This window comes from Hemiscyllium ocellatum, chromosome 3 (assembly GCF_020745735.1).
Source record: "Hemiscyllium ocellatum isolate sHemOce1 chromosome 3, sHemOce1.pat.X.cur, whole genome shotgun sequence".
Lineage (NCBI taxonomy): Eukaryota > Metazoa > Chordata > Chondrichthyes > Orectolobiformes > Hemiscylliidae > Hemiscyllium > Hemiscyllium ocellatum.
This window is the reverse complement of record NC_083403.1, coordinates 81398346-81470434: the sequence shown is the minus strand read 5'-3', so window position 1 is coordinate 81470434 and position 72089 is coordinate 81398346.

The following is a 72089-nucleotide window of genomic DNA, read 5'->3' as shown; positions in this document are numbered from 1 at the left end:
CTTATCTCAAAACCAGGCAGCTTTCAGTTTTCTCTGTATTCCTGTCTTCTTTTCTTTTTGGGAGTTCTGCTTCGCAGGTTACTGAACGATAAAGATACTTTTCAGAGAGTTATTTTTCTGGATAGTGTGCAGATGTGATTGGTGTGGCAGTTCTCCTCCCAACTGTTCAATTTTCCCCGATCTCATACCCCAAAAGCTTTGGATTATGTCATTGGCTTTTAAGTTTGTCAATATACTAAATACAAACTGCTTTGCAACTTTGTATTTTTCAGGGTATAATTTAAAATGATTGGCCTAACTTGAATCTATTTTGTTGTTTCCAGGCAACCAGCTACCCTAGCTACCCCAGTAGCTGGAGCACATGTTACATTGCATCTTTTTTCAGAATACTTGGTGCTGTCAGGTAATTTCTGCTTTTAACTCTCTTAAAGGTACAGTACACCCACATCTTCATAACAACAGACACACACTCACACTCCTACAGACACACACACTTCTACAGATCCATATACTTACAGAGACCCTCTCTCATACACAAGCTCTCTCTAATACCCTCACACATATACTCCCACAACCCACACCCACACACACCCTCTCAAAGACTTATACCCTTTTACACTCACACTCACACACATACACTGGCACACACTCTCTCACAGACACTCATACGCCCCCCCCCCTCCCCGCCCATACACACCTACATGCACACATACACACACACACACACACACACATAAGTTTGTAGGGTGAATTTGTACTTGCAGAATTACATTTTATTTTGCTCAAAAACTGTATGGATTCATGTAAGATTCTGGAAATTCCTTTTTTCAAAATAGAATCAGTCTGAACATTGGGGCACAGACAGTCTCACACAGGGTTCCTCATACCCTAAATGTATTATCTGGGCCGACATGGCATCTATTGTTAAAGTTCACTTGCGAATGTAATTTTAAAAAAGGTTCTTGGATTTACATATGAACGAACTGAAACCAATGTGGTCATTTGCAAATATGAGAGACTTAACAAACAATCCATGTATTTTTCGATCTATAATGTCATGATTAGATTCCCTACAGTGTGGAAACAGGATCTATGATCCAACAAGTCTACACCGACCCTCCGAAGAGTAACCCACCCGGACCCATTTCCCTCCAACTAATACACCTAGACACTATGGGCAATTTAGTATGGCCAATTCACCTAACCTGCACATCTTTTGACTGTGGAAGGAAACCCACGCAGACACGGGGAGAAATGTGCAAACTCCACACAGGCAGTCACCCGAAGCTAGAATCAAACCTGGGTCCCTGGTGCTGTGAGGCATCAGTGCTGTCTAGAAATCTATTTAGTTATATCATGCGACAAATTCTGTGTCTTACAATCTTATGTTCCATAACTATCTGATAAAGGAGCAGTGCTCCAAAAGCTAGTGCTTCCAAATAAACCTGTTGGACTATAATCTGGTGTTGTGTGATTTTTAACGTACACTCCAGTCCCAAATTGGCATCTCAAAATCAGAAAAAAAAACCTAAAAGAGCATAAGACATGCCATATTATTGATCGTGAGTTCAAAATGTTAAATTTCCAATAAAAATATCTATTAAAAAAAATTGATTGTGAGTTCATCAGCAATACAAGAAATTTATTGCTCATGCAGTTTATTTCACACACAAGGTCACACTGTGATTCATAGATGCTTGAGATGGACTGTAGATGGACTCACTCTTCTGTGAGTTGAATGTTCGCTTCTCCTTATCCTGAGATAAAGGACAAATATCACCTTATGTAACAATTCCTGATGTGAGCACTCACCTGCTGTCCATTTCAGCCTTCCCCTGCTGGCCCTGAAACAATTTTTGAATGACATGTTGAAACTGAGACCCTTCTGCCCTTTCATGTGAATGTAACAGATTCTGAATGTAACAGCTGCTGGTTTTCTGAATAAGAGTAGGTCAGTTCTCCCTGGTGTGTGAGCCAACATTTCTTTATCATATCTTTAGCATATGTGTAACAGATTATCTGGTCACTATCACATTGTTTCTAGTGGAATCTTGTTGGGCTGCTCACTGCTATTTTTCAACGTTTCCCCAAATAACCTAACTGACTGCAAAGCACTGTGGGATTTCCTGAAGTCATGAAAGGCACATTATCTAAATGCATGGTTAGTTTTTGCCCCTGACTTCTTTTGTGGCTTTATATCCTTCCAGAATTCCCCACTGTAAGTAATCTAATCTGATCTAATCAGTTGACTCCTACAATTCCTTTCTCAGACCTTGCTGTTTCCTCCAATCTTTTACGAGCTCCATCCACCTGTTTCATTACATGCAGCCACCATCCCTGACCCATTCCCAATAACCTCTGTTGCCAAAGTCCCTCACAGCTCATCTTGTTTTTATGCTATCCAGTTTTCCCTTATTTTAATACTTCTAAGGATTTTAAGGAAAATAAATGTCTTCTCTAAATCATGTCAGTTCTGAGATGCTTAGGTATTACAGAAAATCACCGAGTGAAGCATTGGGAATATAACAGTAATGAAGAGAGAATAGGAGTGGCTTGAGGGAAGTGTTGAGTTATTGGGAAATAACTGTTAACAGAAAAGAGAATGAAGTGAAAATGAAGATGAAAGAAGTGAGATAGTTCAAAGTGCGGAGATACTGTGTTGGTACATTAGTGGCAATGGGAAGGGTATGAGAAAGTAATACGTCTAGGAGGTTACCACAAAAAAAAGTTACAAAGGAATCTTCCAAGTAACCAGGAGAAGAACCACCAGGAGGAGGGAAAATAGAAAAAAGACACAGTTCACTGACAAACTCGAGGTAGAAGGGAAGTAATTAGTAATTACTTAGGGAAGTAATTAGATTTTCTGACCCCTAGATGTATTACTTTCTCATACCCTTCCCATTGCCACTAATGTACCGACACAGTATCTCCGCATTTTGAACTATCTCACTTCTTTCATCTTCACTTCCACTTCATTCTCTTTTCTGTTAACAGCTATTTCCCAATAATTTTTCAAATTCCCACAAATAGATTCCAAGTGTAATTGAAATATGTTGCTGGAAAAGCACAGCCGATCAGGCAGCATCCGAGGAGCAGGAGAGTCGATATTTCGAGCTTAAGCCCTTCATCAGGAATGAGGCCTGTGAGCCAAGGGGGCTGAGAGATAAATGGGAGGGGGTGGGGCTGGGGCAAGGTAGCTGAGAAAACGATAGGTCAATGCAGGTGGGGTGAAGCTGGTACATTGAGAGGAGGGTGGAGCAGATAGGTGGGAAGGAAAATGGATAGGTCGGGCAGGTCGAAAGGGTGTTGCAAATTTGGAAGGTTGGATGAGGGGAGGGGAAATGAGGAAACTGGTAAAATCTACATTTATCGTGTGTGGTTGGAGAGTCCCAAGTTAGAAGATGTTGCACCTATCAAATTGGGCTGAACAATTCTTCATGCACCATAGCACATTAAGCCTAATAAGGGACTTAATGCTGTTTTAGAAACCCTCTCCTAAATTGGTGCTGGGAATGATGGACATGAGTACGTTCCACTCTGAATTATTCAATATCAACCACCAAGATGTACATAAGTGGACTGGACAAAATGTAGGTAAATAGTTCACAGCAACCACAGAATAGTTAATCTCGACATGATCTGATATTCATATTTCAAAGGCAAGGTGTATAAATTAAATGAATTCATATCAAATAAATAAATCAACACTTGAACAAATGAATTGCACAAGTTAACAGCTTCAGCTTATCAACAATTCAATGGAAAATCCTTGTAACGACAAAAGTCGAAAAGTGTGGCACTGGAAAGGTACAGCAGGTCAGGCAGCATCCGAGGGGCAGGAGAATTGACGTTTTGGGCAAAACCCCATCATCAAGAATGTGGTGAGGTGGGAGGGGACTGAGAGATAAATAGGAGGGTGGGGGGTGTGGGGCTGTGGGAAAGATAGCTGGGAAGGCAATAGGTGGATGCAGGGGCGGATGATGGTGATAAGTTGGAGGGGGGGTTGGAGCAGATAGGTGGGAAGGAAGATGGACAGTGTAGGACAGTTAACGAGGATGGTGCCGCATTGGAGGGTTGGATTTGGGATGATTTAGAGGGAGGGGAGATGAGGAAACTGGTGAAGTCGACATTGAAGCCATGTGGCTGGAGGATCCCAAGACGGAAGATGAAGCGCTCTTAGTCCAGGCATTGGGTGGGTTGGATTTGGTGGTGGATGAGGCCCAGGACTTGCATGTCCTTGGTGGAGTGGGAAGCGGAGTTGAAGTGGTTGCCCACAGGGTGGTGGGGTCATTTTGGTGCGTGTTTCCCAGAGATGTTCCCTGAAATGTTCTGCGAGTTGGCATCCTGTCTCCATCACCTACAATCAGACCCCACTACCAGAGATATATTTACCTCCCCACCCCTAACAGCATTCTGCAGAGACCATTCCCTCTACAAAGCCCTCATTAGATGCATGCCCCTTGTCAACCCACCCTCCACTCCTGGCACCTTCCCTTGCTTATTTAACCTGCACCTACACCACCCCACCCACCTACATCCAAGACTCCACTGATTTTTCCACATGCGGCAGAGATTTTCCTACACATCAAAACACCTCATGTACTGTGTCCATTGCTCTCGATGTGGTCTCCTCTACTTTGGGGAGAGAGGACACCAACTCATAGAACATGTCAGGTTCCTCTCATTGTTAGTCAGAAAATGTGACGTCAGTAAATGTTGTAGTCAAAAAGGGAAAGGTTCCAAAGGGATGAGTTTAAGTACATGTAGAAACATGTTAATAGAGTATAGAACAGTACAGCACAAGAACAGACCCTTTGGCCACCATGTCTGCATTGCCCATGATGCCATTTTAAACTATTCCCACCTGCCTACACATGACCCATACTTCAAGATTCCATGGCAGTTCACGTGTCTATCTTAAGCATTGTGAGTATATCTGCTTCGACAATCTTCCCTGGCAGCGTGTTGCAGGCCCGTATCACCTTCTGTGCAAAATCCTTGCCTCACACATTTGCTTTGAACTTTACCCCCTCTCAATCTAAACTTATCTCTCCTAATATTTAAGATTTTCATTCGAGGAAAAAGATTCCAACCATCTACCCTATCCATACCTCTCATAATTTTATATACTTCTACCAAGTCACCTCTCACCTCTCACTGATACTGTATTGAAAACAGTCCAAATTTGTCCAAAGTCTCCTCATTGCTAATACACTCCAATCCAGACAACATCTTTGTAAATATCTTTTGTACCGTCTCCAAAGTCTTCCTATAGTGGGGCAATCTGAATTCCACACAATATTCAAAATGTGACCTAACTAAAATCTAATATAGCTGCAATGTAAAATGCCAACTTTTAAGCTCATTGCCCAGACCGATGAAAGCAGGTGTATCGTACCCCTTCCCTACCATCTGATTAAGGTAGCTTGTCACTTTTATGATTTGGAGATGCTGGTGTTGGACTGGGGTGTACAAAGTTAAAAATCATACAACACCAGGTTATAGTCCAACAGGTTTAATTGGAAGCACACTAGCTTTCGGAGCAACGCTCCTTCATCAGGTAATAGCTAGACAATATATTGAAGGTGTTCACCCCCTGTGTTCTCTGTCTATGCCATGATGTTTAGATTGATTCTAATCTAAAAAGTGAGATAACACTTTCAACATATTGTCTAGCTATCACCATTGTTAACAGCTAACCCGAGAATGCAACTTTTAAAAAAAGGTTTTGTGATTTTCATTTGAAAGAAGTGAAACTATCACTGTATTCTAACAGATGAAAGGCTTCACAGACAATCAATTTTTCCATGTATAATTTCAGTTACATCACACTGTAATTTTTTGCTGTAAATTCTGTGTTACGATCGAGTCCTCCGCTATCACCTGATGAAGGAGCACTGCTCCGAAAGCTAGTGTGCTTCCAATTAAACCTGTTGGACTATAACCTGGTGTTGTGTGATTTTTAACTTTGTCACTTTCAGGAAGCTATGGATTTTCACCCAAGATTTCCTTGTATATCAATGCTCCTAATGGTCCTGCCATCTCACGTATACTTTTGTCTTGCATTTGACCTCCCAAAATGCATCACTTCTCACTTGCCCGGAATAAACTCCATCTGCCATTTCACTGCCCAACTTTCCAATTGATCTACATCCTGCTGTATCCTTGAACAAGCTTCCTCACTATGCACAACTCCACCAACTTTCGTATCATCTGCAAGCTTACTAATCTGACTACCTACATATCCGTACAAATCATTTATACGTATTACAAAGTAATGGATGACCCAGCACTGATTCTTACAGAGTACAGCTTGTCACAGACCTCCAGTCTGAACAACATCCCTCCTCAACTATCCTCTGTCTTCTATGGCCAAACCAATTTTGCACCCAACTTAACAACTGACTATAGATTTCATAGGACTTAATCTTCTGCACAAGCCTACACAAAGGACCATGTTAAGTGTTTTACTAAAAGTCCGTGTAGACCACATCAACTGTCCTACCCTCATCATACAGCTTTATTGCTTCCAAAAGAAACTCAAACAAATTTGTGAGATCAGACTTTCCCTGCCCAAGACCATACTGATTATCCCTAATAGTGCATTATTTTCCAAACATGAGTATATCCTGTCCCTTTGAGTCTTCTCCAATAATATGGAGAAAGTGAGGACTGCAGATGCTGGAGATCAGAGTTAAGAGTGTAAAGCTGGAAAAGCATAGCAGGTCAGGCAGCATCCGAAGACCAGGAGAATCGATGCTTCAGGCACAAACCCTTCATCAGGATTGAAGGGCTTATGCCCAAAACGCCAATTTTCCTGCTTCTCGGATGCTGCCTGACCTGCTGTGCTTCTCCAATAATTTCCCTCCCACTGATGCAAGCCTCATTGGCCTACAATTTCCTGGATTATCCCTATTGCTCTTCTTGAACAAAGGATCAGTATTGGTTATTCTCCGATATTCTAGAACCTCAATTGTGACTAAACAAGATACACAGATCTCTGTCAAGGCCACAGCTTGCTTCATTTACTATCTTGGAATAGATCCCATTAGGCCTGAGGACTTACCTACCTTAATGCTTTTCAAGACACCCAGCATCTCCTCCTTCTAATATCAACTTGCCCTAGAATGTCAACATACCCCTCCGTAATCCTACTGTCATCCATGTGCTTCTCCTTGGGTGAGTACTGATGCAAAGTATTCATTAGCGACCTCACTCCCTTTCTCTGGCTCCACACATAAATTCCTCCCTTGTCCTTGAGTGGACCTATGCTTTCCCTAGCTACCCCATTGCTCCTAATATACGTATAAAACGCCTTGGAATTCTCTTTAATACTTGCATAGGACATTTCATGGCTCTTTTTAGGCATCCTAATTCTTTAGTTAAGTTGAATGAGTTTAATATAATCATCAGAGATGCAAAAAGAGATCTAGACAAAAAATAATCTACAAACACTAAATACAGCAATAAAGAGGTCACTCAGAGAAATAAAGAAATGAATATACAAAATGGAGTAATAGTTTTCTGAAAGATCCTCTAAGAATTTATCAGAGATAATGTAACTAATATGTCCCTTGCAACTAGTTGGCCAGGCAAAACAAGTTGCTGACATAAATGACACAGAACTTATGGACAATCTAAAACAACTAACTAAAACTTTCCAAAGTTAAAAAGCAGTAGGTAAATTTGTATGACAGTGTTTACCACCACAAGCAGTTGCTGGAGTCTGGATAGGAACAAGGGGATTGGAAACTGACTGAGAGGTGCTGACCCTACCAGAAAATAGTAATTTTGCAACTGCAGTGTTCAACGGAAATCAGAAGTGCACATTGTGATCATTTGGATTCAACTGTGATCATTTAGCCGGCTGCTCCATTTAATAAGCTCATGGCTGATCTGATTGAGATCAGAAAGTCACGTTGTCGCCTTCCCCTGATAACCTTTCACCTCTTTGCTGACCAAGAATCATTTACTTTTGCCTTAAAAATATTCAAGGAGTCTGTTTTCACCTGTTTTTCAGGAGGAGTTTCAAAAGCTCACAATCCTCTGAGAGAAAATAAAGTCTAATCTCTATTTTAAATAGGCAACCCCTGATTTTTAAATAATGACCCCTAGTTCTAGATTCTCCCATGAGAGAAAACATTGTTTTCCACACCCTTCCTGTCAAGACTCTTCAGGATTACACATGGTTCAGTAAAGTCACTTCTTACTGTTATAAACTGCAGCAAATGCAAGACATGATACGTGCAGATTGTTTAATATAGGATCAGTGTACAGATTAAAAGTATGGCTCTAAATACACTACTTTTCCCGTGCACTTGTGATTTTAAGAAACTCTTTCCTAATTATGTAAGCTTTGCCTCATCTTGTCCATGTCAATCAAATTGTACTGAGACTGTTTGCAGAACCCCCACCTTCTGGATTAATCCAATTAATTCAATTGACACAGCACAACATCAGCAATATAATTGCAGTTGATAGCTCAGTCTGTGCACGAATAATTGATTCCATTCAGTGGCCACACAATTCAGTACTTTTTCATTTCTGAGTAAAATCCTACTGTAAAAGACTTTGAATTCTGGCTATGTGTTAAGTTTTTAAAATAATTGAAACTCCTGTGCAAATTTCAAGCTTTCTGATTTGAGTGAGACATTAATGCTGTCACAAATCTTCAGGTGATTAGCCACAGTTCTCTCAGGACCACAGCAGCAGAAAAGGTTATTATTCTACAAATTTTGAATAAAATGTCCGAGTGTATTGTGCTTTAGGACAGAGGATATTTATTAAAAAGATCATGTTTTTACATTACTCAATGCCTTTACCTGGAAAATGGCAAGATATTTTAATATTAAGTACAATGCCTCCTTTTTATCTATTTTCCAAAACCTGTTTAGAACATGGAGCAGTACAACACAATATGGGCCCTTCAGCCCTCAATGTTGTGCCTGCCTTTTATCCTCCTCTAAGATCAGACTAACCTGCACCCCTTCACTGTATTATCTTACATGGGTCTATCCAAGAGTCGCTTAAATGTCCCTGATGTCTCCGACTCTACCACCACTGCTGACAGGGCATTTCCTGCACCCGCCACTCTCTGACTAAAAAACCTACCTCTGAGATCTCCCATAACCCTTCTCCCCATGCCCCCTCACGATAGACATTTCTGCCATGGGAAAAAGTCTCTGGCTATTCACTCTATCTACGCACCTCAACATCTTGCGCAAGTCACCTCTCATCTTTCTTCACTCTAATGAGAAAAGCCCTTGCTCCCTCAACCTTTTTTTGTAAGACATGCCCTCCATTCTAGGCAACATCCTGCTAAATCTCCTCTGCACTCTCTCTAAAGCTTTCACATCTTTCCTATAATGAGGCAACCAGAACTGAACACAATATTCCAAGTGTGGTCTAACCAGAGCTCCATAGAATTGTTGCATAACCTCATGGCTCTTAAACTCAATCCCTTTGCTAATGAAGGCCAACACACCATACGTCTTCTTAATAACCCTATCAATCTGGGTGGTAACTTTGAGGGATCTACGGACATGGACCCCAAGATCCCTCTGTTCATCCACGCTGCCAAGAATCCTGTCTTTGACCCTGTATTCTGCATTCAAATTAGTCCTTCCAAAGTGAACGACTTCACACTTTTCTAGGTTGAACTCTATCTGCCATTTATGAGCCAAGTTCTGCATCCTGTCAACGTCCTGTTGAAACCTATAGCAGCCCTCCACACTATCCACAACTCCACTAAACTTTATGTCATCTGCAAACTTGCTAACCCTCCTTTCCATTTCCTTATCCAAGTCATTTATAAAAATCGCAAAGAGCAAACATCCCAAAACCAATCCCTGCAGAACACCACTGGTCACCAACCTCCAGGCTGAATACTTTCCATCCATCACCACCATTTGTCTTCTATGGGCCAGCCAATTCTGTGTCCAGACAGCCAGATCTCCCTGTAGCCCGTGCCTCCTTACTTTCTGAATGAGTCTACCATGGGGAACCTTATCAAACACCTTGCTAAAATTCATGTACACCTCACCCACTGCTCTACCTTCATCAATGTATTTTGTGACATCCTCAAAGAATTAAGTGAGGCTAATGAGGCATGACCTGCCCCTCACAAAGCCATGCTGACTACCTCTAATCAAACCATGTTTTTACAAGTAATCATAAATCCTGTCTCTCAGAATCCTCTCCAATACTTTGCCCACCACTGACATAAGACTGACTGGTCTATAATTCCCAGGATTACCCCATTACCTTTCTAGAACCAGGGAATAACATTTGCCACCCTGTAATCATCTGGCACTACTAAAATGGACAGTGAGGATGCAAAGATCATCAAAGGCACAGCAATCTCTTTCCTCGCTTCCTGTAGTAACCTAGGGTTTATCCCGTCTGGCCCAGGGAATTTATCTGTCTTTATGTTTTTCAAAATTTTCAGCACATCCTCCATCCTAACATCAACGAGTTCTAGCATATCAACCTGTTTAAAACTGTCCTCACAAACATCAAGGTCTCTCTCAATCGTGAATAATGAAGCAAAGTATTTTTAAGGATCTTCCCTACTTCCTCCGACTCCAGTTGCAAGTTCCCTCCATTATCCATGATCAGTCGTATCTTCAATCTGGCCATCCTCTCGTTCCTCACATAAGTGTAAAACGCCTGAGGGTTTCCTTAATTCTACCTGATAAAGCTTTTTCATGCATCCTTCTAGCTATTCTAAGTCCAGTCTTCAGTTCTTTCATTTGTTCCTTGTAGCCCTCTAAATCCCTGTCTGATCCTTGCCTCCTCAACCTTAAGTAAGCTTCCTTCTTCCTCCTAACTTAATGTTTCACATCCCTTGTCGCTCAAGATTCTTTTAACCTACCATCCCTTCCTTGCTTCAGTCTGTGCGATTATTTTTTTTCTCACATCTTTTAACTTGGAAGCATTCTTTGTCTGATAGATTAAACAAATTTTTAAGTAAACTCAGCTGATTCACGTTTTCAGACAAATACATTTTTTTGCGTCTTTCCTTACTTTTAGACTGCCTCTCATATTTATCTTGTTTTCATCCTTTTCTAATTCATTGCTGGTATTATTCCTTATGGATCTAGTCGACCAAATTGCTGACATTGTGAGCGACGTGTAGAATTTATGTTTGGTACAATAAATCCCACTGAGCAAACCTCTCGGAAGTAGTGCCATAGATTGAAGGGTAACCTATAATCCTAAACTCAGATCTTATGATTACAGTTGAGTCTTTAAGATCAGAGGATAGATTCTTGTCTGAAAAGTGTTTTAAAGTTTTTTAAAAGTTTCATACTTGCCTGGAAACACTCTAAGTGTTAGGAAGGATGAATGTAAAATGCAATGTGTAAAATTGAATTTAAATTAATATCTTTTTATTTTGTTCTTGCTTTCTGCCATCGAGATTCATCAAAAAATTGAGAGTTATTTGAGTCGGAGCCAAGATTCAGGCTGTGGAAGAAAATAACAGCAGCGATGATGTCTTCCATTTAGCTCTGATGACAGCAAACTGAAGGACCCAAATGCAGCCATGAATGTGTTATCTAAACACAGCAGTCTTTTTATTAACCGGCATCTATATGACTTGGAGTGTGCCAGTCGATCAAGTATTCCAGTTGATCAAGAGATCCACATAATCAATGTACAAAGAGTACTAAGTAATATAACCATAACACAAAGGGTATGCAGATCACTGTTACTCTTTATTTGCAGCATTGTCACTTACATAACAAGCAACTTTGCCTGAAATAAAACTACTGGCAGAGAGCCTTCTCACCTGCATGCTCAACTGACAAATTCGACATTGCAGAGATCATGATAAACAGTAAGCTTCTGGTCTTTCCGATATACTTTTTGGCAGTTTATTAAGAGGGGCTTTTCATAAAGTGTCATTTAAAACAAAGTTTGCTGTATCTGGATTCTCTTCTGGAAATTGTCTTGGAATTTCAAATGAAAGCATTCTACACACTGAGGTTTGATATTTTCTAAGTGCCTATTCCTCCTCTCTGGAGGATAAAGGCTACTTTTGCAGAGGCGGCCAGAAACTGTTTGGATCATCCTGACTGGCAGCATTGCAGAGAGAGACAATCAAGACCAAAAGTTACGAAGCTGACCAGGTTCACTGGGTAAGGCTGGCAAGGGAGGAGTGGGGAATATGTACCTGGTGGTGGCATCTTGCTGGTGGTGACAGAAGTAGACCCTAATAGAGCTGGTGGGGTGGTAATTGAGGACCAGGGGAATTCTATTAATGTTGTAGGAAGGAAGAGAAGGGGTGAGGGCTGGAGTGCAGGAGATGGGTGGATACGGCTAAGGGCCCTATCATGCATGATAGTGGGGAATCCTTGGTTGAGGAAGAAGATAGACATTTTGGGGGCTCTCTTGTAGAAGATGGCATTATCAGCACAGATGCACAGAGACGGGGAAGCTGAGAAAATGGAATGGAGTATATGCAGGAAGCAGGATATGAGAATGTATAGACAAGTTCACTTTGTGAGTCAGTGGGTTTGTCGTCAATATTGGAAGGCAAATGAAAATAGAGATATTGAGGAAAGGAAGGATGGATTCTGAGATGGTCCAAGTGAATGTGACAGCAGAATGGAAAGTGATAAATTTTTCTCATTTTGGACAAGAGGGGGAAGCAGCACCAATGATGTCATCGATGTACCCAGAGAAAGAGTTGTGGGTTGGGGCTAGAATAGAAGTAGAACAAGGAATGGTCCATGTAGCTCTCAAAGAGATAGGCATAACCGGGGCACCTGAGGATAGCCATGGCCATCCCTCTGACCTGAAGAAAGTGAGAGGAGCTAAAGGAGACGTTGTTCAAAGTGACGACAAGCTTGGCTGTGTGGAGGAGCAGGGTGGTGCTGGATACCAGCAAGAAGTGGAGAGCCCTGAGACCATCCTGATGGGGGATGAATGTGTAAAGTGGTTGTCCTTCCGTAGTGAAGAGGAGGCAGCAGGAGCCTGTGAGCTGGAAATGCTGAAACTGACATAAAGCATGAGAGGAATCACGGATATAAGTGGACAGGGACTGGACTGCCCGAGCTGTGCTGATAAAGTTTGTGGACTTTTGTCAAAACGGATTGTGTAACATTGGGTGGCTATCAACTTGGAGACAGTGAGGGGAGATTACCAGATGAGATGAGATTTGTAATGGTTGTGGGCGCGTAATCTGGTGTTTCTTGGCGGGGTCCTATCCAGGAGCAGGAAGGAGGAATGAAAAGACCAGTACATCAGATAACAATAACCCTTGTCAGCAGGCTTAATTATAGAGTCATGTTTAGATCTGAGAGCACAGTGTGAAGCCAGTTCAGGGGGCGATAGGTTAGAATGGGTGAGGAGGACAGAGGAAATAAGATGAACAATGTCACATTGACAGTTTTTGATGAACAGGACGAGTGCAGGTAAAAGACCAGAGGAAGGAGTCCAGGTGAAAGGAGAGGATTAGAGGTGAGTGAACAAGTCTGTAGAATGGGGAGAGCAATCTTGTCCAAAGAAATGAGTGTGAAGGCAAATTTGACAGAAGAAGAGTTCAATGACATGTCGTTCTGAAATTCACTCAGGTTGGGTTACAGATGGATAAAACTGAGGCCTTTGCAGAATACATTGTGCTCAGCATCAGACAGTGAAAGGTCTGAAGAGATAGTAAAAATACCAGAGGAAGTGGGATTAGAAGGGGGAAAGGAATCAGAGGGAAGGGGAGGGGAGGAAAGTTCCAAAGGGAAATGAATATCTCTGAGTTGTTGCATTGTTTTTTTCCTTAATGCCTGAAAGGAAAATAAAAAGTTTCTTGTTCACATATCTAATGAGCTAGATGATCAATGGAATAGGGGGCCAGGGAACTCTGAGCTAGTGTGAGATGATGCTGATGGAGAGGGAGGATGTGGAGGTGCTGATGTTGGACTGGGCTGGACAAAATTAAAAATCACACAACACCAAGTTATAGTCCAACAGGTTTATTCGGAAGTACAACCTATTGGAGCGCTGCTCTTTTGTCAGGTACCTAGTGGTAGAGAGAGGTTGAGAATGTGCATACATGGCACTGAGTGTGGATCTCAAGATGCATGGAGAACACAAAACATTAACTCTGCTTTCTCTCTGCAGATGCTGCCAGACCTGCTGAGTTTTTCTAGCTATTTCTGCACTTGTTTCTGATTTCCAGCATCTGCAGTTCCTTGGATTTATTTTTTAGGTTTTCTTGAATTTCCTTGAAAGACAAAGGGATGGACTGTACTGTCCTTTAGCAAACTTTATATAAAATAATAAAAGCAATCCAACTTTCAGGCACACGTGCTTGCAGGTTCGAATCTGTCAAATAGATTACAAAGTGAGACGATAAGTTAAACGACATTTTAAAAATTTAACAAAGATTAATGTTATAGGGATCATATAGATTTGGGTGGACAATGTTCTCCAAATCTGACACTGTGGTGCTTTAAATATGTTGATTGACAGTCAAATTATCTTCTGGGGACTGCATAGTTAAACAACAGATAAGGAAGTTTCAGAATTCCGCATTGGACGGGGCGACACAGGGCTGCAGAGGTGTCTTGCCAGTTTGTCTTTTTTGCTTCTTTCTGACATGAAGAAAATAGTTAATAGAAATAGTAAAACTTTTTATTTTCCTTTCAGGCATCAAGCAAAGCAAGATGCAAACTCAGAGGTACTCATTTCCCTCTGAACTTTCCTCCTCTCCCTTTCCCTCCGATTCCTTTTCCCCTTCTAATGCCACTTCCTCTAGTGTTTTTTAGTATTTTGTAAAACACTCATAACTGACTAATGGCCCAAATTTGTTGATAATGAGTGGATTCATTGTGCATGTAATCACAATGAATTAAATTAAATTTGATTAAATTAGGGGTACATTCCTCTGTCAGCCCAAATTTATCCTTTGTCTGAGGCAATCTTGTCTCGTGCATATTACCTACATAGTTGAGTCTGATAGACCTCTGAATGACTGACGCGAGAGATGTGCTTCAAGTATTCTCCAATGATTACCTGTGGATTCCCACAGACAGGTTCCTCCACTTCATGACTCTGGAATTTGTCATGTAAAGTGATGTAAATGCTCAGCTCTCTTAGAAATCACAGTTTCAAGTGTCTGGAATGTTGCCTCAGTCTTTTAAAAAAATTAATCAGTGGTTTTCATCCAAAAATGCACAGAATGATTCTTTTGATATAAAACCTGGCTTTGCAACATATCAGCTCACACTATTTATTTTCTTTTGCTTGTTCTTGAATGCAAATGTTGTCAACCATTTCTGATTGACTAATATGTTGAAACTATCACTAACAAAACAGGTAGCTGTGAATATTTGCCAAGTTTGTGGTACACCTTCAATCAAAGATGGCATTTTGTAGTTTAATTGAGTGACTAGATTTACCCAGTCTTGGTCTCCACTCTATGGCTGAAGAACTCTCTGTGTCAGCACTTCATTTTAATGATCTTTCCTTTAGCTGATTTGATCCTTAATAATGAAGGTCACTCCTAATCATTTTCTTCAATGCCCTCTTTCCTCTGCTTACCTATTTGACCAACCTTTGATCACCTGTTCTAATGTCTTCTTATGTTGTGTGTTGCCAAATTTTGTTTGATAAAGATTCTATTTTATCATGTCAGAGACACATCATTAGATTAGATTTAGATTCCCGATAGTGTGGGAACAGGCCCTTCAGCCCAACAAGTCCACACCGGCCCTCCGAAGAGTAACCCACCCAGACCCATTTCCCTCTGAATGATGCACCTAACGCTCTGGGCAATTTAGCATGGCCAATTCATCTGGCTGTGGGAGGAAACCCACGCAGACACAGGGAGGATGTGCAAACTCCACACAGACAGTCGCCTGAGGCTGGAATCGAACCTGGGACCCTGGTGCTGCGAGTCAGCAGTGCTAACTCGTGCACCACCGTGCCACCCCACAGCTATGTATGTTGTAGTTCTACATTCCTATGAATAGAATGATCTGATAAGCATTAACCCAGAGATAGTAATTAGATACATGTCTGAAAACAAAAAGTGCTGGAGATCGCAGTGGGTCAGGCAGCATCCATGAAAAGAAAGCAAGCTCACTTTCCGAGTCTTCATCAAGAGTCATCTACACTCAAAATGTTAGCTTGCTTTCACTCCATGGATGCTGCCTGACTTACTGTGATCTCCAGCATTTTCTTGTTTCCAATTCAGATTCAAACAGCTGTAGTAATTTTCCCTGCTCAGATTCATGCTTACTGTTATGACCAGTTCCTGAGCTACTTTTCCTGATTGATGGTTTCAGATGCAGTTAAGCTCTGAGGTGAGAAGGAATTAATTGATTCCTCTTCTTCAATCACTGCGCCCTGAGTTTGGTGCAACAAGGTTACTTTTCCTTGTGGATACCTTTCTTCCAGGAATTCAGATTTTTAAAAGAATCCAATTTACTATTCTTTCTTGAGTTAATAAAAAGGATATTGTTCATTTCTAAAAGTGACACAAAATAATAATGCAATGCACATGGACACAGGCAAAGAATATGAAATGAGTCCAAATGAAAGAAAAGATATAATAACCAGTCTTTGAGTCATTTATGAAGAGCAACATGTAGAATATTGAGGCCATAAATAAACTGCACATAGTCGGGAAGGAGAGATTGCATCCAGATTGGAGAATATATAGATTAGGGAATTTGGAGGTAATGTGGAAATTCGGTGATTTTGTTGTCTTTTTTGGCTCATAGTTTGAGAGGGTTTTTAAAGAGAAAAAAAATAATCTCAGTATGATGGACCCACCATAAAAGACTGACATCATAGGTCTACTATAAAATCATTCATTGGTAATTTGATAGGTTACTTACAAATTTGATGTAAACAGAGGAAAAATGTACAAGTACAAACTAAAAGACCAGTACAAATTTTTAAAAAAAGAATCAGTTTAAGGACTAAATAATTAAAATAGAGATGCAGGATCAGGCAATATTTTGTAACTGCATGATGTGAGAGCTAGTGGACCCCAATGTGATTCATCATGACCACCTCTGCAGCAAATGTTGGTTGCTTGAGGAACTCTTGCACAGAGCTGAAGAGCATGAATCTCAGCTCCAACCACCACGATACATCAAGGATGGGGAGAGTTATGGGAATCTGTGTTTAATGGGGAAGTCACACCCTTAGATTATCAATCTCAAATTTGGTCAGTTGTCAGGGACAGGAGGATGTGACTGATATTAAGGGATCCAGGAGGTGGTGTTGAAGGAATCTCAGCCCTTGTCTAACAGGTTTGAGAGTCTTGCTCCCTGCCTGGATAAGAGTGGGGCTATAGAGAGGATAAACAAATAGACATAGTACAAGGAACCAGAGAAGAAGGGGTAGAAAGGAGCGATGTAGTTGTAGTCAGGGATAGTATAATCAAGGGAATAGACTGTGTTCTCTGTCCCAAAAGTCCCAAAGGCTATGTTGCCTGCCTGGTGTCCAGGTTCAGAATATCTCATCTGGGCTGCAGAGGAACTTGTAGCGGGAGAGGAAATGTCCAGTTGTCATGGTCCACATAGGTTCTAATGGTATAGCTAGAAAGAGGAAAGAGTTTCTGCTGAGGGAATATGACCAGCTCGAGCTAAATTCAAAAGCAGAACCAATAACATCTGGATTACCAACTGAACCACAAGCAAATTGGCAGCAGGTCAGCAGAATTAAAGAGGCAAATGCATGGCTGAAAGATTGGTGTATGAGAAATGAATTCAAATCCATGGGGCATTGACATCAGTACAGGGGAAGGAGGGAGTTGTTCAGATGGGATGGATTTCACCTGAATCATGTTGGAACCAGACTCCTGGCAAATTGCAGAACTAGGATTGTGGATAGGGCTTTAAATGAAATAGTGGAGGAGGGGGTGTCCGTGGGAAATTATACAAAAAGTTAAAGAAGTAGGAGGGGTCTCAGCAGAGGTTTTTAAAACTTCACCAAAGCAAGCAATAAAACAAAGAGTATGGAAAGGGTCAGGAATCTAACGTCAGGCACAGCAAATACAGGGACGTCTATGAGAAGGAGGACGGTCACTGCAAAACTGAGGGTATTGTACTTAAATATGTGAAGAATATGAAACAGGGTAAATGACCTTGTAGCGCAGTTTGAAATTGGTGAATATGATGTTGTGGATATCACAGATGTATTGCTACGAGGGGATCAGGGCTGGGAGCTAAATATCCAAGGATACACATCCTATCAAGTGGACAGGCAGATAGGTAGAGGGGGCAAGCTTCTTTGTTAATTGGAAATGAAATTAATTCAATAGCAAGAAGTGATATGGAGTAGGACAGCACAGAATCTGTGTGGGTAGAATTAAATAACCACAAAGGAAAAGAAAAGACCTTGATGTGAGTTGTGTACAGGCGTTCTAGCAGCAGTCATAATGTGAAAAAGGAAATAAATCAGGAGGTAGGAAGGACACATAAGAAGTGCACTATTACAAGAATCATGAGGACTTCAATATGCAGATGGACTGGGAAAATCAGATTGTTAGCAGATCCCAACAAAATGAATTTGTGGAATGTCTACAGGATGATGTTTCACAGCAGCTTACAGTAGGATCCACCAAGAAACAGGCAGTTCTGGATTTGCTGATGTATAATGAGGCAGACTTGATTCAGCAGTTTAAGGTTGAAAGAACTCCTAGGGGCCAGTGACCATCATTTGATAGAACTCACCCTGCAGTTTGAGAGGTAGAAGCTGGAATTAGTTGTAACAGTATTATTGCTGACTAAAGTTAACTACAAAGATGTGAGGGAGGTGCTAACCAGAGTTGATCAAAAGGAAAGCCTAACAGGGAAGACTGTGGACCAGCAGTGGCAGTTGTTTCTGGGAGAAATGTGGGAGACACAGAAGAAATCCCAAAGAAGAAGAAACATACTAAGGGGAGGATGAGGTAAAAACAATGACTGCAGATGCTGGAAACCAGTCTCCTCTACATTGGGGGCTCCCGATGCGGTCTCCTCTACATTGGGGAGACTGGACGCCTCCGAGCAGAGCGCTTTAGGGAACATCTCCGAGACACCCGCACCAATCAACCACACCGCCCTGTGGCCCAACATTTCAACTCCCCCTCCCACTCTGCCGAGGACATGGAGGTCCTGGGCCTCCTTCACCGCCGCTCCCTCACCACCAGACGCCTGGAGGAAGAACGCCTCATCATCTGCTCGGAACACTTCAACCCCAGGGCATCAATGTGGACTTCAGCAGTTTCCTTATTTCCCCTTCCCCCACCTCATCCTAGTTTCAAATTTCCAGCTCAGCACTGTCACCCTGACTTGTCCGGACTTGTCCAACCTGCCTAGCTCCTTTTCCACCTATTCTCTCCACCCTCTCCTCCCTGACCTATCACCTTCATCTCCTCTCCCACTCACACATTGTACTCTATGCTACTCTCTCCCCACCCCCAACCTAGCCAAGCTTATCTCTCCACGCTTCAGTCTCTCTGCCTTTATTCCTGATGAAGGGCTTTTGCCCGAAACATCGATTTCGCTGCTCGTTGGATGCTGCCTGAACTACTGTGCTCTTCCAGCACCACTGATCCAGAATAAGGGGAGGATGAAGCAACCACAGCTGACATGGAAAATCAGGGACAGCATAAAAGTAAAAAGCATTCAATGTGGCGAAGCTTAGTGATATACTATAGGATTGGAAAGCCATTAAAAAGCAGCAGCAGATAACTAAAATAGCAATAAGGTGGGGGTGGGGGAGGGAAGATGAAATAGGCTAGCTAATAATACAAAAGAAAACTGCATGAGTTTCTTTAATTATCTAAAAGAGAGAGACAACAGCGCACTACTAGAAAATGAAACTGGAGAAGAAGTAATGGGGAAATAAAGAAATGGTGAAGGAACTAAATAGGTACTTCACATCAGTCTTCACATTGGAAGACACCAGCAGCATACAGAACTTCAAGCACGTCAGATCTATTCTTTCCAGTTTGTGACTCATACCCTTGTAGTTCCCTTTATCTAGATTCAGGACTCTAGTTTTGGATTCAACTACTTCACTCTCCATCTTAATTAAGGATTCTTTCATAGAATGGTCGCTCTTCCCTAAGCGACCCCTCACAGCAAATTTGTTCATCAATCTTTGGAGATAGTGGACACCTTCTTTGGTGTAGTGGACAGCAAAGAATGTTATCTCAGAATACAACAGGATCTTGATCAGATGGACCAATTTAACTCATCTACTGTTGAGGCTGCATAAGGCTCTAGTCAGACCACATTTGGAATATTATGAGCAGTTTTTGCCCTGTATCTAATTAAGGATATGTTGGCCTTGGAGAGAGTCCAGAGGAGGTCAACAAGAATGATCCTGGGGATGAAACGTGTCATATGAGGAGTGGTTGAGGATTCTGAATCTGTAGTCAATGGAGTTTAGAAGGATGTGGGTGAATCTGATTGAACCTTATGGAATACTGATGGTCCTGTATAGAGTGGAAGTTGAGATGTTTCCGAAATTGTAAGAGAGTCTAGCACCCGGTATAGCTGAGATTTGCTAGAAACATAAATAAAACATGAGGTAGATGGAGGGTAAACTTGAACAGAGAATACTTTATTGTGTGTCCTCTCAGTTCCACAATCAGTTTTATACAGTCTCCCTTAGCTCCACTCCGAGGTCACCTGATCCGTTCTTGTAAAGGGGCAGCACATAACAAACTACATACATAACAAGGACACAGCCTCTGAGTGAAGGGACGACCGTTTAGAATTGAGGTGAGAAGGAATTTCTTCCGCTGGTGGGTGGTTTATCTTTGGATCTCAATGTTACAGAGGGCAGTGGAGGCCAAGCCATTGAGTATATTTAAGGCAGAGATAGATAGGTTCTTGATTGGAAAGGAGATCAAGGGTTACAAGGAGAAGGCAGGAGAATGGATTGAGAAACTTTCAGCCATGATTGAATGATGGAGCTCGGTCAATAGGCTGAATGCCTGCTGCTATATCCTATGGTCTTATGGTCATGACAGAGTTGTTATCAGTAGTATTGATGTTGGTCATTGAAGAGTCAGTTTTGTGATTTTTGAATTTCTAGGTTGAGCAAAATTTTGTCCTAATTTTTTTTAGGTTAGCTGCCTGGTAGCTCTGAGTTAGAATGTTTTTCACTCTCTTTACCTGTGGGGGCACTTAATAGATTACTGTTTGTTATCTCTATCAATGATTTGGATGAGAATATACAAGGCATGATTAGTAAGTTTGCTGAAGACACTAAAATAGGTGGTATCGTGGACCGTGAGGAAGATTATCAGAAATTGCAGCAGGACCTTGATCAGCTGGCAAAGTGGGCGGAGAAATGATAAATAGAGTTTAATATAGATGAGTGTGAGGTCTTGCATTTTAGAAAGTCAAATCAAGGTCGGAGTTTCATGATGAATGGTAGGGCTTTAAGGAGTGTAGTGGAAAAGAGGGATCTTGGAGTTCAGGTTCACAGTTCTCAAAGTGGACGGGACAGTGAAGGCGCTTTTGGTGCACTGGCCTTCATCAATGGGGCACTGAGTAGAGAATTTGGGAAGTTGTGTTGATGTTATACAGGATGTTGGTGAGGCTGCACTTCGAGCATTGTGTTCAGTTTTGATCACCTTGTTGTAGGAAAGAGCGCAGAAGAAATTTACAAGGATGTTGCTTGGATTGAATGGTCTGAGTTATAAGGAGGGGTTGGATAAGCTAGGACTTTTGCTTTAGAGCATAGGAGACTGAGGGGGACTTTACAAGTTGTATAAGATCATGAGAGGTATGGTTAGGGTGAATGCACTCAGTCTTTTTCCCAGGGTTGAGGAATGGAGGACTCGACGGCATCAGTTTAAGGTGAGAGAGGAAAAATAAAAATGAACCTAAGGGGCAACCTTTTTACACATAAGGTGGTACACATGTGGAATGAGCTGCCAGCGGAAGTGGTTGAAGCGGGTACATTAACAACATTTAAAAGACATTTGGACAAATTCATGGATAGGAAAAGTTTAGAAGGAAATGGTTAAGTGCAGTGAAATGGGGTTAGCGTGGATGGACATTTTGGTCAGCATGTACCAGTGTGGGCTGAAAGGCCTGTTTCCATGCTGTAGGACTTTATGACTCTGTGAGTAGGATGTCAGACACTAAAACATACTTATTGGGCTTAAATAACTTTGATTGTCTTTTGTTACCTATGGAAGAGCATAGTACACTGACATCTGGAGGAGGTGGCCTCCTACTGAGGAAGGGTTGATAACCAGTCTTTCGTTATCTCTTCATTTTTCATATTTCCCTTCAAAGTTACTCTGATTCAATACAAGTATGACATTATAGAGTTCCTCTCCAAAGAATTTGAATCTGTAGTTTTTTTTGGGCTGCATCCCTGTTGTAAACAAAAATGTTGCAAATGAAATTTTAGGATGTCAACAGTTAATACAGATACCATCCACAGACATTGATTGGGAAAATACTTACCTGTAGACATTGACTATAGAAATACACACATATATGTCCTCTAGTCTTAGAAACTTGCCTATATCTAGTGATGCATGAAGGAGACAACGCTATGTCCTACTCTATATATTCAGCTGTCATGCTGGAACAGTCAATCAGCTTTATTATTGTTTAGGGTGTAGGTTTGCTCGCTGAGTTGTAGGTTTGATATCCAGACATTTCATTACCTGGCTAGGTAACATCATCAGTGGCGACCTCCAAGTGAAGCGAAGCTGTTGTCTCCTGCTTTCTATTTATATGTTTGTCCTGGATGGGGTTCCTGGGGTTTGTGTGTTGTCATTTCCTGTTCGTTTTCTGAGGGATTGATAGATGGTATCTAGATCTATGTGTTTGTTTATGGCATTGTGGTGGAGTTGTCAGGCCTCTAGGAATTCTCTGGCATGGCTTTGCTTAGCCTGTCCCAGGATAGATGTATTGTCCCACTCAAAATGGTGGATTTTTTCATCCGTGTGTAGGGCTATGAGGGAGAGAGGGTCGTGTCTTTTTGTGGCTAGCTGGTGTTCATGTATCCTGGTAGCTAACTTTCTTCCTGTTTGTCCTACGTAGTGTTAGTGGCAAACCTACACCGTAAACCTCAACCTGAGCTACAAACTTTTATTATTGTTATTGTCATTGTGCACCTTCCCTATAATGGAACTGGGTTATTGATATCATTGCTGTGCCCTTATTGCTGCTGCTTTCCACTTACTAGCCCATTTTCTGATTCACTTGCTGCCCCTGTTCGTCACTTTTCTCATTGTCAAGTGAAACAGATGGCTGAGCAGATGGATATTTATCAAAGTTTTCAGAGCCATCAGCCAACATGACTAAAGAATATTTTCCATCTACAGTTGAATCATCCATCAGTTTTGTCATGCTGCATATGGTGTTGTCTATTTCCACAAGTTTCCATGGTTGCCATTGCTGAAATTTCCATGCCAGGTGTTGGCATACTGCCTGGCTATTGGGATGGTTGGCCTCTCTTTGCTCCTTATTCTCAATATCTTATGAAGTTGTAACCTGGGCAAACTCAGCATGGTAGAAGCAGTTGTCATGAGAAGAGGCAGCTTTTTTGTGTCATCAGTTAAGATCATAACACCATTGCTTTCTGCCAGCATTTTAAATGTTGAAGAGATGCCTAGCTAAAAAAAATTTGGAAGTCCAGTTTTCATCAATGTTAATGAGGTTTCTTCAAACAAAATCCTTCAACTTGCAGCGTGGGTTGGGGTGGGTTGGTACCTGGGACTTCGATGTTGTGGCCATTACAGAGACGTGGGTAGAACAGGGACAAGAATGGCTGTTGCACATTCCAGGGTTCAAATGTTTTAGTAGGATCAGACATGGGGGTAAAAAAGGGGGAGGCGTGGCATTACTTGTCAAAGACAGTATCACAGCAGTGGAATGGACGATGGAAGAGGACTTGCCATCTGAGGTAGTTTGGGCTGAGGTTAGAAATAGGAAAGGTGAGGTCACCCTGTTAGGTGTTTTCTACAGGCCTCCTAATAGTCCTAGAGAAGTAGAGGATAATATTGCGAGGATGATTCAGGAAAAGAGTGAAGGTAGCAGGGTGGTTGTTATGGGGGACTTTAACTTCCCAGATATTGACTGGGAGAGCTATAGCTCGAGTTCATTAGATGGGTCGGTGTTTGTACAATGTGTGCAGGAGGGTTTCCTGACACAATATGTCGACAGGCCAACAAGAGGGGAGGCTATATTGGATTTGGTTCCTTATTGAGTTCTTTGAGAAGGTGACCAAGGAAGTGGATGAGGGTAAAGCAGTAGATGTTGTGTATATGGATTTTAGTAAGGCGTTCGATAAGGTTCCCCATGGTAGGCTAATGCTAAAACTTCGGAGGTATGGCATTGAGGATACATTAGAGGTTTGGATTAGGAATTGGCTGGCTGGAAGGAGACAGAGGGTAGTAGTTGATGGATTATGTTCATCTTGGAGTGCAGTTACTAGCGGTGTACCACAAGGATCTGTTTTGGGACCATTGCTTTTTGTTATCTTTATAAATGATCTAGAGGAAGGACTTGAAAGCTGGGTAAGCAAGTTTGCGGATGACACAAAAGTCGGTGGAGTTGTGGATAGTGAGGAAGGAAGTGGTAAGTTACAGCGGGATATAGATAAGTTGCAGAGCTGGGCGGAAATGTGGCAAATGGAATTCAATGTAGCTAAGTGCGAAGTCGTTCACTTTGGTAGGAATAACAAGATGATGGATTACTGGGCTAATGGTAGGCTACTTGGTAGTGTGGATGAGCAGAGGGATCTTGGTGTCCATGTACACAGATCTCTGAAAGTTGCCACCCAGGTAAATAGTGCTGTGAGGAAGGCATATGGTGTACTGGGCTTTATTGGCAGAGGAATTGAGTTCCGGAGTCCTGAGGTCATGTTGCAGTTGTATAAGACTCTGGTGAGGCCTCATCTGGAGTATTGTGTGCAGTTTTGGTCACCATACTATAGGAAGGATGTGGAAGCTTTAGAACGAGTGCAGAGGAGGTTTACCAGGATGTTGCCTGGGATGGTAGGAAAATCTTATGAGGAAAGGCTGAGGCACTTGGGGCTGTTCTCATTGGAGAAGAGAAGGTTTAGGGGAGATCTGATAGAAGTGTATAAGATGATTAGGGGTTTAGATAGGGTAGATACTAAGAACCTTTTACCGCTAATGGAGTCAGGTGTTACTAGGGGACATAGCTTTAAATTAAGGGGTGGTAGGTATAGGACAGATGTTAGGGGTAGATTCTTCACACAGCGGGTTGTGAGTTCATGGAATGCCCTGCCCGTATCAGTGGTGAACTCTCCTTCTTTATGGTCATTTAAGCGGGCATTGGATAGGCATTTGGAAGTTATTGGGCTAGTATAGGCTAGGTAGGATTCGGTCGGCGCAACATCGAGGGCCGAAGGGCCTGTACTGCGCTGTATCCTTCTATGTTCTATAAGTAGGTGAGACCATTTTGGAGCCAATCCCTAGTCATTGCTGCCATAACCTCTGCACTCTCAACACTGACAGAACAGAAAACAATGTCTTGTCTTGAATCAGTCCAGCCATCAGTCACTGCAGGTGAACTCTATGTAGCCCAGCTTCTTTGCTCTTGGTCCCTTTTTCTGCAGGTTGTACTGAGAATGGGAACCTTCTCTCACTCAGGCTGCTTTGGATTCAAGTAAGCAGTAGCTTCTTCACTGCTGGGGTAGGCAACCATTCTCACTGTCTTCCTTGCAGGGGAGAATGCTTGTTTCTCCAATTGTCAGCTGGTGTTCACCTGGCATTTCAATACGATTCAGAATCTTCCATTCCTTCATGATGTCTGCTTTTGCTATATGCTTTGGTTTATCACATACTGCATCGAATTTTGTCTTTTTTTCCAGTTGACAGCACTTTTAACTTTCTCACTGATTTGACCATCCTTTTCTTCTTGAAAATCATTTCGTAAGGCGATCTCAAAGTCAAATGATGGCTTTACCCAAAACTCCAGCATTCTGATGCAGACTAATACCACACTGATCTACATGGTCACTTTTTACAAGTCATTTAAGGGATGAGGGTGTTGCTGGTTATGCAGCATTTATTGCCCAGAGGTCAGTTAAGAGTCAACCATATTGCTGTGGGTCTGGAGTCACATGTTAGCCAGGCCAGGTAAGAATGGCAGCTTTCTCCCTGAAGGACATTAGTGATCTAGATGGGTTTTTCCAACAATCAGACAATGAATTCATGGTCATCATTAGACTCTTAATATCAGATTTTTATTGAATTAAAATCCCACTGTTTGCCACAGCCGGGTTTGAACCCAGGACCCCAGAGCGTTATCTGGGTCTCTAGATTGATAGGCCAGTGATAATACCACTAGGCCATCACCTCCCCCTATATGTTAAGTATAGATAATGTCAGCTGATCAGGGGTTACCATTGTGAAATCTCAGCTGATCACAAACATCATGATACCCATGTTTGCTGGTGGGACCGACTGACAACTTTGATGTGACTGGAATTATATGTTGTTTGAGTTGAACTCATCCTAATTTCCTTCTATGAGTTGCATCTTGCCTAAGGACTCAGTACCAAAGTGGAAGTACATAAAGATTTCTCAGAAGCTATATTTTGGATGTCTGCACAAGTACATAGAAACTTAAAGGTTGAAAAATAGCATTGAAAACATTGTGAATGAACCGAACTGTATTCTTCTCTTTGCACATCTATAGTTACATTAGAAGATTAATCAGGTAATTTTGAGCTTAAAATGGATAAAAATGGGCTGAATTTAAATTGAATTGAACTGTTGTGATTCAGGTTAGATATTTTGTTCAGCTCGAAATAATAATTCATAGATGGCTTTTGTATTTTCCAAGTAAGTCTCTTGGAAATTTCTTGTTTTGGAAATCATTGCTACATTATTGACTATATTGCCAAATAGAACAAAAAACAGGATTATTTCTTGAAGCTAATGAAACTTTATAAAAGCAATTTCACATTCCTCTAGGTGCTTTATTTCTTTCATTTGCTATTCATCTAATCTAATTCCAGGAAATAAAGCACTTTCTTCAGATTTAAGTGGCTAATGATGCAAAAAACCCACGCATGGTAATAAAAAAATACAGTATTAAAAACATTAGACCCAGTGGTTAAATTAGTAAAACATATCATAACTAGAATAATTAGTGTAGGCAAGAAGGGAAAACAATGCACATCTTGCAACAGATTTGTGAAATGTCAATGAAGGTTATGTCTAATAAATTTATTACAGTCATACAACATGGAAACAGACCCTTCGGTCCAACCAGATGACATGACCATGTTCCCAAACTAAACTAGTCTCACTTGCATATTATACTTTAGATCTCTAAATACTTAGTGATGCAGCATTCTTTTCAAAATGTTTAATGGAATATTGTGGAATTGTGGGCTTCTGCACAGCAAATGCTGAATGAATGAGAAGCTGTGAAAATCTCTCCGAATATTGTGGGTTAACTCACAGAATTTGGACTGCAAAGGTTCAAACAGTAGCTCACCACCACATTCTCAAGGACAATAAATGCTTGCCAGCCCACGTCCTATAGATGAATTAAAGAAAGTTAAACCTACTGTGATGTTTACCATTGGTCAAATGTCATTGTCTTCAGTTTTTGGTCACTTCATTCTACGAAGCATATATTGACATTTAAGAAAATCTACTGATTGTTTACTAGGATAGTATTTGGTTATGTATGTGTAAATCAGGGCATATTTCACTCTTCCCCCAATAATCCTCCACTTCTCATCTTGTGCTGTCATAACAAATGGAAACAACATTGTGCTGGTGGATGAGACCAGGATTAACAAAGTGAGCAGCCGTTCACAAAAAGAAGAAATGCAAACATTTTGCTTACTCAACAGCACCAGAATTGGCACAACGCGGTACTCAGCAAAGCCGCACAGGTCAGGCTGGTGCAGATCAGTCCAGGGGCAAAGCAACAAGCTCTTTAAGTAAACTGTTGCCGTTCTTTTATTACATATCCATGCTGGTATTCCGTAGTAAAGGAATTCTTTTTTTAATTTGGTCAGAGGTTGTTGACTTCTCTAACTGGGCAATAATTTATTGTCCATCTCTAATTGCCCATGACAAGGTGATGGTGAGTTGCCATCTTGAACTGCTGGGGTGCATTAATAAATAAGATGTAGGCATGGACCATAATTTGCATTTATGCGTAAATATTAAATATATGCCATTATGTTGTGCAAGAGTGTATAGCAAGAAAGGTCCAGCAATATCTGCAAACTAAAAGGTCTGAAGAACCTGAAACTAGTTCATGCTTGTTTGAGTACATTGACTCCCCATACCAACAGATTGTACAGGTAACTTGACCTCATTTATACCTTTCAGTTTTGCGTTGTGGGGTAGCCCATCAAAGAACGTTTTTAATGGTTGAAGGTGATGCAGGCATTGATTTTTGTTTTATTTTTTGAAAAGACAACTTGGAAATTAAAATAACTAATGATTAACACCTGAATATTAGTTTTTATTCAGATGCGACAAGACTAAAGGGCTACACATTTTAAGATGGGTTGAATTTTAGACAGCTTACTTACTTGGGTAGTAGTCTTCATTCTTGCTAGCTTGCAATGAAATCTTAAATGGCAGCCAAGGTCCCTGGTTTAAAAGCCAATGAGTCTGCCTCTGTGTGGTCAAGGAGCACTGAGCTGATTTACAGCTGTCAGTTTGCTAATTGGCTTGGAGGGAAACATTTACCTCTATGGCAATGAAATGTCCAGCAGCTCTCCAGCCCCACCAGGACCGTTAAGAGCAGTGGTGGCTGCTGGGATTGCACTGAGTCTGCAATGATGATTGTTGCTGCAGTCAGACTAAAGGTGAGTGAGTGATTAGAGCGTTGGCTTGGGGAGGATATGTGCACAGGGGTCAGGCTGGTAGCTACTCAAGAGGTCATGAGGACAAGGACAGGAGGTCACAATCAGGAGGGCAGGTAAGATAATGCACAGCAGTGAGTGGGAGAAGGACATTTAGATTGAGGTTATTCAAACAGAAGCAACCTGCCTTGCTTCAGCCTTCAAAAGGTCACCATGTGGGGTTGACCATTTCCTGTCATGGTAAACCAGCAGAAATGGGAGTAGGCCCTTAGGTGGCCACATAATCGCAACAATTGGCCCAAAGGCAGACACATGATTATCCAATGGATGTCTCCCTCCCTACTGGTTCCATTCTAATTGTAGAAGGTAGGTGAATTCTCTTGCCTTTGCACCCCATTTTATGCTTCTCCTAACTCCCTGACTGGTCCCAGATATTCAGGTGACAGAAAATTCCACCCTAGCTCACAGCATCTGTCACTTCATGAATTGTTGCTTGATTTGATTTGATTTGATTTATTGTCATCACATGTACCTGAGTACAGTGAAAAGCTTTGTTTGTGAGCAGTACAGGTAAATCATAGTAAGCAAGGACATGCATATCATAGGGTACTTAGACAGAGTCAGGATAAGGGATCCACTGCACAGGAGGTGTGCATAGCAAAATCAACATTATTTGAAGTTAGCAAGTTCATTAATCAGTCAATAACAGCCAGTTAGCAAACTGACAGCTGTTCTTAAACTTGCTGGTGCATGTGTCAAGCGTCTGTACCTTCTGCATGGCAGAAAAGATTATACAAGAACATTATTGGAGTGAGAGGGGTCTTTGATGATGTTGGCAGCCTTTCTGCAGCAATGAAAAATGTAAATGTCATCCATGGATGGCAGGTTGACTTCCCTGATATTCTGGTCTACGACCATAGCTTTCTGGAGTTTCTTATGGACCTGGGGAGAGCAGTTGCTGTACCAGACCAGTATGCACCCAGGTGGCGTGCTTCTTATGGTGCATTTGTAAACGTTGCTGAGTGTTCTTATGGACATGCTGAATTTCTTAAGCCGCCTGAAGCATCATATTCCAAAAGACACTTAATAGCTTCCCTGTTTAGGTATCTTTCCATTCTTTTAGATTAGATTAGATTACTTACAGTGGGGAAACAGGCCCTCCGGCCCAACATGTCCACACCGACCCGCTGAAGCACAATCCACCCATACTCGTACAATCTTCTGAATTAGTCAGAGGTAGTTTTATGATTTAGCATTCAGGTCAGATTTAACATTTAGTAATTCAGGAGGCCTCACCAAGTTTTATAATTTTATACAAGAGTGATGGAATGATATTTACTCAAGTAGTTCAAGTGTCATTCTATTAACACAAACAATTTATTTGAATATTTTTAACAAATTGCATGGAAGCTTCTAGCTCTCTCAAAGCTCCTGAACACATAAGGTGTACTTTAACACCCATAATAAATTATCAAACTTTGGAATTTTGTTTGATAAATATAAAATCATTCATTAAAATTTTTGTATCCAAAACTGTAGCTTAACCTTTGCATATTCTGTCAGAAAGCAATAAATACCAATGTAAAGGTTAACTGAAAACATACAGGGGATCGGCAAGTGGGGATTGGTGAAGGCTTCAAGCAAGAATTAATGCAATTGCAGATTGTTGAAGCTGCTGATCAGAAACTTTAGCCCAATATTGTTTTATGACATTCAGAAATTTTGCATGGTACTGTCAATATTTACTTACTCTAACTAAAATACCCATTTGCTTTCAATAAATTTCATCAACAGAGTAGCAACAGAGTGTTGTTTATAGTGCAATGAGGCATGGCAGAGTCTATTCTCATGTGCTGCCAGGAACTGTCATATTAACTGAAGTCCATGGAAGTAACAAAGAACACTCAACCTTATCTTTGAGCAGCAGGAAAAGACAAACCTAGTCTTTGAGAACTATATATTTGACTACGATACTTAAGGTCCAATTAAGTCAAAGATGTAGATGCAGTTACGAATTTCACAATAATAGTTTCGGTCAATTATTATCATTGTCTTAACCATTTTCATTATTTGTTAGAATTAATAGGAAACAATGCAATGATGTGACTGGAACAGAGTCTTACACTTTAGAGTCATACAGCACAGAAACAGACCTTTTAGCCCACCTTGTTCATGCCAAACAGGTATCCCAAACTGAACTAATCGCATTTGGCCCATATCCCTCAAAACTTTTCCTATCGTGTAACTGTCCAAATATCTTTTAAATGTTGTAACTGTACCCACATCTAAAACTCCCCCTGGCAGCTTGTTCCATATATGCCCCACCCTCTGTCTAAAAAATGTTGGTGTGCAGGTTTCCTTAAGATTTTTCCTCTCTCACTTTAAACCTATGCCCTCTAGTTTTGGACTGCCCTACCTGGGGGAAAAGACTTTGACTATTCACATTTTCTATACCTCTCATGATTTTCTAAGATCCTATGCTCCAGGAAGAAAAGTTCCAACCTATTCAGTCTTTCTTTATTACTCAAACTTTCCAGTCTCAGTAACGTCCTTGTAAATCTTTCTTGTGCCCTTTCCAGTTTCATAACAGCATTCTTATAGCAGGGCATCCAGAATTGCATGCTTTACTTCAGTTGTGGCCTTACCAATGTCTCGGCCAACTGTAAGATGATGTCCCAACTCTTGTACACAATTCTCTCATCGATGAAGATTGCAAAATGCCTTCTTCACCACCCTGTCTACCTGTAATGCCACTTTCATGGAACTAACAGAGTATTGATTCCGTACTCATTCATTTCAATAATTTCTGTCTCAATGCCATTAATTGACAAGAGCCATCAGAAGGTGGTCAGAATTGAAATGGACTAGTAACACATAAACATATTTGCACTCCTTAAAGCTAGCTAACACCTCTTCAAGGGAGGTGCATTGTGGATGGAGCAAGTGCAAGAAGTGACTGTGACCTGGGAAATATTGAAGAATGGCAGGAAGCAGGAGAGTACGTGCTCCAAGGTGTTAAACTGGATGACTGGTCTTGGTGGAGTAGGTGAAAAGAGGAGTGATGTTTTATAATCATAATAACCAGAAGGCCCTTCAGATACTGGTACAAAGGCAGTTGGAGCAGAAGGAGATCACATAATAATTGAATAATAGACTGTGTATATTTAAAACCAAATAATCTGAATATAGGAATCAGTTATGGTTTCTTAAACTCATCAAATTGATGTTTTAACTCATGTGTAATAATATTTTATTTCCCTTTCATTTTAATTCAGTGTATCCAATTGGAACTAGAAAAAATCTAAAAAGTGGAGGGTGGAGCAGAGAATGAGTTGCTGAATGTTGCTGATTTGTAATAATCTTAATTTAATATTTATGGTTTCATCATGCAGTGCATTATTAAGTTAATAGAATTACAGTCATCAAGAAGAAGGCTATTTGGATCTTTGAAAAAGTCTGCTTGTCCAATTTATCCAATTTGTCCCACTGCTCTTTCCTGAAGCCCAGTAAGTCCTAGGGAATTAACTTCATTAGCTCCCAGAAATAGATGAGAGGATTTTATTCTAGGATTAACACTTATCCATTAAGTATGATGAGACAGAGTGTTGATTCTGTACTCATTCATTTCAATAATTTCCATCTCAATGCCATTAATTGACAAGAGCCATCAGAAGGTGGTCAGAATTGAAATGGGCTAGTAACACATAAAAGTATTTGCACTCCTTAAAGCTAGCTAACACCTCTTCAAGGGAGGTGCATTGTAGATGGAGAAAGTGCAGGAAGTGTCTGTGACTTGGGAAACATTGAAGAATGGCAGGAAGTGGAAGAGTACATGCTCTAAGGTATTAAACTGGATGACTGGTCTTGGTAGAATAGGTGAAAAGAGGAGTGATGTTTTAGTTTAGATTACTTACAGTGTGGAAACAGGCCCTTCGACCCAACAAGTCCACACCGACCCACCAAAGCGCAACTCACCCAGATCCATTCCCCTACATGTACCCCTTCACCTAACACTACAGGCAATTTAGCATGGCCAATTCACCTAACCTGCACATTTTTGGACTGTGGGAGGAAACCCACGCAGACACGGGGAGAATGTGCAAACTCCACACAGTCAGTCGTCTGAGGCGGGAATTGAACCCAGGTCTCTGGTGCTGTGAGGCAGCAGTTCTAACTACTGTGCCACCGTGCCGCACACACTCTGTGCCACTGTGCTGCCCACCATGGTCATAATCACAATAACCAGAAGGCCCTTCAGAGACTGGTACAAAGACAGTTGGAGTTGAAAGAGATCAGTACCAGGAGTCATGGATCTGAGTGTGGTGATGGGAAAAGGTAACAGGTTCAAATCAATGGTTAAAGTCAGTGATTGAATTTTGATATGTTATATGCCATCAATTGTAGCACAAGCATCAGACACTGTTCATTCGCTGCATTTCCATCGTTCATCTACGGCTGATTTCTGCCAGTCAGGGCTCATACATTATATTCATTTGAACAGTTAACACTGCTTCAAGCCTCCAAGAAGTATAATGCATGTTGCTCATACTACCATCTACTTGACCACATTACCCAAATGGACTGCACCACACTTGCAGGATAAGATGGCAGCACCAGTTATCAACCCCATTCTCCCATTTTCTCCCCGTAGCCTTTGATCTCTTTGGTACTCAAGAATCTATCTATCTCCGTCTTAAATATGACCTGGCCTCCACAGTCTTCTGTGGCAAAAAATTTCGGAGATTCATTGGTGTAGTTCCCTCTGGTACAAGTGATTTATACACCTTCAGGCCATTCAGTCTTCCTAGCACCTTCTCCTTGGTGATGGGCACCATATTCAGTTCTGCCCTCTCACTCTCTTGAATGTTTGGGATATTACACGTGTCTTCCATCATGAAGATTGACATGAAGTAATTATTCAGTTCCTCAGCCATTTCCTTGTTCCCCACTACCATCTCTCCAGCATCATGTTCGAGCAGCCCAATATCCACTTTTGCTTCTCTTTTGCCCTTTTTATATCTATAGAAACTCTTATGGTCTCCTTTTATATTACTGGCTAGCTTACCCTCATATTTAACCTTCTCCCTCATTTAATTTTGGACAATGGTTGGACTGAGACCATATAAATGAGAGTGTAGTGGTAGCTAATCTTCCTTCTCATATTACTTCCCTTTCACCCATATTCTCTGTTGATTTATAAGATGTGGAGATACTGTTGTTGGACTTAAATAGACAAAGTTAAAAATCACATAACACCAGGTTAATGTCCAACAAGTTTATTTGAAAAAACAAGCTTTTTGAGTACTGCTCCTTCATCAGATAACTAGTGGGGCAGGATAAATAGAACACAGACTTTATATGTCCAAGATGATAGTGTCATACAACTGATGTGATGTATTAGACAAACATAGTTGGCTGTTAATTCTTAAATCACTTAGAGTGGGGACGCAGATTTCAATTGATTAATATTTAAATCCCAGAATTTCCTTCAAGCCACAGCCCTGAGATAACTTAAGGTTTTATCAGTGTATAAAATCTGTGACATCTCAGCTCAGACAATGCATTAAAGGTGTGAGGTTAGAGCCTGTCTGCATCCCAAACTGGAGCTAGGCTGGTTCTATTTCCAAAATAGGAATTTATAATATATCACACTGACTGCCTACTTATAGGTTGTGTCTTTTTGAACACAATATCTGCAAATACAAATCTGCAAATGCATATTCACCCCATAGACTTATATGTGTGAGTGTGCATGTGAGGGAGGGGGAAATGTGTGTGTGTGTGTGTGTGTGTGTGTGTGTGTATAGTGGAGTCACCTGGTTGAGACTATCTTCATGGGTGCCAAACTTGACTATCAGCCTCTGCTTGGTGACTCTGCGTTGTGTGTATCCCATAGTTCGCCTTGGAGGATGTTCACCAGAAGGCCTGAGGCTGAATATCCCTGACCACTGAAGTGTTCCTGACTGGGAGGGTAACACCTCTGTCTGGCAATTGTTGTGTGGTGTCCATCCATTGTTGCAGCATCTGCATGGTTTCGCCAATATACCATGCCTGATGAAGGGGCAGTGCTTCAAAAGCTTGTACATTCAAATAAACCTGTTGAACTATAACCTGGTGTTGTGTGATTTTTACCTTGATTTATAAGGAACAGATTTTCCTCCTTTATGTTCTAGTTCATCATAAGCCTGGTGCCGTTACAACATTTAAAAGGCATCTGGATGGGTATGTAAATAGGAAAGGTTTGGAGGGATATGGGACAAACACTGGCAAATGGGACGAGATTAACATAGGATATCTGGTCAGCATGGGTGAGTTGGACTGGAATTTGTTTTCATGCTGCACATCTCTACTTCTCTAGGATAGAGGTTGCTGGATATTCCAAATGTTCAATGAATTATTTCCATGGTTATCTTTACGTTGCAGCTGCTTTCAGGATTGTGTAATCCTAAAGTTCAATATATTATTGTTATGGATATTTAATTTTGTGGAATCCAGAAATATCCTTGTCAGCAAGGGGAAAACAGTCATTGGCAGCCAGAAATCTTTGGAGTTAGAATTCCTACAGTGTGGAAACAGGCCCTTCGGCCCAACAAGTCCACACTGACTCTCCAAAGAGTATCCCACCCAGATCTATTCCCCTACATTTACCCTGACTAATGTATCTAACCTACACGTCCCTGAATAATATGGACAATTTAGTTTAGCCAATTCACCTAAATTGCACATCTTTGGACTGTGGGAGGAAACTGGAGCATTTAGACGAAACTCATGCAGACACAGGGAGAGCGTGTAAACTTCACACAGACAGTTGCCCAAGGCTGGAATCAAACCCGTGTTCCTGGCACTGTGAGGCAGCAGTGCTAACCACTGACCCACGTGGCGCTCTCAGATATTAGAGATGGTGCTGTAACTGACCAAACTGCTGTGTTAGGACCATGGCAACTTATTCACGGCTACAGGAGGGTTGATTCAATGATTAAGCTGCATATGAAAAATTCTATGTTATTATTTACTCTTTTTGTAGATTCCAATCTTCTCTATTCATTCAAAATGTTATCCTGAAAACCATATGGGATCTCAACTTTAACTGAGAGTCTGAAAATAAAGAACACACCAATCATCTTGTACATGCTCAATTTTAGAAACTTGAGTTCAGCCGTACTCATCAATATTTCCAATTTATTCTTTTGGAAGTCAAAGTTCCCGATAAGAAGAGGGTAACACTAGGAAATTAGTCCTTGGCATAAACCAAAAGCATCTACATTTGTTAGTTTAAATACAAGTGCTCATGTTTTAAAGAGATTTAATTATAAGAATAACATAGAAATAATGAATATTTTACATGATAATGAAATGGAGCAGCTCTTTGATGCAAACAGTTACAATGAGCACAACATTAAGGCTCACTTGGTGGGCCTGATGCCCAGACCAGCTGAAAGAGCAATATGCTTCTGTCAGTCAACAGGAGTGGTGCCCAGGATTTAGTCTGCTGTGCACTGCACCTAATTAGGCTTGTCACTATCTCATTCTTCTCACTGCTTTTTGTCCTAAAAAGGTTTATAGAACAAAGCTGCCAAGTAAATATTTGATCAAACACTTAGGATTATGCCTAATTATCAGCATTCTTGTAAAGCAATTGATGCTTGAGGATGCACAATGTTATGTCCAATCCAAGCAAGTAAACATTGGCACAGCTTTACTGTGTGATGTAGCAAGGACTTAAAAGCTAAATTATAATGGCGAAGCCCAAGCCATGGAAAGGTTTGGGTAACTTACCTACAGATCAAATTTCAACCAAAACAGCATTGCTGTTAATTTATTCATCATATCACCCCATGTACCACTTCAAATGAAGTTATTCTGGCAAAAGAACTGGAGACTTGTGCTCCAGAACTGCCTGGTCAGGCCCTCAGCCAAGCTATTCCAGTTGAACATTGGATCTACCTGATAATGTGGAAAATTGCTCTGGTATGTCCTATGCATGAAAAGCAAAAGGAATCCAACCAGTCAGTTATTGCTCCATTAGTCTACTCTCAGCATTTCTTGAGGACTAGCCTGATCACTTCTCAGCCACGGTCAGGTTCCATTTCATTCACCCACCTCTTGATCTAATTACAGCTTTGGCCCAAATATGGATAAAAAGAACTGAACTCAGGAGGTGATGTTAGAATAACTACTTACAATATCAAGGTTGCATTTGATTAAGGAACTGATCAAAATTGGAGTCAAAGAAAAGTAGGGGGAAAATTGGCTGCTGGTTGAATCATACCTAGCACAATGAAAGATGGGTTTTCTTATTTCAGACCGTCTCAGCCATCAGACATCACTTCAAGAATTCTGTGTAGTACTTTCTGAGGCTCAATTATCTTCAGTTAATTCCTGTAACTGTCCTTCCACGACAAGGTCACAAATGGAGATGATAGCTTGTAACTGAATAATTTTCAGCCTCTACATGACTGCTCTAGATACGTAAGCAGTCTGCATCAAAATGCAACAAGATCTGGTCAGCATTCATCCTTGAGGTGATAGAAGGCAAGTTGTAATTATGTCAGATCATCACCTCCAACAGAAGAATCTAACTATCTCCTTTTGATGTCCAATAACATTACCATTGATGAATCACCAAGTAACCATAGGAACATAGAATATGGGAGCAGAAGTAGGCCATTTGGCCCTTTGAGCCTGCTCTGTCATTGACGATGATCATGACTGATCATTCGACTCAGTGTTCCATTCCCATTTTCTCCCAATATGCTTTGATTCCTTTGACCTAAGTGTTATAGCTACATCTTTCTGAAAGGCATAACGTTTTGGTCTTAACAGTTTCTTGTGGCAGAGAATTCCACCGACTCACCACACACCGTGTGAAGGAATTTCTCCTCATTTCCACTCAAAAAGGTTATCGATTTTCCACAGAGTGTTCTCCCCTGGTCATCGAGAACACCCTTCCTGCATCTACCGTCTCTAATCCTGTTACATTTTTATAGATCGGCTAGTGTCATAGAGTCCTACAGCACGGAGAGAGGCCCTTCAGGCCACACTGGCTCATGCCAACCAAAATGTCCATCCACGCTGACCCCATTTCCCAACATTTGACTCATATCCTTCTAGACCTTTCCAAACTGTGTAATTATCCAAATGCCTTTTAAGTGATGTTAATGTATCCGCTCCAAACTTCCGCTGGCAGCTCATTCCATGTGAGTACCACCCTCTGTATAAAAATGTTGTCCCTTACGTTCCCTTTTATTCTTGCCCTTCTCGCCTTAAACTGATGCCCTCTGATCCTTGATTTCCCAACTCTGGGAAAAAGACAGGGTGCATTCACCCTATCCATGCCTCTCGTGATCTTATACACTTGTACAAGATCCTCCCTCAGTCTCCTATGCTCTAAAGAAAAAAGTCCTAGTTTGTCCAACCTCTCCCTATAACTCTGACCCTTGAGTTCTGGCAATAACCAAAATTTCTTCTGCATTATTTCCAGTTTAATAACATCCTTCCTACAGCAAGGTGACCAAAACTGAACACAATACTCCAACTATGGCCTTACCAATGTCCTGTATGTCTGCAACATAACTTCCCAACTTCTATACTCAACGCCCTGTCTGATGAAGACCACTGTTCTTCTTCTTCACTTAAATCATGCTGAGGAAGCATCATTGCCTGTCCCTGGTTCCCATTCGGAGGAAGAGAAAGTATTGCAGTCTTTTGCTGCCATTGAATTGGATTAATTTGATCCATGCCTTTATGTTGTGGTCATAGAATGACCAAAGGGGGGAATGAGGATCTGAAATATGAATTTAGGCAACAAGTATATGAAGGTTCTTATTAACCACAAAATAGTTTTTCAATTTAAAAGAATACTATAAAATGGCTGAGAATATTGATTGAACCCTGTGAACCTGTACTGCTGATTTGCAGAATTAAGCTGAAATTCAAAGATAAGAAGAGAATAGAATTTTCATAAAATGAATACTGACACATTCATTGACCATTCGAACTAATGTTAAACTGATGCATGGCATGACAATTTACATAAATAAGATTTCTTTTCCAAGGAATACTATTGGATTAGCCTGTTGTCAATCATGTCACCATAATACAGTTGATTGGACTTTTTTTGCAATAAGAACCCTTTCCCAGGAAATATCATTGAATTAACTTGCTGTAAATCATGTCACCTTCTTATATGTGATTGGTCTTTCTTGTAATTAAGGCTGTACTATCTCTTAAAAAAACATATAAATAACATGTAATTTTCAAATGTAATTGCACAACTTCGCCACAGAACACAGAAGGCTTAACCTCTGTGTTGCTGGATAGAATTGCGTCAAGGTACCTTAATTCAATAAATTAATGACCCTTGCTTTTTAAACAGACCATATTCGTTGATTCTTTTGACCGATCTCAAACCAAGAGGCCCCTCTTGAGGGGTCTTAGATCTTCAAAGGCCACTGTGCCAGATCAGGCCAGTTGAGGAAAATGTTTTCATTTATATTTCCAGAATGTTGTCAGTGTCTGGAGCCATTGCAATGTCTGGTGCTTTTAGCCCATCTTGATATCACATGCTGTAAGTCAAATTTTTTAGGGACCTTGGGAAGAGGCCAAGATGTATTGTCCTCTTGGTACTTCTGCCTGAAGATGCTTACAAACTAGAGAACAAATAGAATGAATTAGGCAGTGGATAGAAACATAGATGCATTACATCAATACTAAGATGACCACATCAATAACTGTCACAATGGATTAATATAAATTATATTCATTCTCCTCCATTCTATTGAAATGCTATAATTGTATAACACACAGGACTTAATATCTACCAATATTTGTTGTACTGAACCATTTTCTTGAAAGCAACCTAATTGTTGTCATCTTATTTGCTATATTTTTCACTGTTTCAGTGTTGATTTTTGATGAGTGTCCAAATATTTTGATAATACTTATACATATTTATGATGACCTAAAACATACTAACCAATTAAAATACCTGAAAATGAGTGCAGCTGGGCAAGTTTATACTGTGAGAAATGTGAATGTTGCACAGACAGTACACCTTTAAGACATAATATCTCAATATACCTTTATGAGTCACACTTATGATATATTTAGTGCGGTGACCTGATATATAAAGGTCTCGGATCACATTTTTATCGGGAATCACTGGTAGCATGACACACCACAGAAAGCACGCTGCTCTGTAGTAACTGAAAACTGAAAATACTAACCCAACACTTTGGCACCTGTGAACTTGAAATAGCCAGCTATAATAAATTTCTGAATCCTTCAATACCAGTCTTGTTTTATGTTATAAGTGATACCATGAGTATTGCTGCATCAGGAAATGTATTTTGAAGGAGGCAAAACCCACAACAAATAACTGAGCCATCCAGAATTTGTTTTTGATCCTATGTCTATACTGACATAAGCTATCTTGGCTATTGGCAGGACTGGTATAGCTGACCACAGTGGCCCTTTGTTAGAAAACTGCTAATAATTCTAGATTCTTACTCCTAATTGGTATCCAAACCTCTGGTGGTGGTATGTTTATGTAACCATTAGAAGGTTAGATTGCTCGATAGGTTAAGAGTTTGCTGTTATTCAAAGGCGAGGCTCACATCTGAAAAATGACCATCTGATTAAGATCATATGGGCATAACCATCACTCACAGAAATGTAAGCAAGCCTTTGGCAAGGAAATGAGAATTTCAAAAAGCCTTCGATCTCCAATGGTACATTTGTGAAATTATTGGCTCATTATTTTAAAGCCTGAGGAAATAATACATTTTTAACAATATTTATTATATATTACGAGTGCAAGAAATTATTGGAGTTTGAAGAATAATGTATTAAGTTTCCACTGCAGGCAAAGAACCTCAATTATGAATGGAACTCTGTCTGTTGGTAGTGGATCGCAGGGCATTTTTCTTGATGTGTATTCCAACTCATACCTTCCACCTCTCTGTGCTATGCTATTCAGGAAAGCCAATGTAACTGAAGCAGAAAATCTCCTTGAAGATGTCAAACAGAATTTGGTATGCAAACATTATTTTTATGTGTCTGAAACACCTTGGGATAAGAAAATTAACCAAATACAAACATAGGAGCATGAATTTGACATTCAGCCCATTGAACTTAATTCATCTTTCAATTAGATTGTGCCTAACCTCAAATTCAAATTGATCTACTTGCCATTGGCCTATATCCCTTGCTTTCCGGACTGAACAAAAACTGATGAATTTTAGTCTTAAAAGTGTCAAATGTCCCAGAATCCTCCAGGACCCTGGAAAAAGGATTTAGATTCCTGCTATCCCTTGTTTTGAAAAAGTGCTTGAAAAATCTACCTCTGATTTTCAGAATTCCCTGTTAGTTAATACCATCTGAAAAAATAACCTCTGAAAAAATAATAATATTTAAGGTTTTACATGCTTTAATGTATTTTTAAGTAACACTTAGAGTTAACTCTTGTACATTTTGTGATATTCCTTTCATGTCCCTTAATAATTTATTTGTATCCCTTTGCTGTTTATAGCTTGTGGGACTTCCATATTTAATTTTGTCCATGTAAGCATTTTATTTTTGCTTAATATTGTCTTATTTATAGCATTAGCAATGGTTGCTTAACTGCACAAATAGGTTATTAGCATAAGATAGATATATGCTGGATTTGTTTTGTACCCAATGTGACTTTGAATAATTCTGTTAATAATATTTGTCTATAAACCTATCCACAGACAGTTCAGCTCAGTTTACTGCAGTCTATTTATTTCTCATGCCTGTTTACTGTTCTCAGATTTAAAAGCTTGGTTTGCGACTCCAACTCTCTACCAGATTAGAATCAAATTCAGTCAGTCAATGATCTGTATTCACAAGCATTTTCATTAATTTATTAGCTAACTCTGTTTTCTTCTTCATTGAGTGAATGGCTGTGTTGTTTCTATTTTATATTCGTCCTGAAAACTGCCTCAAAGGGTTTAAAAATTAATTCGCTTCTCCACCTGTCCGTGAAAATGTATATAGGTTTGATTACTTTCTTGCTGCTACATGCTTCCCTAATCTCCAGGTTTGCCAGATTGAACATCCTGTGTCAATGGTGATGGAGAAGTACTATGTCTCACAAAGAACACTCTGATGACAAAACAGCGAAGGCTAACCCATGCTGCAGTAAGTAGACTGCACAGGAATACAATTAGTGCAGCACATTCATTGTGCTATAATCCTAGAGTTAGACCCATTTTGTTTGATTTGAAATTGCAGGTATTTTGCCACTGTGCTGTAGGCTTTGATGATGACTATTGCAAGGTTATGTCTGACATATAATCCTTCTGTTGTACATCTTGGAAACAGTGTTTTGTTTTATGAGTATATCAGTCTGCTTGTAAAAATCCCAGGATGTTCAGTATCACTATTCAGCTTATTATATTCAAATAATTTTTAAACTCTGTGAGACATTCTTATTTTTTACATCCTTTTATTCACAATGCATTCCTACCTTATAATAATATTACATTAATTTTCTGTTAACAAACCAAAAGCAGAAGGCAGATTCCATAAGATTTTAAGAAATGCACAGCAAGTGTACAAGGAACCCCATCTTCCACAAGTCTCTGAGATTCAAACCACAAAATCAAAGAAAGTGCTGGCAAATGGGAGTAAATTAATTTAGGATTTCTGGTCAGCATGGACAAGTTGAACCAAAGGGTCTGGTCCTGTGCCACACATCTCTTTGACTCTAACTGCAGATGTACACAGTACTCTGAAATTGTGTCTGTCATGTAATCTGAGACAGTCTCTTTTGTATTTTGGACAAGTTACAATGGTGGCACATTGGCTCAGTGGTTAGTATTTCTGTCTCACATGGACCTGGATTTGATTTCATCCTCATGCAACTGTCTGTGTTGAGTTTACACATTCTCCCATGTCTGAGTGGGTTTCTTCCAGATGCTCCTCCTTCTTCCCACAGTCCAAAGATATGCAGGTTAGATGGAATAGCCATGCTAAATTGCCCATAATGTCCAGGGATGCTTGGGTTGGTGGATTAGCCATGGCAAATGCAGGGTTACAGGGATAGGGTAGAGGGGTTGGGTCTGGGTGAGATGCTCTTCAAAGGTCAGTGTAGACTCAATGGGCCAAATGGTTTGCTTCCACACTGTATGGATTCTATGATACTCATATTTCAAATTGTTTTAGTCACCCCTTGGACTTCAGGTGACAGATAATTATGGCCTTGTTCAAAAAAAAGGGTTAGACCAGACTCCCTACAGTGTGGAAACATGCCCTTTGGCTCAACACATCCACACCGACCCTCCGAGGTATATCATATCCAGACCCATTTCCCTCTAACTAATGCACTGAACATGACAGGAAGCTTAACATGGCCAATTCACCCTTCCTGCACATCTTTGGACTGTGGGAGGAAACTGGAGCACCCGAAGGAAACCTGCACAGACACAGAGTGTGCAAACTCCACACAGACAGTCGCACTAGGCTAGAATCAAACCTGGGTCCCTGGTGCTGTGAGGTAGCAGTGCTAACCACTGAGCCACCGTGCCGCCCTGGAGTAGGTGACTGTAAGGCTAACGTTGGCAATTACAAACCAGTTCATTTAACTCCAGTAATGGGGAAACATTTGGAAACAATTATTCAGGATAGAATCAACTACAAGGAAAAAGGTGGGTTGAATCATGTTTTAATTAACCTGAGTTTTTTGAAGAGGTAATGGAAAAGATTGATTAGGGTAATGCTTATGACATGGTATGCTTGGATTTCCAGAAGGCATTTGATGCAGTGTCTCACAAGTGAGGCAAGTTGTGGGTTATGGTATAAAAAGGACTGTAGCAACATGGATACAAAATTGTTTTCTATCACTCAGCCAGAGATTAATCACTAATGAATTTTTTTTTGGACTGGAGGTAAGTTTGTAGTAAAACTGTAAGGGTTAGTATTGGGATCCTTGCCTTTTCTGACATATATTAATTATCTGGATCTTGGTATGCAAGGGGCAATTTACAAGTTGGCAGATGACACTAAACCTTGAAAAAATTGTAAACTGTGAGAGGAATAGTATGGAACCCCAAAACGATATTGACAAATTGGTAGAGTGCATGAATAGGTGGCAGTTGAAACATAGAAACTTCAAAACATAGAAGATAGGAGCAGGAGGAGGCCATTCAACCCTTCCAGCCTGCTCCACTATACCTCACGATCATGGCTGATTGTCCAACTCAACGGTCTAGCCTGCCATAACATTTGATCTCATTCACCTCAAATGTTATATCTAGCCATCTATTGAATACATTCAATGTTTTGGCATCAACTACTTCCTGTGGTAATGAAGTCCACAGGATCACCATTCTTTGGCTGAAGAAATGTCTCCTCATCTCCATCCTAAATGATCTACCCTGAATCTTCAGACTGTGACCCCTGGTTCTGTACACACTGACCATTTGGAACATTGTCCCTGCAGGTACTCCATCTAGGCCAGTTAGAATTTTATAAGTCTCTATGAGATCCCTCCCATTTGTCTGAACTCCAGTGAAAATAATCCCAACCTCATCAATCTCTCCTCGTACATCCGTCCTGCTTTCCTAAGAATCAGCCTGGCAAATCTTCGTAGCACTCCCTCAAGAGCAAAAGTATCCTTCCTCAGAAAAGGAGACCAGAACTGCACACAATATTCTAGATGTGGCCTAGAATAGCCAGTAGTCATGGTACACATTGGTTTAAATGATATAGGTGTAAAAAGAATGGGAACTAGGAAGCTAGGGAGCTTGGAAGAAAGTTAAGAAATCGAACCTCAAAGATAGTGATTTAGGATTACTGTTAGTGCCACGTGCAGTCAGAATAGAAATGACAAGGTATATCGGATGAATATTTGGCTGAAAAGATGGTGTCAGAGGGAGGGTTTCAGATTCCTGGGGCATTGGGATTGGTTCTGGGGGAAGTGAGACCTGTACAAATTGAACAGGTTACACCTGGGCAGGACTGGGATTGATATCTCAGGGGGAGTGTTTGCTATAGCAGTTGGGGAGGGTTTATATGCCAAGGGTTGAGAACCTATGAAGGAGTCAGAGAAGGATGGAGCAAGGAAAAAAACAAAAGCAGAAAAGGGAATCAGAAAAGTGGTTGGCAGAGAAACCAAGGACTAAATTCAAACAAGACAATTGAGAACAATATTGGAAGCGAGACAAACAATGTTAAAAAGACAAGCTTAAAGGCTTTGTGCCTTAATGCTCAGAGCATTTGCAATAAAGTGGATGAACTAATCGCGTAGATAGGTGTAAATGGGTATGATGTAATTGGGATTATGGAGACCATGCTGCAGGGAGACCAGGGATGGGAACTGTATGTCCCAAGATATTCAGTATTTTGGAAGGACAGGCAAAAAGGAAAAAGTGGTGGAGTGGTAGTGCTGGTTAAAGAGGAAATTAACACAGTAGTGAGAAAGGATATGAGCTCTGACAATGTGGAGTCCATATGGATAGAGTTGAGAAACAACAAAGGGCAAAAAAAATTAGTGAGTGTCATATATAGACCCCCAAACTACTGTGGTGATGTTGAGAATGGCATTAAACAGGAAATTAGACGCATGTGATAAGTGAATATCAGTGATCATGACTAATTTTAATCTGCATACAGATTGGGCAATTCAAATTAGTCATCATGTCATCAGGAGGAATTCCTGGGTGAATTTGGGATTTTTTTTGACCAATATGTGGAGGAACCAACTAGAGAGCAGACCATCTTAGACTGGTTACTGTGTAATGAGAAGGGAATCATTGCCAATCTAGCTGTGCGGGACCCCTTGGGGATGAGCGACCATAACATGATAAAATTTTTTATCAAATGGAGAGTGAAGTAGATGATTTAGAGACTAGGGTGCTGAATCATAATAAAGGGAACTATGAAGATATGAAGCGATAGATCGGGGCGAATTACTTAAAGGGATGACAGTAGATAGGCAATTGCAAGCATAAAGGAATGCATGACGGAACTGCAACACCTGTTTATTTCTGTCTGGCACAAAAACAAAATGGGTAAGAAGGCCAATCCATAACTTACAAAGGAAATTAGAGACAGTATCCAATCCAAAGAAGAAATACACAGATTGGCCAAGAAAAATAATAGGTCTGAGAATTGGGAACAGTTTAGATTTCAGCAAAGAAGGACCAAAGGATTGATTAAGAAAGGGAAAATGCGGTACGAAAATAAGCTTGCAGGGGACATAAAGACTGATACTAAGAATTTCCATAGGTGTGTGAAGAGAAAGTGACTGGTAAGACAAATGTAGGTCCCCTATAGAGAGAAATGGAAAAATGTATAATAGGGGACAAAGAAATGGCCGAGCAGAGAACACAAATCTGATACCCGAAGTGTTGGAGAATGCAAGATTTAGTGAGAGGGAAGAACTGAGGGATATCAATATTAGTAGAGAAATGGTGCTGGGAAAATTGGTGGGTTTGAAAGTGGATAAATTTCCAGGGCCTGATAATTTGCATCCCAGAGCACTTAAGGAAGTGGTTGTAGAAATAGTGGATGCATTGGTGGTCATCTGCCAGGATTTAATAGACACAGGAACAGTCCCTGCAGATTGAAGGTTGGCTAATGTTGCTCCAATATTCAAAAACTGAGGTAGAGAGAAAACAGGGAATTATAGATCAGTAAACCTAAAATCGGTAGTGGTGAAAATTCTTGAATCCATTCTCAAGGACTCTGTAGCAAAGCATTTAGAAAACAGTGGCAGGATCAGACAGAGGCAGCATTGATTTATGAAGGGGACATCATGCTTAACAAATTGGTTGGAATTCTATGAAGATGCAACTAGTAAAGTTGACAAAGGGGACCAGTCGATGTGGTATATTTGAACTTTCAGAAAGTGTTTAACAAAGTTCCGAATAAGAGATTATTGTGCAAGATTAAAGCTCATGTTATTGGGGGAAGTGTATTGAGACGGATAGAAAACTGGTTAGCAGGGAGGAAACAAAGACCAGGAATTAATGGGACCTTTTCAAATTAGCAGGCAGTAACTAGTGGGGTGCCACAGGGATCAGTGCTGGGACTCCAGCTAGTCATAGAGTCATAGAGGTGTACAGCATGGAAAGAGACCCTTCGGTCCAACCCATCCATGATGACCAGATATCCCAACCTAATCTAGTCCCACCTGCCAGCATCCGGCCCATATCCCTCCAAACCCTTCCTATTCATATACCTATGCAAATGTCTCTTAAATGTTGCAAATGTACCAGCCTCCACCACATCCTCTCATTCCATACACGTACCACCCTCTGCATGAAAACGTTGCCCCTTAGGTCTCTTTTATATCTTTCCCCTCTCACCATATGCCCTCTAGTTCTGGACTCCCCGACCCCAGGGAAAAGACTTTGTCTATTTATCCTATCCATGCCCCCCATAATTTTGTAAACATCTATAAGGTCACCCCTTAGCCTCCGACACTCCAGGGAAAACAGCCCCAGTCTGTTCAGCCTCTCCCTGTAGCTCAGATCCTCCAACCCTGGCAACATCCTTGTAAATCTTTTCTGAGCCCTTTCAAATTTCACAACATCTTTCTGATAGGAAGGAGATCAGAATTGCGCAATATTCCAACAGTGGCCTATCCAATGCCCTGTACAGCTGCAACATGACCTCCCGACTCCTGTACTCAATACTCTGAACAATAAAGGAAAGCATACCAAACGCCTTCTTCACCATTCTATCTACCTGCGACTCCACTTTCAAGGAGCTATGAACCTGCACTCCAAGGTCTCTTTGTTCAGCAACACTCTCTAATACCTAACCATTAAGTGTAAAAGTCCTGCTGAGATTTGCTTTCCCAAAATGCAGCACCTCGCATTTATCTGAATTAAACTCCATCTGACATTTCTCAGCCTATTGGCCCATCTGGTCCAGATCCTGTTGTAATCGAATGTAACCCTCTTCACTGTCCACCACACCTCCAATTTTGGTGTCATCTGCAAACTTACTAACCATACCTCTTATGCTTGCATCCAAATCTCACAACATATTAATAATTTAATGAGGAAACAAAATATAACATCTCAAAGTTTGCAGATGATACCAAGTTGTGTGGGAGGGCGAACTGTGATGTGGATGCAGAGATCCTTCAACAGGATCTGGACAGATTGGGTGAGTGGGCAAATCAATGGCAGATGCAGCATAATTTGGATAAATATTCACTTTGGAAGCAAAAACAAGAAGGCAGATTACTACCTGACTGGCTGTAAATTGGGACAGGAGAGTGCAGCAGGACCAGGGAGGCTCAATGCAGAGAATTGCAACCTATTGGAATAGCACTGAAAGACAATGTAAAATTTAGGGATACAATTCTAAAGGGAGTGCAGGAGCAGAGGGTCCTGAGTATATATGTGCAGAGATTACTGAAGGTGGCAGGAGAGAGGGAGAAACAGTAAATAAAGCATATAATGCTCTCATTTAAGAGTGTGGTGCTGGAAAATCACAGCCAGTCAGGCAGCATCTGAGGAGCAGTGCAAGAATATTAGAGCAAGGAGGTGAGGCTGACCTTGGACAATGCTCTTGTTAGACCTCGGCTGGAATATTGTGTATATTGTAGGAAACACGCAAGTGTTTTGAAGAGAGTTCAGAAGTAATTTACAAGAATGGCTCCAGGTATGAGAAACTTCCACGATGGTGAGACATTGAAGAAGTAGGGACTGCTCTCCCTCAGGAGAAGAAGGCTGAGAGGAGATCTGATTGAGGTTTATAAAATCATGAGTAGGTTGGACAAAGTAGATTTCCACTTGCAAAATAAAGAGGCATAAAAGAGCAAAGATTTAAAGTGATGCATAAACAAAGCAAGGTTAATGTGCGATAAATGTTTGACACAGTGAATTGTCATGATATGGAAAGCACTGCCTGGAAATATGGTGGAGGCAGTTTCAGTTGAAGAGTCAAGAGTAGCTTTATTTGTCGCATCTATGTACAACTGATACAATAAAAACGAGACAGTGTTTCTCCAGTACTGAGGGTGCTACACTGACAGCACAAAGCTACACACTTGTACACAGTATAAAATGCATAATAAGTGCAAAATATGCAAGATAGCACAGTAATTCCTGACATGTCAAGGCAATAGGCACAGTGGTGTACAAATTACAGTGTAATAAAGAATGATAAATAATAAAACATTGTTCTCGCAGCAACTTTAAAGTCATGCAAAGTGTTTCAGGTGGAATAGAGTCCGATCATGGAGTGTTAAGCAGCCTGATGGCCTGGGGATAAAACTGTTGCACAGTCTGACCGTGACAGACTGAATGCTCCAGTATCTTCTGTCAGATGGCATGAGAGAGAAGAATTTGAGTGAGGGGTATGAGTGGTCTTCCACCATGCTGTTAGACTTTTGGATGCGACATGTAGTGTAACCGTCTGTAATGGAGGCAAGAGAGACCCCGATGATCTTCTCAGCTGTCCTCACTATGACAGTGCAATTCCCAAACCAGGCAGTGATGCAGCTGCTCAGGGTACTTTCAATGAACCCTGTGTAGAATGTGATGAAGATGAGGGTGGGAGGTGGGCTTTCCTTAGCCTGCACAGGAAGTAGAGATGCTGCTGCCTTTCTTGACTATGACACAGGTGTTTAGAGACCAGTGAGATTCTCCGCCAGGTCGACGGCATGAAATTTGGTGCTCTTCACGATATCCACGGGTAAGCCATCAATGTCCAACAGAGAGTGATTGCTCCGTACCCTCCTGAAGTCAACAACCATCTGTTTCATTTTGTCCACGTTCAGAGACAGATTGTTGGCTCTGCACCAGTCAGGTAGCAGCAGCACCTCCTCTCTGTATGCTAACTTGTCGTTTGTGCTGATGAGACACACTACATCCATATCATCAGCAAACTTGATGATGTGATTCACCCTGGATCACTGCACAGTCATGTGTCAGCAAGGTGGGAGACCCCTGGGAGGCCCCTGTGCTCAGTGTGATGGTGTTGGAGATACTTTTCCCAATCAAAACTGACTGTGGTCTCCCAGTTAGGAAGACCAGGATCCAATTACAAAGGGAGGTATTTCGGCCCAGCAGACTCAGCTATCCAATCAGGTGCTGAGGAATGATGGTGTTAAATGCAGAACTGAAGTCTATGAACAGTAATCTGACATAGGTGTCCTTCTTCTCCAGGTGGGTAAGGGCCAGATGGAGGGTGGTGGAAATGGTATCATCAGTTGAGTGGTTGGGACGATACCTGAACTGCAGGGTGTCCAGTGGCGGGGGGGGGGGGGGGGGAGCAGGGTCTTAATATGCCTCATCACGAACCTCACGAAACACCTTATGATGATGGGTGTTAGTGCAATGGGGCGGTAGCCACTGAGACAGGACATTGAAGACTTCTTTGGCATAGGGATGACGGTTGTGGCCTTGAAGCACATTGGAACTCTGGCACAGCTCACGGAGATGCTAAAGATGTCTGTGAGAACATCCTCAGTATATCAGAGCACTCTGCCAGGGATGTTATTTTGTTCAGCACCCTCATGTGGTTTGAATCTGCATAGGGATTTCCTCATGTCGGCTGTGGTAAGACACAGCACCTGGCCATTGGGAGGGAGGGGTGGACTTCCTCGGTGCCACGTCATTTTGTGCCTCAAACCGTGCATAGTTGTTCAATTCATCCGGGAGGGAGGCATCACCAGCACAAACAGGCGATGCTGTTCTGTGGTTGGTGATGGCCTGGATACCCTTTCACATGTTCCGCATACCGCCGCTGTCCTGAAAGTGACTGTGTATTCTCTGTGTGTGTGCACGCTTTGCCTCTTTGATGGCTCGGGTCAGGTTGGCCCTCACTGTTGTTAGGGCCGCCTTGTCATCTGCTCTGAAGGTCCTCAGCAGCACATACACCTTTGTGATCATCCACGGCTTCTGGTTGCGGCAAGAAGTGATGGTCCTGGACACAGTGACGTCATCAATGCACTTGCGAACATAGCAAATCACTGACACTGTGTAATCCTCTAAGTTGATGGAATCACCATCGGTTGCCACCTCCCTGAACACACCAGTCAGTACACTCAAAACAGTCTTGAATGGCTCCTGCAGGCCAGGTTTTCACCTGCTTCAGAACCGGTTTGACACGTCTGACGAGCAGTCTGTATACTGGGATCAGCATAACAGGAATGTGATCTGAGGAGCCGAGGTGGGCCCAGGGCTGTGCCCTGTATGTGTCGGGGATGTTTGTATAAACCAGATCCAGTGTGTTCCTCCCTCTCGTCACCAAGTCCACATGCTGATGGAACTTAGGGAGCACAGTCGTGAGATTCACATGGTTGAAATCTCCAACAACAATACACAGATGGTCAGGGTGTGCGTTCTGCAGGCCACTAACAGCCCCATACAGCTCACAGAGTGCCTCCTTTGCATTGGCATTGGGATATATATGTACCCTATGTATGAGGACAGCGGTGAATTCTGTGGCAAATAAAAGGTCACAAACTCCCCCAGTGATAAGCAGTCTCTGGAGACTAGCATGGAGCCTTTGTACCATTTCATGTTGATGTAGACACACAGACCCTCACCCCGAGCCTTACCACACAGAACTGCATTTCTGTCCGCACGAAACAAGGCGAGCTCATCTAGCTGGATAGCTGGGAGCATTCAAGAGGACACTGGATGGTTTATTGGTAAGTAATGGTGTGCAGGAATATGGGGAAAAGGCAGGAGATTGGGACTAGATAATAGATTTCGACTCGATAATATAGCTGGGCAGGCACAATAAGCTGAAGGCTTCCTAATACACCAGAGTAATTCTGTGAAGTTATTTGTGTATGCTTTCTCAGGCAGGATTAAATTCCAGACATTTGCATCATACATGGCTTCATTACATACAGGTTCAGGTTATGCATGCCACACCCAAGTGTACGATTCTATACATTAGGTATACTCAGTAACTGGCCCACTGTTGTTCCTGACAAGCAAAGGGATAAGTTAATAAAAATGCAGATGCTTGCTGGAGTACAACAAGGACTGAGTCCAACATTCTCAGCAATAGTTTGGAGATTGCTCTGACTGTGGAGGCTTAAACTGGTTTCCATGTAGTGCTCAGATTGCTGCAATATTACGTAGAGGGTACAGACTGCAGATCAGTAGCTTCCATCATTCAGGTGCTAAAATTGCTAAAAATGCTGTCTGAGGCAAATGCACGTTTACACTTCTAAAGCAAATATTGCCAACTGCATAGTGAATACAGTGAATGACTGTCAGATGTAAGTCAATATCGGTCAGTGAGCGTGCAATACAAGTTGACACTAGGGCTGTCAGTTTGGAGCGAATGCTGACTCTTAAATGTGTACAGATTAACATGCTTTCAGCCCCAAGAAGGACTCATTGAACAGAGCTACTGGCATGAATTATCAACTGGTTACTGATTAATCGCTAATTGATTTTTTTCTGGCTTTTGCTACAATTTTCTAAGTGATTAATGTGTCCATTAATTGTTTCAAGTTGAAGAAGTCTGAGATTCGTTTGACAAGTGCTGGAAGACATTCTTGAGTTCAGACTGTGCACAAGCCAACTGTTTCCTGACATGTAATGATAAACAGCCCCTTTGGCATACAGGGAGCAGGGACGATGAGTACAGATCATACTGTGCAAGGCAAGTTGTTGTAAGATGCTGAAATAGTAGGGAACAATTACCTCCAAGCCACCACAGCAAAACAAAAGATGGTTGTTATCAAGAAGGGCTCCCAGTTGGGCACAGACTGATGGTTCTGGTGCATAAGAACCCATGGGCAGCATGCATAAAGTTAGAACCATACTGACACATCAAATGTGACAGAGCAGACTATTGATATTCTCAGACAAAGTTTCCATTGCCCAGACCAGCCAGCAGGACTACTGCATTCTTCAGCAGAGCTGGTATCTGTACTGCCATAGAAACTTAGTCTCAACCCATTGAAAAGTCAGCTGTTGCCATGATGTTATGACAAGTAGTTCAAGAGAAACAGTGAGAGTATGAGGAACAGCAGGAAATTAAAGTAGAAGAGAGAGATATCATAGATATTCCTTCCTGCTTCGGCTGTCTCCGGCAGATTTGTCTAAATATGATATCCACGACTACCATTCCCCATTCGCCTACAAACCCACACCTTTCCTGTAGTTTGTCACTCAGCTACAATGAAGCATTGATTACACTGCGTGATGTCTCATGCCTCATGTAAAGTGCATCATGCAGCCGACTGGAGACAGAAAGAGAGCAAATCAGGAGCCAGATTGGTGGAACAGCATAGAACAGCTAGGGCCATGAAGTGCAGACCATAGCCATTGATGTCGGCTGAAAAGCTGCAGAGTGGCAGTGGAACTGGCCAACAGCTTCAGAAGATCCACATGAGCAAAACTACTGAGTTTGAGAGGTCGTAAAGACATTAGGTCGCTCTTGTGTCTAGGAAGCAAAGAAATTAGTGTTACATGGTCACAAAAAGTTAACAGTACGAGTTCTTTGAACTGAATGCATTACCCAGCTGAGTAGATTTTTGGAGTTAAATTCTACAACAATATCATGATGGATTAGTAACATTGGAGAAGTATCCAGTGTAAACAGTTCATTTAGCTAAGCTTTAATGTTTATAAAAACTGTTGTTAGTAGATTAAAGAATCTTTTATAATCTTCATGCAGTGAACATGTTTAAATTGTCTTTTATAATTTACTTAGCGTATGTTTATTATTTGACTCACTATCATACCACACTTCACCAGTGAGCTGAATATTGATGGAACCTGAATAATATAAGACCTAAAAGGCATCTTGGAAAATTGTCCATGATGCCAAACTCTCCCACGATTTTTATGCTGCTACCAATAGAGGCATTGATGAGTCCAGTACAATAGAAACACGACTGTAAAACTATCCTCTAATGCGCAACTCAATTTAATGCGAGTCCATCGTGAACTTTCAATTAAATATCTTAACTAACAGTGTAAAATCAAAATTATATCCACCGTACCACTCTGAAATAATATTTCAAGCTGTAGAGTATCTGTTTCATGCTCCAACAGTCATTCTATTCACTTTATATTCATTTAAAAATTATACTGCAAAAATAATTGCACCATCAATAAATTTTACATTTTATGATTAGATCATTTTTTTACAGTCTGACAGTTCTTTTCTTTAAGTTGCAAAACCATATGGGATATGCATACACATTCAGATCTCGAAAATCTAATTTCCAAACGTTTACATGGAAATAATTATTAATTTTGGCTTTTATCTGTATGAGGGTCAATGAGCAAAAGTTGATTAAAAAGGAAAATTTGGGCAGAAAGAATGTAAATTTAGTGAAATACATATTTTTCTTATATAATGTATGGTGATCATTCATTAGCATTCACATTCAGGTAGTTGTCTGATATCTGATCCTTTTATGCTGAAAAAACATTAAGATTAAAATGTTAATTGAATACTATTATCCTTACAGTTTTCTAGTTTTAATGTCATCAATTAGAATGCATCTACATATATATTTTGATCTATTTAACATGTCAAATGAATTACCAACTTTGATTCAAATGAATCACATTAAAATTATTTTGAAATTGCTTTACATTTTTGTTAAACCTTAAAGGAAGTTAAAACAAAATCCAACTTCTGAAGATTACAAAGAGGAAGTGAGTGCAGGATATATTTATAATAGATTGATTGGCTTGATGAACTCATCTCTCCATAATATGATGCAGAACAATCTTTTCACAATGTCTTCAAAAGGACCTTGCCATCACATCTCACCTGCAATCTTAATATATGAACCCAATGAACAGCAATATAGGTCAATCCTGGTGTTTTCAGGCAGGCAGTGCAAAGAGAAATAATAAATAAAAAACAACGGAGTAATGGGCAAAGTGAAAGGCAGCAGAAAAGAGGTTGACCTAAGTAATTTGATAACAGATGCCACAATGTGAGTGCTAATGGTGGACATGTAAAGATGGCACAAGGCTGACAAGCATGGCATACAATGACAGCAGATCCCCTGGCAAGAATAAATAACAGCAGCAGCAGCTGAATAAGGGCATATAACAGATTTGAAGAATGGAAAAGTTTGTTACAGTATGAGAAAAAAATCTATTTTTATCCATGAGAACCATTATAAGAACTGTTTTGGCGTCTATCAAATAATGCTGCCTAATTTAAATTTAAATGCTACAATCATTAATTTAGGTTTTTCAAAATACAATGATGGTTGAGAAGTTTTAATGCCAATGGTTCTTGACCTCCATGAATTTGTCCCAAGTGGAATTACTGTCACTTCACATTTTCCACCCTTTGGTTTTGGTTATTAACAATAAGTAAAGCTAGATCACAGCTCAGTTAATATTTTCAAGTACAAATGCCAATATAAAGTGCAGTCACAATTCAGGACATATTAGTGTAACATTGCACACATAGGTATACTGCTCCTTATAACTTGTTTATTTATGAGAAGTTAACATCTTCTGAGGAAAGCACGAAAGGTTCATCAAACTTTGAATCCTGCGTTCTCTCATTGAGATCCATTTTTATGCTTAACTGGATATTCTTTTATTTTTTAAAAATAAAATCCAAATTAAAATTGTTCCTTCAGTTAAAAGCAACAATTTGAAGAAAGCAGCAATGTAAATCTTAAAGTCATGTTTGACCTTTTTATATCAGTACTGGCCAATATCTGCAGGTCAGAAATTACCCCAATAATGTGACAAGCAATAGATATGCAGTCTACTTGAATAATATATATGTGTGTCAATAGAGAAGGGAATCAGGCATTATGAGGTGTCTACAGAAAAGTCGAGCTAAGACAACAATTAGATCATCTTAATGATTAGTAGGGCAAGCTCGAAGGGCCAAATAGCCTATGTGTGGTCCTCAGTCCTGCATTTCTACCTCCTGACTCCTCAAGATCTATCCACGAACTGCAAGGTCTAAGTCATGGGTGTGCTGGAATGCTTTCCACTTTCATGGATGAGAGCAAATCTTAGGACACTCAAGAATTCAACACTATCCTCCTGACAAAACAATCAACTCGATTGGCACTTCACCCACCACTTTAGAAACTCTCTTTCTTCACCACCAACATAGGCCACAAGGTATACCATCAACAAGATTCACTGCAGTAAATTACCAAGTCTCCTTTGACCACGCAGTCCAAATCCGTGGCCTCTACTCATCTGATGGGAGCAGCACAACTTGCAAGTTGCCCTCTCTGCCATATACCATCCAATCTTGTGATTAAATCATCATTCCTACACTGTCACGTGTCAAAATCCTGGACTGCGGCATTTAAAGAAACTGGCTCACCACCAGCTTCTCCAGGGAAATCAGGAAGGAACAGATTAAGGATAAACAGAATGCAACAAGTAAAACTCAAAGAAAGGGAAAAATCGCAAAAAAAGTTCATAATCTGAAGATGTTCAACTCAGTGTTAAGTCCAGAAGGTTGGAAAGTGCCTAGTCTGAAGATGAGGTGTTCCTTCAATTTGTGCTGTGATTCACTGGAGCATTGCAGCCTGCTGAGGACAAACAAGTGGCATGTGAGCCGTATGCTGTGTTAAAATAACCAACTAAGGGCAAGTCAGGATTGTGCTTGTGCATGGACTGGATAACACGTTCCCGTACTGATTCCAGCATCTGCAAAAATTAGCTCCTACGAAAAGAAGTTTTGAAAAACATTAAGGTAGACAATTCCACAGGAGCTGATTGGATCTATCCCAGAATGTTAAGGAAGGTAGCTAAGGAAATTGCCGGGGCCTTGTATGAAATCTTTGTATCCTCTTTAGGCACAGGAGAGGTCCCAAAGGTCTGGAGAATAGCTAAAGTCTTTCATTTGTTTATGAAAGGCAACAGGGATAATCCAGGAAATTACAGGCTGGTGAGCCTTACGTCAGTAGTAGGGCAATTATTAGAGAAGGTTTTTAAGAAAAGGATTTATTCATATTTGGAAAAATATGGATTTGTTAACAATAGGCAGTATGGATTTGTACAGGAAAGACCATGAATTACAAACTTGATTGAGTTTTCTGAGGAAGTGGCAAAGATGATTGATGAGGGTAGGGAGGTGAGTAAGTCTATATGGACTTTAGCAAGAGTTTTCACAAGGTGACTCATGGCAGACTGATACAAAATGTGAAGTCACATGGGATCCGCACTGAGCTTGTAAGAACTGGTCCAGTCATAGAAGACAGAGAGTAATGGTGGAAGGATATTTTTCAGATTAGGGATCTGTGAACAGTGCTATTCTGCATCGATCAGCACTGGGACCTCTGTCACTTGGAGGTGAAAGTAGGTGGTCTGATTAGTAAACTTAAGGAGGACACAAAGATTGGGAGAACTGCTGATGGTGAGGAGGATTGCCCTAGCAGATATAGATAGGCTAGAGACTTGGATGGAGAATTGGCGATGGAATTTAATCTGGACAAATGTAAGGTGATCCATTTTGGGAGATCTAATGCAGAAGAGAAGTATAGAGTAAATGGTAGGTTCCTTAGAAACATTGATATCAACAGGAGGATCTAAACATATTAGCCCACAGTTCCCTGAAAGTGGCAACACAAGTAGATAAGGTGGTCTAGAAGGCATATGGCATGTTTGTCTTCATTAGTCAGGGCACAGAGTATAAAAATTGGCAAGTCATGCTACAGCTGTGTAGAACTTTAGTTGGGCCACATTTGGAATTTTTGTAGAATTCTGGTCTCCACACCACCAGAAGGATGTGGAGGGTTTGGAAAGGTTACAGAAATTGTTTTTCATGATGTTGCCTGGTTTATTAGCTATGAGGAGAGATTGGACAACCTGATAGGAGTTTCCAAAATTATGAGAAGCATGGATAGAATCAATAATCAAAGTCATTTTCCCAGACTAGAAATCTTAATTAATCGGGCACATCGATTTAAGGTAAAAGGGGATAAGTTTAAAAGAGATGGGAGAGGCAGGTTTTTTACATGCAGAGTGGTAAGTGCCAGGAATATGCTACCAGAAGAGGTGGTGGAGGTGGATACAATAGCAGCATTTAAGTGGTGGCTTGACTGGTATATGAATAGGCAGGCAATAGAAGGATATGGATCGTGTAGAGGCAAAATATTTTTAGTTTAGAAAGGTATCGAAAGTTGGTGCAGTCTTAGTGGGCTGAAGGGCCTGCTCCTGAGCTGTACCAATGTTGTTCTTTGTTTTGTTCCTTGCACTGAGAGTTTTTAAAGTTTTAAAGTTTAGCTGAAAGGGAAAAGCACTAAAAGGCTGATTGATCTTCTTCTTCTTCAAGCTGTTTCCACTGATTCAAATCTTCTTGGCATTTACAGTTTTGGTGCTTAAGACTTTGCAGCTTGTTTTGAAACTTTTGGTTTTATGCCCTGGATTCCTCCATTTTTTCCAAAGTTTTAGCCTTTTGTTCTTCTAGTATATTTTTTCCTTCATAACACACTCTGATAAATATCCAGCCTATAGATCATTACATACTAAGGAAATTAAGGGCAATACACATAAATATGGAAAGGTGAGGTTGAGATAGAAAGTTAGATATGATCTTGTTGAATGACAAAAAGGTCAGAGGGCCACCTGGCTTTCCCTGGTTTCTAATTTTAATTTCTTTATGTTCTGTATTGACATTTCATCCAGAGAGTTGGGAGCTGAGAATAAACTTCTGGTTGATTTTTAATTTAAATATTCGGGAATATTTAAGAATAACTGTTTTTGATCAGGCTCTGAGGTAAAACTGACAAATGAACTGGTGACAATAGAGGATTTTCTCTTTCTCTCTCATGCAAGACAGCAAAATTTATCAATTTGTTTTTCTTTGAAGGTAAAAAAGCCTGTTCGAGTGATGTGCAACACAGACAGCGGGGGGCTTATTGACCTTCTTGAGATTCAGGAGAGCCTTGCAAAGCATCCTATCAGGAAGGCCCACCTAAAGAGATCATGTCGGACAGAAGTAGGCCATTCGATTCATCGAGTCTGCTCTACCATTCAAAGCGATCATGGCTAATCTGTTGATCCTTCTACTTTTATGACTTTTACCCATAGCCCTTTAATTCCATAGCTGATTAAAAATCTGTCTACCTCAGTCTTGAATATTCTTGATGATCCACCCTCAACTGCCTACTGCAATAAAGAATTCCACAGATTCACAATCTTCTGAGAGAAGAAATTCATCCTGATCTGTGTCCTAACTGGATGACCCCTTACTCTGAGATTATGTCCTTTTGTCCTAACTTCAGCAAAGGGCAAACAACCTCTCGGCACTTACTCTGTCAAACCCCCTGAGAATCTAATATGTTTCAATGAAGTCTCCTTTTTTTCCTTCTAAACTCCAATGATTACAAGACCAACCTCACATCATAAGAATGGCATAAGAATATCCCCATATCTGGAATCAACCAAAAGAGCCTTCTCTAGACAGCTTCTAATATCAATATACAGTGCTACAGTGGCTCAGTGGTTAGCACTATTACCTCACAATACCAGGGACCTGGGTTCAATTCCAGCCTCAGGCAACTGTCTGTGTGACGTTTGCACATTCTCTCCGTGTCTGCGTGGGTTTGCTCCAGTTTCTTCCCACAATCCAAAGATGCGCAAGTTAGGTGAATTGACCATGCAAAATTGCCCATAGTGTTCAGGGAGGTGTAGGTTAGGTGCGTTAGTCAGGTGGAAATATAGGGTAGGGGAATGAGTCTGAGCGGGTTATCCTTTGGAGGGTCAGTGTGTAATTGTTCAGCCGAATGGCCTGTTTTCACACTATAGGGATTCTAAGATTAACAAACTGTTCATAGTATCCCAGCTGTGGTCTGAGTCGTGCCTAATATAGTTTTAGTAAGAAGTTCCTGCTTTTATATTCCATTCTCTTTGAGATAAAGACTAACATTCCATTTTCCTTCTGTACTACCTGCTGAATGTGGATGCGAGCTTGTTTTAGTGATTCATGCACAAGGATTTCCAAATTCTCCTGCATTGAAGTTTTTTGCAGTCTTACCCCTTTTACATAATATTCAGGTTTTTAATTCTTCCCACCATGGTCCAGCACTCAACTCTGTGGTACTCCACTGGTTACATGTTGCTAGCCTGAAAATGGACCCTTTATCCAAATTTCTGTCTTTTATTACAGCATCATAGAACACGGAAACAGTTCCTTTGGTCCAACCAGTCTATGCTAACCATAATCCCAAACTAAACTAGTCCCAACTGCTTGCTCCTGGCCCATATCCCTCCAAACCTTTCCCAGTTATGTAATTATTCAAGTGACTTTTAAACATTGCAACTGTGCCCGCATCCATCACTTCCTTAAGAAGTTCATTCTGCATGCGAACCACTCTCTGTATTAAAAAGTTGCCCCTCGTATTTTTTAAATCTCTCACCTCATAAATGTGCCCCCAGTCTTGAAATCCCCCATCCTCAGGAAAAGGGACCTATCATTAATCCTATTTATTTCCCTCATTATTTTATAAACATCCTAAGGTTACCTCTCAACATCCTGTGCTTCAGTGAAACAAGTCCCAGTCTTTCCTTATAACTCAAATCTCCCCTACCCAGCAATAACCTGGTAAATCTCTTCTGAAACCTCTATAGCTTAATAATATCCTTCCTGTAACTGGGTGACCAAAACTGGATGCAGTACGTCCAGAGCAGCCTCACCAACATCCTGTGTAACCTCAACATAACATCTCAACTCCTATACTCAAAGGGCTGAGCAATGAAGGCAAGCATGCTAAGCATCTTTTTAACCACCCTCTCTATGTGCGATGTAAGCTTCAAAGAATTATGTACCTGAACCCCTTCTATTCTACAACACTACCCAACACCCTACCATTAATTGTATAAGTCCTGCCCCGATTATTGTAACAAAATACAATACCTTACATTTATCCAAATTGAACTCGATCTGCTATTTTTCAGCCCATTGACCCATTTGATCAAGATGGGCGGCACGGTGGCACAGTGGTTAGCACTGCTGCCTCACAGCGCCAGAGACCCAGGTTCATATTCTGACTCAGGCGACTGACTGTGTGGAGTTTGCACACTCTCCCCGTGTCTGCGTGGGTTTCCTCCGGGTGCTCCGGTTTCCTCCCACAGTCCAAAAATGTGCAGGTTAGGTGAATTGGCCATGTTAAATTGCCCGTAGTGTTAGGTGTAGGGGAATGGGTCTGGGTGGGTGCGCTTCGGTGGGTTGGTGTGGACCTGTTGGGCCAAAGGGCCTGTTTCCACACTGTAAGTAATCTAATCTAATCTAATCTAATTCCTTTGTAATTTTAGAAAACCTTCTTCACTGTCTACTATACCATCAATTTTTGTGTCATCCTCAAGTTTACTAACCATGCTTCTATATTCACATTCAAATCATTTATACAAATGACAAAAAAAAGAGCCAGAACTGATCCCTGTGGAACACTATTGGTGACAAGCCTCCAATCCAAAAAGCAACACTCTACTACCACTTTCAGTCTCCTGCAATTAAGCCAATTGACAGGCTCACTCTAAATCTCATGTGAGCTAACTTTACTAATTACTCAACCAGGCTTTACTGAAGTCCAAGTAAACAACAGCAAATGCTCTGCCCTTATCAGTCTTTGTGTTAACTTCCTCATGCAAATGGACCAATCCAACATCTTGGAGTCTTGCCTTATTAAGTAGCCTTATTCATGGCTCCTAACTGAATGCCTTTTGGAAATCCAAATAGATTACATCTTCTGGTTCTCCTTTATCAAACCAGTTTATTACCTGTAATAAGAACTGTAATAAATTTGTCAGGCATGCTTTCCCCTTCATGAAACCATGCTGAGGCTGTTTGATATACTTAAGTATTTCTAAATGCTGTGCTTTTATATCCTTTAGCATTTTTTCAATGATTTTTATGCAAAATCTCCTGTGGTTAACTGTTTGCTGTCTTCTTCCCTGTTTGAATAGTTATGTGAAATTGGTGTTTTTTCAACTGGGACTTTCCCCAAATATAGGGATTCTTGGAAGATTAGTTACAGTGCATCCACTATCTCTGTAGCCATGTCCTTTCATATCCGAGGATGCAACCCATCAGGTGGAAGTGCTGGTGTTGGACTGAGGTAGACAAAGTCAGAAGTCACATGATGTCATGTTTTAGTCCAACAGGTTTATTTAAAATCACAAGCTTTGGGAGCACTCCTCCTGCACCAGATGAAAGAGCAGCGCTCTGAAAGCTTGTGATTGCAACTAAACCTGTTGGACTATAACCTGGTGTCATGTGACTTCTGACAAAGCCCATTAGTCTGCCTTATAGTTTTTCTCTCATAATGGTTATTGTGTATTTCCTGAGTCAGTTAATGAGGATTCAGTTTCAGATTGTATTTAATTAAATGCCTTGGTATATTCAGCATGGGAATGTTCTTCTGGCAGTGATAGTGTCCCTATCTCTGTGACATAAGATGTGGGTTCAGGTTCCATCTGTTCAAGGTGTGTAATAATATCTCTGAGCAGGTTATTGTGAAAATACGTATAAGTATTCAGCAGTGGGTCTCCAGGGATTAAAAGCCTCAGGAGTACCTTAGAGTTGCCATTCACTCAGAGACTGGGAGCAATCCATTAAAGGCATTGCGAGTAGAAGCAGCTGTCACCAAGAACCTGGCAATTTCCTTGCTGCCACTGGGTGAATACCATCATAGGCAGGTTGAGGCCCTGGTAGGTGCTTTAACGTGTATTCAAGGTCCTTAATTGACAGTAGAGTTTGATGGCTTTCTGCCAGCTTTCCAGCCCCTTCCTAACTCAGGTAGAGGTGGGAAAATGGTGAGTGCCCACACACCACCCTCTCACCCTATTACGTGGAACATGCCTTGAAACATACCTCGGGGAGGACATTATATTCTGCCCTTCCATTCCAATTACTCAGTACTTCATGAATAAGAGAAATTCACTAATTGTGAGTGTGAATCAGTGTTAGCATTGTCCCTAACACCAACAAAAGCAGCATAACCAATTAACCTATAAAAATTATCATTTGCTTTTGTTTTCCTTACAAAGTATAGAAATCTTAAACTGTCGGTTAGTAATTTAATAACATGGTTGCGCAAAATTTATTTGTTATATATCCTGTGTCCTCTATTTGCAATAAACTTTATTCTAATGGTTGCTGCTATTTCAACTGTGACATTCTATCATATTTGCAAAAAAAAGGCATTAATTTGAAGAAACAGCATTGCTTTTTACAGGAGGAACTGCTTGCAATTATTCTATGAATAGATGGTAGTTACTTTGCCACCTTTTAAATGATTATTTTTATACATATCCAAAATAAGTGATGTCTTCTACAACTCTCATAGTAGCTGGAAGTGCATAGAGAGTTAATAGGTTCTGAGAACACAGAACAGTGGGAAATAATTTTAAAAGAGTATTCATAACTGCCAATGCATAAGCATAATATCAGTAGAAAAAAAAGTCAATGAAAAGGGAATTACAGATTGCTGATAACAGCGTGCATTTCAAAGGCAGCCAAATTAATATAAATAAATTTTTTTTTATTAACTCACCACTGTCAAGAGGTTTGCTGAACAAATGTTGTTTCAAACACGCCCATAGTTCATGTTGGATTATCGTTTACAAATTATGCTAAAAATATTAACTTATAACAATAATAACCTCATATCTGAGAAAAATAAATTCCTAGAAATGATTGTGAGACAGTAATTCAGTCCATAATCAACAATAAACAGTTTATAACCAACGGTTGAGCCTTGAGTTTAGATTACTGCCTTGAAATCTTAATATGATAGGCATGATGCATGCTTTCAATTTTGCTGTGCCCTAGTGATTTTATTTTATTCTGGCAGTCATTGACAGTTCACTGCAGAGCATTTGATGCAATATATCCTTCGCAGAAGAGATTAATTATTGCGAAACTTTGATAGTGATTTTGTTAATTAAAATTAACAAATCAATAATATTCAAATATACAGGTAAAAGACAAGCAAATGTCAGAAAATTAAGAATTTACATTGCTCTTCGGGTACCTCTCTTCAACTATTGCTTTTATAAATAATATTGATGTTTTTGCTTGGGATTCTTTTAAGTTGAAGCCAAGCAGTTGATGTTAATAGGTTTTGACTGCTCTGAGAAATCAATCTACTTGATAGTTTTTTTTGGTTACTGGCAAAATGATGTAACAAGGAGACTGATATTTTTGTGCAATAATTTCAAAGTGCTTTGGATATAGTTTGTGAGTCACAGAAACACATAAGCAAGATCTCTTGACAGCTCACTATTGATTGGGTAACTGCATAAAGCTTGCTCTGTCTGTGCTGTGCATCTGAGTCTGATGCTAGAGTGGCGAGAGTTGAAGAAGATAACCTTGTGTCCTCAAAGGAAACACTTGTCAGATCTGACTGCATCTTTGTATAAATATGCTTCAGATTACCTGAAAATAAAGTTATCAAGACTCTTGCCTCAGCCTAATGCATTGGACCTCACAGAAACGACCCCTGAACAGTGAATAGCTGCCCATTGATGAAGCCAAACCATTGATTGTGCCCTGTGTTATAATAAGTGCTGACCCTGATCAACCATCTGTATTAAATTTTCCAATTTTCGGCAGTGATTTTCTTAGTAAGATTCACAGTGAGTAGTCTGCCATGGTTATGTAGATTTTGATCATGCAATCATCCATTCTTCGGTTTATTAATACTGCAATTTGTCTCTAAGGCATCTAGTTTACAGAATTGTGAAACAGGAAGGTGCTACACTTGTGCTTGTGAAACTCACATTCCTGGTGCCAGGTTCAAACACAGCTTCAGAGCCCTTCAGGCACTGCAAGCTGGGATTACCCTTCACATTGTTGTCCTACACTCTTAGCTACAGGGCATGGAAGAGGCAAGTTGGTTCCTTTCCTAGCCAAAGGAGACTTGGATGAATCAGTGAATGAGATGTTTGAAAGGAAGACAAGCTTTTTTCCTGAAGACAGGCAAAGGAGACCATGCAGTAAGCCTGTGAATGATATCAGTCTCTGTCAGTATGACATGCTGGGTTAAAAGAAATACCCAGCATTGTTGGAAGAAGATGAATGATCTTCGACACACAAGTCTAAGCCCATAAGTTTCTCTGTGCTGCCTCACATTTACAGGGCTATCACTAGTCACTGACACAACCTCTACAGATACCTCTCACCAGGGCTCATGAGCTGCAACTTCCAGTATCACATGCATCTTGTCCATTCAATGCCACTAACCCACTTCATCATCCCTAACTACCAATTCTTTCTGCTCTCTGTGCTTCCTGTACACTCATCCAGATATCTCACCACCTCTCATCATCACTAATAGCACCCCCAACTGCTTCCATCATACTCAATCCTTCCCTTGTGACATTGCAGGTGTTAGGACCTCCTTGGTAAAGTTTTCTGATATTTGAGTCCATTACTCCTGGGTCATCACAAAAGATTTAACTGAAGTACTCAAAGTCGCTCAGTTTTACTCTCTGATGCGCTCAGGTTAATATTGGGAAAGCATAGATCAAATACTGTACTGTTCTGGAAGGTTTGATGGGGTGTCCCTTTTTCTTCTTCCTAGTCCTTCTGATCTCTGATCACCTTATTTCCAGATCCTTTCAGTTATTTGCTTAAGACAAAGGGACATTGACACATTAATTGTCCAGTTTCTCAGTCACTAATTCGATGCAACAGCTTAGGCAAATGTTGGCAGAGAATAGCCAGCTATCATTCAGATTTTGAATATTTGTAGAGGTATGCTATCCATTGCTACATGGAGACCTTCCACCTATGTAATATTCTTATAAACACTCTAGCCTCCTGTCTCAGAGCCAATCAGAGAGTTGTTGTCGTGTTGATGTCTCCTCGCCTCCACAACTGGTCCTGATTGCACAAGCTAACCAGTAGCCTGCCTCTGGGCAAAGCTTGTACTGACCACATACTAGCTGTAACATGGCATCTGAGGCACTTTCCCTCACAGCAACAGCATAGATACAATTCATAAGGTGCTCCATGATTTATTTTTAAAATGTGCAATAACTCTTTCCACAGTTCTTTGTCTACAGCAGGAATGTTTTCCCATTTTGGTGCGCAATTTAAAATAAAGAAAAATAAAAAAAATGTGGTCTTTAACAGGAAAACTGTTTCATAATTAAGTAGAAAGGGCAAAGACCAGTGGTGGGGTGGCAACATTAGCCTCCTCAACCCATTTGAGGGAAATTTGTTGGTATCAGCTAGAGCTAGCAACTGCTGTTGTGGGAATTCAGAAACCTCTAAGAGCAATGAACTGACTGAATGCCATGGCGCTGCGCTGCACTGCTGTCCTGTCACCATTAATGTGAACTCATTCTTAACCAACACAAGCTTGTATCCCTTTTCCACAATGCATTCCCACTCTTTTCTAATGCAGACACCACAACCAGAAAGAGGACAGTTCCAGAAACATCAACTCCACCTCTAACTCTGAGAATAAATCTATTCAGCTCTCATGAAGGCTTTCACTTGCACCATCTCCCAAATCGACTCTTTCACGTCAGTGCTGTCTCTACCTAAGTTAGATTCAGGATACAGATGGAATGGGGAGGCTAGAAGGGGAGGCAAGAAAGCAGGGAGTGTAGGGTTTTTGGTTAAGGAAAACATCACAGCAGTACTAACATAAATGATTTGGATGCGAGCATAAGAGGTACAGTTAGTAAGTTTGCAGATGACACCAAATTGGAGGTTAGTGGACAGCGAAGAGGGTTACCTCAGATTACAACGGGATCTGGACCAGATGGGCCAATTGGCTTTGAATTGGCAGATGCAGTTTAATTCAGATAAATGCAAGGTGGTGCATTTTGGGAAAGCAAATCTTAGCAGGACTTATACACTTAATGGTAAGGTCCTCGGGAGTGTTGCTGAACAAAAAGACCTCGGAGTGCAGGTTCATAGCCCTTGAAAGTGGAGTCGCAAGTAGATAGGATAGTGAAGAAGGCATTTGGTATGCTTTCCTTTATTTGTCAGAGTATTGAGTAAAGGGGTTGGGAGGTCATGTTGCAGCTGTACAGGACATTGGTTAGGCCATTGTTGGAATATTGCATGCAATTCTGGTCTCCTTCCTATTAAAAAGATGTTGTGAAACTTGAAAGGGTTCAGAAAAGATTGACAAGGATGTTGCCAGGGTTGGAAGATCTGAGCTACGGGGAGAGGTTGAACAGGCTGGGCTGTTTTCCCTGGAGCGTCGGAGGCTGAGGGGTGACTTTATAGAGGTTTACATATTATAAGGGGCATGGGTAGGATAAATAGACAAAGTCTTTTCTCTGGGGTCACGGAGTCCAGAACTAGTGGGCATAGGTTTATGGTGAGAGAGGAAAGATACAAAAGAGACTGAAGGGGCAACTTTTTCACGCAGAGGGTGGTACGTGTATGGAATGAGCTGCCAGAGGATGTGGTGATGGCTGGTACAATTGCAACATTTAAGATGCATTTGGATGGATATATGAATAGGAAGGATTTGGAGGGATATGGGCTGGATGCTGGCAGGTGTGACTAGATTGGGTTGGGATATCTGGTCGGCATGGACAGGTTGGACCAAAGGTTCTGTTTCCATGCTGTACATTTCTATGATTCTACTTATAGAAGATATTCCTCAGGGACAATCTAGTGAGGCCATAGAGTGGAACTAAGAAACAAAAAGTGGATGATCACATTGATGGACTGTACTATAGGCCCCCTCAATAGTCAACAGGAAATTGAAGAGCAAATATGTAGGGAGATTGCAGGTAACTGTAATGATAATAGAGTTGTATTTGCAGGGGACTTTTACTTTCCAAACATAGACTGGGACTGCCATTACTACCATAGACTTGGATAGGGAGGAATTTGTTTAGTGTGCTCAGGAAAGCGTTTTCAATCAATATGTAAATGGCCCGATTAGAGAAAAAGCAAAACTTGATCTCCTCTTGGGAAATAAGGCAGGGCAAGTGACTGAGGTACTAGTTGGAGGTACAGTGATGATAATTTTAGGATCAGTGACCATAATTTTATTAGTTTTAAACAGTTATGGGAAAGGATAGATCTGGTTCACAAGTTAAAGTTCTAAATTGGGACAGAAGCTTTCAAAAGCTGATTGGGAAAGGCTGTTTACAAGTAAAGAGAATCTAGCAAGTGGCCGGCTTTCAAAAGTAAGATAAGAAGAGTTCAGGGCTGAAAATGTCTTGCTGGTTAAAGCACAGCAGGTCAGGCAGCATCCAAGGAACAGGAAATTCGACGTTTCGGGCCAGAGCCTTTCATCAGGAATGAGGAGAGGGTGCCAGGCAGGCTAAGATAAAAGGTAGGGAGGAGGGACTTGGGGGAGGGGCGATGGAGATGTGATAGGTGGAAGGAGGTCAAGGTGAGGGTGATAGGCCGGAGTGGGGTGGGGGCGGAGAGGTCAGGAAGAGGATTGCAGGTTAGGAGGGCGGTGCTGAGTTTGAGGGATTCGACTGAGACAAAGTGGGGGGAGGGGAAATGAGGAAACTGGAGAAATCTGAGTTCATCCCTTGTGGTTGGAGTGTTCCCAGGCGGAAGATGAGGCGCTCTTCCTCCAACCGTCGTGTTGTTATGTTCTGGCGATGGAGGAGTCCAAGGACCTGCATGTCTTCGGTGGAGTGGGAGGGAGAGTTAAAGTGTTGGGGTGGCTCAACACTTTAACTACCATCCCGTGGCTCAACATTTTAACTCTCCCTCCCACTCCACCGAAGACATGCAGGTCCTTGGACTCCTCCATCGCCAGAACATAACAACACGACGGTTGGAGGAAGAGCGCCTCATCTTCCGCCTGGGAACACTCCAACCACAAGGGATGAACTCAGATTTCTCCAGTTTCCTCATTTCCCCTCCCCCCACCTTGTCTCAGTCGATTCCCTTGAACTCAGCACCGCCCTCCTAACCTGCAATCCTCTTCCTGACCTCTCCGCCCCCACCCCACTCCGGCCTATCACCCTCACCTTGACCTCCTTCCACCTATCACATCTCCATCGCCCCTCCCCCAAGTCCCTCCTCCCTACCTTTTATCTTAGCCTGCCTGGCACCCTCTCCTCATTCCTGATGAAGGGCTCTGGCCCGAAACGTCGAATTTCCTGTTCCTTGGATGCTGCCTGACCTGCTGTGCTTTAACCAGCAACACATTTTCAGCTCTGATCTCCAGCATCTGCAGACCTCACTTTTTACTCTAAGAGGAGTTCAAGGCCAATATGTTCCTATTAGCTTGAAGGGCAAGTTTGGCAGAAGTATGGAACACTGAATGTCTAAAATATTGAGCCCCTAATCGAGAAAAATAAGGAGACATAAGTAAGCAACAGGCAGCTAGGATCAAGTGCATCCCTTCAGGAGTATGGGGATTATAGGAGTACATTTAAGAAGGAAATTGGGAGCACAAAATAAAGACATGAGATAGCTTTGGCAGTTAAGGTAAAAGAGAATCAAAAGAGAGACTACAAGTATATTAAGGGTAACAGAGTAACAAGGGAGGGAATAGGGTCGCTTAAAAATCAAAAAGGTTGTCTATGTGTGGAGCCATAGGAGTTGAGTGAGATCCTAAACAAATATTTCTTGTCAGTTTTTACCCTGGAGAAAGACAGGGAAGCTAGCAAACTCAAGCAAATACATAGTGATGTCTTGAAAAGAGTCCACGTTACAGAAGAGGAGGTGCTGGAGGTCTTAAAATGTATAAAAGTTGATATATCCCCATGTCCTGATCAAGCATATAGCAGGGCGTTTTGAGAAGCTAGGATAGAAATTGCAGGGCCCCACACAGGGATATTTTTCTTATCAACATCTATGGGTGAGGTGTCGGAAGCCTGGAGGATGGCTACTATTATAATTATTTAAAAAAGGTTGCAAGTAAAAGCCAGGGAACTACAGGCCCAATGTCAGTGGTAAGCAAATTGTTGGAGGGGATTCTAAGGGAGAGGATCTACATGCATTTGGAAAGACAATGATAGGGATAGTAGGCATGGCTTTGTGCATGGGAAATTGTGTCTCACAAATTTGATGGAATTTTTTGAGGAGGTGACTAAGAGGAGAGGTGAAGGTAGAGTAGTGGACATTGTCTACATGGACTTTAACAAGGCTTTTGATAAGGTTCCACATAGTGGACTGGTTAGTAAGGTTAGTAAGGGATTCAGGGACAGCTAGCCAACTGGATACAAAATTGGCTTGATTGTAGGAGATAGAGGTGGTGGTAGAGGATTGTTGTTCAGATTGGAGATGTGCAACCAGTGGTTCGCCTCAAAGATTGGTGTTGTGTCCACTACTGGTCAGCATTTATAAATTTGATTTTTGAAGGTTAGTATGGTTAGTAAGGAGGTATGGTTAGTAAGTTTGCAGATGACACCAAAATTGGTGTTATAATGGACAGTGAATAAGGTTGTCTAAGAGTACAATGGGATCTTGATCAACTAGGCCAGTGGGACAGGGAATGACAGATGGAGTTTATGGTTAGAACATTAGAGTGCAGTACAAGCCATTCAGCTCTCGATGTTGCGTCGATCTGTGGAACCAGTCTGAAGCCCATCTACGTTATACTATTCCATTTTCATCCCTATGTTTATCCATTGACCATTTAAATGCCCTTCAATTTGGCGAGTCTACTATAGTTGCAGGCAGTGCATTTCTCTGAGTAAACAAACTACCTCTGACATCTGTCCTATATCTATCACCCCTCAATTTAAAGCTATATCCCATCGTGCTGGCCATCACCATCTGAGGAAAAAGGCTCTCACTGTCCACCCTATCTAACCAGTAAAAAGTGAGGTCTGCAGATGCTGGAGTTCAGAGCTGAAAATGTGTTGCTGGTCAGGCAGCATCAAAGGAACAGGAAATTCGACGTTTCGGGCAAAAGCCCTTCATCAGGAACATCCTCTGTTAATTCTGCTTTCTTCCCATAGATGCTGCCAGGCCTGCTGAGTTTTACCAGCAATTTCTGTTTTTGTTTCACCTAAAGAACACGATCTAATTAAAACTGCTTTAATTACATAATATAATGTTATCAATTGTTATTAAGATGAAATATTGATATCAGTTGATGTCAGGTATATTTTGTATAAAATACATACATTCTTTATAGTATTTCTCTCCCTTCAGTGAATGATTGCACATTTTTAAAATACGAAAGAGCTACATGACCCTATAACTGTTCCAGCTTTCAATGCATTCTTGGAAGCTAATTTGAATTCTGATATTGAGTGCACTTGCTACTGTAAAACTTACCATCAAATAGATATTCACTAAAGGACTTGAATTGAACTCACTGAAGGCCTTTTGGGAATTCCACTTTGCTCTTTTCTGGAACAATGCACAACAAGAATGACAATGCTGGAACAATCACCTGTATTCTGAATTATATAGATTGCTGAAGGCTTTTGATTTTCTTTTCTTTCACTATAATTGCTACATCATTCATATAGCCATTAAATGGATGATTATTACTAGGTGGCACTCTTGAATTTCACCTTCAGGCACTGGGAATTCTGACCTGTCAACAACTTCAGTTACACATTCTTTTAGAGTGAGTGAACCCTCTGTAATAACTTAACAGTTAAAATTTCCACATACAGTACTGAAATTTGTACTTGATGTATTCTATCAATTTGACTATTACAAAAATCCTTCATTGCACTAAGCAAGGCACTCAAAAACAACGAAGTAAGAACATTTTCAATGGATACCTGTGGAGGAAACATAATTGAAAAAGTAAGGACAAAAGAAGGACAAAAGGAAACTAAAAACACACACAATGCTTGATTGTTATGTACAATAAGATTTTTCTAAAATGCCTTTCAAAGATAGTTTTACCTAGATCTTGCCATCGCTCATATCTATCTGTCCTTCCTTAATTCCCAACTCTTCCACAAAACTTTTCTATTTCTTGTTGCATAATTTCCAAATGATTTTCAGTAATTGTGACAGAGAGGAATCTTGAAAAAGGGAAATTGGAGGACCACAGCTTTTCTGGTGCTTGCTTGATTGTTTGTAACAATCTTCAATTTTACTTGCAGTTGATCTTAAATGTATTTGAAAACTATCAGATTTTCCATCTAATTGATCTAGTTGTCAATATAAACCCTTGACAAACAACTGAGAAGGCACCTTTTCAAACTACAGCTTGGGTAAATCCAGAACATGGCTTTAGGATAAGCCAATGCAGAAACCAAGACAAAACATGATGAAATTTTAGAACCATTTTCCAGTAACTCCTTCATTCAAGGTTCTGGCAGATAATGTAATAGAAGTGGTGATGGGAAGGCAGAGATGGGTAAGCATTATCGATATCTATCTTGCAATTAATAACTACATGTATTTTCTCATATAATGATGGAAACTATTTGAAGAATAATGTTGAGAATATGTTAATGTATTTTCAGCTATGTCAAAAA